General features: G+C 44.0%; 4 non-coding genes across 4 annotated transcripts; all 4 read right to left on the bottom strand.

The window, feature by feature from the left end:
• Nucleotides 1-25,722: 25,722 nt before the first annotated feature.
• Nucleotides 25,723-25,913, bottom strand: LOC140285962 (U2 spliceosomal RNA). The gene has a single exon (XR_011910892.1). It is a non-coding gene; the product is annotated as a U2 spliceosomal RNA (small nuclear RNA).
• Nucleotides 25,914-26,172: 259 nt separating this feature from the next.
• On the bottom strand, nucleotides 26,173-26,286 carry LOC140285965 (U5 spliceosomal RNA). The gene has a single exon (XR_011910895.1). It is a non-coding gene; the product is annotated as a U5 spliceosomal RNA (small nuclear RNA).
• A 391-nt stretch (nucleotides 26,287-26,677) lies between these two features.
• Nucleotides 26,678-26,868, bottom strand: LOC140285967 (U2 spliceosomal RNA). Its single transcript, XR_011910896.1, has one exon. It is a non-coding gene; the product is annotated as a U2 spliceosomal RNA (small nuclear RNA).
• A 308-nt stretch (nucleotides 26,869-27,176) lies between these two features.
• On the bottom strand, nucleotides 27,177-27,290 carry LOC140285970 (U5 spliceosomal RNA). The gene has a single exon (XR_011910899.1). It is a non-coding gene; the product is annotated as a U5 spliceosomal RNA (small nuclear RNA).
• Between the last annotated feature and the right edge of the window lie 44,799 nt (nucleotides 27,291-72,089).

Here is a 72,089-nt window from a genome sequence, read left to right as displayed (position 1 = left end):
CCATTTTGATATATATTGTAACCTATTGGCTAAGGAATAGTGCTGAAAATGAGGTAAATCTAATCCACTACTGTCCTTGGTCTTCTATAGGGTTTTTAAACTAATACGTGGTGGTTTGTTTTTCCACAGAAATTTGGAGATGCATGAATCTAGTGACTTAAACCAAGTAGCAGATGGTTTTATGGGGATCATTGAGAACAAATAGTTAACTTTTGGTAGTATCATCATTTTAATGGTTGTAACTCTCCCCATAAGTGATATAGGTGAGGACTTCCAACGAGAGAGATCGTCCTCTACTCTCTTTAATAATTGCACATAATTTAGCTTTGTTAGCTCTGAGAGCCTGGAGGAAATGTTTATGCCTAAATATCTAATATTTCCTGACTGTAAAGTGATCACAGGTATATTCTGGACCCTGCAGTTAATAGGCAGAACTTTGGTCTTAGACCAGTTGATAGAGTAGTCAGAAAGTGCTGAGAATTTATTTATGAGTGTGATCGTGTGAGTGAGAGACGTCTGTGAGTTCTGAAGGAAAAGGCTCCCGGAGGGCCTCTGCCCTATGCTTATGGGGGCTCTTTCCGGGGGATTCCTCTGCAGTCTTCTGGGTGAATGCATGGTTGCCCCTGCGGTGGGCTTCCTGGGTTCTGTGCTCTGTGGGGGCTGCTGGTGGCCTGGGTCTTGTGGCCCTCTCTGCCTGCTTCTGATTGCTTGGGGGGGCTGTGGATTGTGGCCCTGTACGCTTATACACTCATAACTAAGCACGGTTATCATGTAGGTCCTGTGCCATGGGTGTTGCATGTTCTCGCACACACACACACACATTCATTAGTCCAGTAGCATGGTCGCTAAGCAGTTGATGTATTATCATGTCGTCTCAGGTCATCTATATCCACAGCTGTGTTGTATGCGATTGCCGCTTCTTGTGCTTGTTTTTGTTTGTTTGTGTGTTTGTTTTTTCTCTGCTTGTCTGCTTTCAGGTGCTCCTGGTGGCGCTAAGGCTGGAATCCCCTCAGAGGCCATGGATTGTTGTCTGTTTTGTTTTTTACAGGTGTAGCAGCTGGTTGTCTGGTTTTTGTTTCTATTTTTGTTCTCTTTCCTCTTCTTTCCTCTTCTTCTTTCCTTGTCCCCCGGTCAGGTTCAGTTCTATTACATGTCATATATTGTAAACAGAAATAAATAAATGGGCATCAAGGGGAGCTTTACATTTATAAAACTTCCCTTGGCAAAGCAAATCTGTTTGGCATCAAAGGTATTCAGACTACAATTCTGCTGCCATAATGCTGAACAGGACAAGGGAAAAAAAAAAAAAAGTAAAGAAGACAGTTCTGCCGAAAGCCAGGGACTAGACCTGTTCTAAGTTCTATACTTTTTAAAAGGGGCGTGTTTATCAACTATAGAATTAGAAGATTTACAAAAATGGTCAAGTGCTAGATCTTCATCTGGGATTTTAACAGTGTCATGAACTATTCAACAGATCAGTTAAAAAAAAGCCTGCTCATGGAGATGTTTCAGGATCTGGATACCAACCGTGGACCTAATGTTTTCATTTTTGCAATTCTGATACAAGCTATTGAGCAGTGATAACTAACACCAAGTTCAGATAATGCGGATTTTCTACCTTTGATTTGTTAAGATTGAGCCAATCAGGGACAACCTTGAAGGATCTCTTAAGTTTGGTTTAGTAGGATCAGTAATTACCTGAGAAAGGTTGATATTGGTACACACCTTTTTTAAATGATCAGAGGCAGAGTTCAACTTGTTTAAATTAAAATTGCCACACAGAGATTGGGTTTAGGCCACATGCACACAGAATGACCTCAACAAATATAAGAAATATTAAACATTTACACATGGATTTTTGAATACATGTAGAGGAATGATACTTTGAAATGTGCTTATTGCGGAGTTATGCTCAGTTGAGTAATGAAGGTTGAACTATTCTGGGAAAGAGGTTCTATTCCCAGCATCATAATGGAAACTCCTGATATAGAAGGTTTCGCTAACGCATTGGAATTGTTTTACTATTTTCATATGCATGTGCAATGAAGAATTGCTTGTTGCTGATAAATGCAAAGAAGAACAGCTTACACATAGATGCTCACATATAGGCTGCTGAATGCAATGAAGACCTGCTTATCCAGTAAAGTTCAATGTCAATGTGTAATATTCAATTAGGATTTGTAAAACAGTGAAGTTAAACAATGAATGGGTCCATAGTCGGTATGAGAAGACTACAGGAATATTTACCTGGGTGTACGTTCAAACAGAGATGAAAAAATTGCGATAAATAATTGTTTGTTTGTTAGTATGTATATGAATGTTATGTGTATAAACTGTGTTGGGTTATAGTTACTCAGTGGTGTCTCAGTGAAACAACCGACGGGGGAAGCCTTGCGGTGACAACAAAAGCAGTGTTTTACTGATCAGTCAAGTTGCTCCAGTGTTCTCCATACAAACTGGTTGGCTACTGAAGGGATAGAAAATGGGGAATACTTGTTTTAAAGCAAACAAGGAATTAGATGGGAAAAATACATGTTTTAACGGGACCCAGACAATATTAAATACTCAGACAGATGGGAGAAGAAGTGTAGTTTTGTAGGAAATCACAAAATTATTACATAAAATTAGTGAAATCAATTGAAGAATGCCTTTCTGAAGAGCTGTTTACCACAGATGAGCAGCTTTGCGACCAAGCACATTGTAGATCGCTTTACTGCCAAAATGATCTAATTTAATGGATTTTTTTAGACATGCATAACAGCATTTTAAGAACAAAGAGAGAAACAAAAAGGGACAACGCTTCATGGTGGAAGGTGATGTATAAATAACTGTGTATATGATGAAGGAGAGACCATTTGAGCAGCACAGCCATTTCGCAGCACAGGGACAGCAGTCCAAGTTAAAGGATCTCCCACGTGGTATCACCTGTCACACTGTCTCAAGGCATCAAAAGAAGAAAAAATCACCAAACTCAAGGACAAAGAGACGAAGACTCCGGTGAACGAAGAGAGAGGACTGACAAACCAGAAATACAAAAGGATGCTCGATATCAAGATCCAGAAGAAGAGGCTAACAATGCCACGAACACTTACGATGCTGGGAATGATGCCAGCAATGAACAGAGAAGAAGATTCAGTGTCATCAATCTGCAACACGTGCCTCTAATGAGGGGGTGAATATAGAATCCTCAACAATTACAACGTCTCTGGGAACTGTGACAACAACAAGGTTTAAACCATTTTGATATATATTGTAACCTATTGGCTAAGGAATAGTGCTGAAAATGAGGTAAATCTAATCCACCACTGTCCTTGGTCTTCTATAGGGTTTTTAAACTAATACGTGGTGGTTTGTTTTTCCACAGAAATTTGGAGATGCATGAATCTAGTGACTTAAACCAAGTAGCAGATGGTTTTATGGGGATCATTGAGAACAAATAGTTAACTTTTGGTAGTATCATCATTTTAATGGTTGTAACTCTCCCCATAAGTGATATAGGTGAGGACTTCCAACGAGAGAGATCGTCCTCTACTCTCTTTAATAATTGCACATAATTTAGCTTTGTTAGCTCTGAGAGCCTGGAGGAAATGTTTATGCCTAAATATCTAATATTTCCTGACTGTAAAGTGATCACAGGTATATTCTGGACCCTGCAGTTAATGGGCAGAACTTTGGTCTTAGACCAGTTGATAGAGTAGTCAGAAAGTGCTGAGAATTTATTTATGAGTGTGATCGTGTGAGTGAGAGACGTCTGTGAGTTCTGAAGGAAAAGGCTCCCGGAGGGCCTCTGCCCTATGCTTATGGGGGCTCTTTCCGGGGGATTCCTCTGCAGTCTTCTGGGTGAATGCATGGTTGCCCCTGCGGTGGGCTTCCTGGGTTCTGTGCTCTGTGGGGGCTGCTGGTGGCCTGGGTCTTGTGGCCCTCTCTGCCTGCTTCTGATTGTTTGGGGGGGCTGTGGATTGTGGCCCTGTACGCTTATACACTCATAACTAAGCACGGTTATCATGTAGGTCCTGTGCCATGGGTGTTGCATGTTCTCGCACACACACACACACATTCATTAGTCCAGTAGCATGGTCGCTAAGCAGTTGATGTATTATCATGTCGTCTCAGGTCATCTATATCCACAGCTGTGTTGTATGCGATTACCGCTTCTTGTGCTTGTTTTTGTTTGTTTGTGTGTTTGTTTTTTCTCTGCTTGTCTGCTTTCAGGTGCTCCTGGTGGCGCTAAGGCTGGAATCCCCTCAGAGGCCATGGATTGTTGTCTGTTTTGTTTTTTACAGGTGTAGCAGCTGGTTGTCTGGTTTTTGTTTCTATTTTTGTTCTCTTTCCTCTTCTTTCCTCTTCTTCTTTCCTTGTCCCCCGGTCCGGTTCAGTTCTATTACATGTCATATATTGTAAACAGAAATAAATAAATGGGCATCAAGGGGAGCTTTACATTTATAAAACTTCCCTTGGCAAAGCTAATCTGTTTGGCATCAAAGGTATTCAGACTACAATTCTGCTGCCATAATGCTGAACAGGACAAGGGGAAAAAAAAAAAAGTAAAGAAGACAGTTCTGCCGAAAGCCAGGGACTAGACCTGTTCTAAGTTCTATACTTTTTAAAAGGGGCGTGTTTATCAACTATAGAATTAGAAGATTTACAAAAATGGTCAAGTGCTAGATCTTCATCTGGGATTTTAACAGTGTCATGAACTATTCAACAGATCAGTTAAAAAAAAGCCTGCTCATGGAGATGTTTCAGGATCTGGATACCAACCGTGGACCTAATGTTTTCATTTTTGCAATTCTGATACAAGCTATTGAGCAGTGATAACTAACACCAAGTTCAGATACTGCGGATTTTCTACCTTTGATTTGTTAAGATTGAGCCAATCAGGGACAACCTTGAAGGATCTCTTAAGTTTGGTTTAGTAGGATCAGTAATTACCTGAGAAAGGTTGATATTGGTACACACCTTTTTTAAATGATCAGAGGCAGAGTTCAACTTGTTTAAATTAAAATTGCCACACAGAGATTGGGTTTAGGCCACATGCACACAGAATGACCTCAACAAATATAAGAAATATTAAACATTTACACATGGATTTTTGAATACATGTAGAGGAATGATACTTTGAAATGTGCTCATTGCGGAGTTATGCTCAGTTGAGTTATGAAGGTTGAACTATTCTGGGAAAGAGGTTCTATTCCCAGCATCATGATGGACACTCCTGATATAGAAGGTTTCGCTAACGCATTGGAATTGTTTTACTATTTTCATATGCATGTGCAATGAAGAATTGCTTGTTGCTGATAAATGCAAAGAAGAACAGCTTACACATAGATGCTCACATATAGGCTGCTGAATGCAATGAAGACCTGCTTATCCAGTAAAGTTCAATGTCAATGTGTAATATTCAATTAGGATTTGCAAAACAGTGAAGTTAAACAATGAATGGGTCCATAGTCGGTATGAGAAGACTACAGGAACATTTACCTGGGTGTACGTTCAAACAGAGATGAAAAAATTGCGATAAATAATTGTTTGTTTGTTAGTATGTATATGAATGTTATGTGTATAAACTGTGTTGGGTTATAGTTACTCAGTGGTGTCTCAGTGAAACAACCGACGGGGGAAGCCTTGCGGTGACAACAAAAGCAGTGTTTTACTGATCAGTCAAGTTTTCCAGTGTACTCCATACAAACTGGTTGGCTACTGAAGGGATAGAAAATGGGGAATACTTGTTTTAAAGCAAACAAGGAATTAGATGGGAAAAATACATGTTTTAACCGGACCCAGACAATATTAAATACTCAGACAGATGGGAGAAGAAGTGTAGTTTTGTAGGAAATCACAAAATTATTACATAAAATTAGTGAAATCAATTGAAGAATGCCTTTCTGAAGAGCTGTTTACCACAGATGAGCAGCTTTGCGACCAAGCACATTGTAGATCGCTTTACTGCCAAAATGATCTAATTTAATGGATTTTTTTAGACATGCATAACAGCATTTTAAGAACAAAGAGAGAAACAAAAAGGGACAACGCTTCATGGTGGAAGGTGATGTATAAATAACTGTGTATATGATGAAGGAGAGACCATTTGAGCAGCACAGCCATTTCGCAGCACAGGGACAGCAGTCCAAGTTAAAGGATCTCCCACGTGGTATCACCTGTCACACTGTCTCAAGGCATCAAAAGAAGAAAAAAATCACCAAACTCAAGGACAAAGAGACGAAGACTCCGGTGAACGAAGAGAGAGGACTGACAAACCAGAAATACAAAAGGATGCTTGATATCAAGATCCAGAAGAAGAGGCTAACAATGCCACGAACACTTACGATGCTGGGAATGATGCCAGCAATGAACAGAGAAGAAGATTCAGTGTCATCAATCTGCAACACGTGCCTCTAATGAGGGGGTGAATATAGAATCCTCAACAATTACAACGTCTCTGGGAACTGTGACAACAACAAGGTTTAAACCATTTTGATATATATTGTAACCTATTGGCTAACGAATAGTGCTGAAAATGAGGTAAATCTAATCCACCACTGTCCTTGGTCTTCTATAGAGTTTTTAAACTAATACGTGGTGGTTTGTTTTTCCACAGAAATTTGGAGATGCATGAATCTAGTGACTTAAACCAAGTAGCAGATGGTTTTATGGGGATCATTGAGAACAAATAGTTAACTTTTGGTAGTATCATCATTTTAATGGTTGTAACTCTCCCCATAAGTGATATAGGTGAGGACTTCCAACGAGAGAGATCGTCCTCTACTCTCTTTAATAATTGCACATAATTTAGCTTTGTTAGCTCTGAGAGCCTGGAGGAAATGTTTATGCCTAAATATCTAATATTTCCTGACTGTAAAGTGATCACAGGTATATTCTGGACCCTGCAGTTAATGGGCAGAACTTTGGTCTTAGACCAGTTGATAGAGTAGTCAGAAAGTGCTGAGAATTTATTTATGAGTGTGATCGTGTGAGTGAGAGACGTCTGTGAGTTCTGAAGGAAAAGGCTCCCGGAGGGCCTCTGCCCTATGCTTATGGGGGCTCTTTCCGGGGGATTCCTCTGCAGTCTTCTGGGTGAATGCATGGTTGCCCCTGCGGTGGGCTTCCTGGGTTCTGTGCTCTGTGGGGGCTGCTGGTGGCCTGGGTCTTGTGGCCCTCTCTGCCTGCTTCTGATTGCTTGGGGGGGCAGTGGATTGTGGCCCTGTACGCTTATACACTCATAACTAAGCACGGTTATCATGTAGGTCCTGTGCCATGGGTGTTGCATGTTCTCGCACACACACACACACATTCATTAGTCCAGTAGCATGGTCGCTAAGCAGTTGATGTATTATCATGTCGTCTCAGGTCATCTATATCCACAGCTGTGTTGTATGCGATTGCCGCTTCTTGTGCTTGTTTTTGTTTGTTTGTGTGTTTGTTTTTTCTCTGCTTGTCTGCTTTCAGGTGCTCCTGGTGGCGCTAAGCCTGGAATCCCCTCAGAGGCCATGGATTGTTGTCTGTTTTGTTTTTTACAGGTGTAGCAGCTGGTTGTCTGGTTTTTGTTTCTATTTTTGTTCTCTTTCCTCTTCTTTCCTCTTCTTCTTTCCTTGTCCCCCGGTCCGGTTCAGTTCTATTACATGTCATATATTGTAAACAGAAATAAATAAATGGGCATCAAGGGGAGCTTTACATTTATAAAACTTCCCTTGGCAAAGCAAATCTGTTTGGCATCAAAGGTATTCAGACTACAATTCTGCTGCCATAATGCTGAACAGGACAAGGGGAAAAAAAAAAAAAAAGTAAAGAAGACAGTTCTGCCGAAAGCCAGGGACTAGACCTGTTCTAAGTTCTATACTTTTTAAAAGGGGCGTGTTTATCAACTATAGAATTAGAAGATTTACAAAAATGGTCAAGTGCTAGATCTTCATCTGGGATTTTAACAGTGTCATGAACTATTCAACAGATCAGTTAAAAAAAAGCCTGCTCATGGAGATGTTTCAGGATCTGGATACCAACCGTGGACCTAATGTTTTCATTTTTGCAATTCTGATACAAGCTATTGAGCAGTGATAACTAACACCAAGTTCAGATACTGCGGATTTTCTACCTTTGATTTGTTAAGATTGAGCCAATCAGGGACAACCTTGAAGGATCTCTTAAGTTTGGTTTAGTAGGATCAGTAATTACCTGAGAAAGGTTGATATTGGTACACACCTTTTTTAAATGATCAGAGGCAGAGTTCAACTTGTTTAAATTAAAATTGCCACACAGAGATTGGGTTTAGGCCACATGCACACAGAATGACCTCAACAAATATAAGAAATATTAAACATTTACACATGGATTTTTGAATACATGTAGAGGAATGATACTTTGAAATGTGCTCATTGCGGAGTTATGCTCAGTTGAGTAATGAAGGTTGAACTATTCTGGGAAAGAGGTTCTATTCACAGCATCATGATGGACACTCCTGATATAGAAGGTTTCGCTAACGCATTGGAATTGTTTTACTATTTTCATATGCATGTGCAATGAAGAATGGCTTGTTGCTGATAAATGCAAAGAAGAACAGCTTACACATAGATGCTCACATATAGGCTGCTGAATGCAATGAAGACCTGCTTATCCAGTAAAGTTCAATGTCAATGTGTAATATTCAATTAGGATTTGCAAAACAGTGAAGTTAAACAATGAATGGGTCCATAGTCGGTATGAGAAGACTACAGGAATATTTACCTGGGTGTACGTTCAAACAGAGATGAAAAAATTGCGATAAATAATTGTTTGTTTGTTAGTATGTATATGAATGTTATGTGTATAAACTGTGTTGGGTTATAGTTACTCAGTAGTGTCTCAGTGAAACAACCGACGGGGGAAGCCTTGCGGTGACAACAAAAGCAGTGTTTTACTGATCAGTCAAGTTTTCCAGTGTACTCCATACAAACTGGTTGGCTACTGAAGGGATAAAAAATGGGGAATAGTTGTTTTAAAGCAAACAAGGAATTAGATGGGAAAAATACATGTTTTAACGGGACCCAGACAATATTAAATACTCAGACAGATGGGAGAAGAAGTGTAGTTTTGTAGGAAATCACAAAATTATTACATAAAATTAGTGAAATCAATTGAAGAATGCCTTTCTGAAGAGCTGTTTACCACAGATGAGCAGCTTTGCGACCAAGCACATTGTAGATCGCTTTACTGCCAAAATGATCTAATTTAATGGATTTTTTTAGACATGCATAACAGCATTTTAAGAACAAAGAGAGAAACAAAAAGGGACAACGCTTCATGGTGGAAGGTGATGTATAAATAACTGTGTATATGATGAAGGAGAGACCATTTGAGCAGCACAGCCATTTTGCAGCACAGGGACAGCAGTCCAAGTTAAAGGATCTCCCACGTGGTATCACCTGTCACACTGTCTCAAGGCATCAAAAGAAGAAAAAATCACCAAACTCAAGGACAAAGAGACGAAGACTCCGGTGAACGAAGAGAGAGGACTGACAAACCAGAAATACAAAAGGATGCTCGATATCAAGATCCAGAAGAAGAGGCTAACAATGCCACGAACACTTACGATGCTGGGAATGATGCCAGCAATGAACAGAGAAGAAGATTCAGTGTCATCAATCTGCAACACGTGCCTCTAATGAGGGGGTGAATATAGAATCCTCAACAATTACAACGTCTCTGGGAACTGTGACAACAACAAGGTTTAAACCATTTTGATATATATTGTAACCTATTGGCTAAGGAATAGTGCTGAAAATGAGGTAAATCTAATCCACCACTGTCCTTGGTCTTCTATAGGGTTTTTAAACTAATACGTGGTGGTTTGTTTTTCCACAGAAATTTGGAGATGCATGAATCTAGTGACTTAAACCAAGTAGCAGATGGTTTTATGGGGATCATTGAGAACAAATAGTTAACTTTTGGTAGTATCATCATTTTAATGGTTGTAACTCTCCCCATAAGTGATATAGGTGAGGACTTCCAACGAGAGAGATCTCTATCTTTAATAATTGCACATAATTTAGCTTTGTTAGCTCTGAGAGCCTGGAGGAAATGTTTATGCCTAAATATCTAATATTTCCTGACTGTATAGTGATCACAGGTATATTCTGGACCCTGCAGTTAATGGGCAGAACTTTGGTCTTAGACCAGTTGATAGAGTAGTCAGAAAGTGCTGAGAATTTATTTATGAGTGTGATCGTGTGAGTGAGAGACGTCTGTGAGTTCTGAAGGAAAAGTAATACATCATCAGCATAAAGACTTATTTTATGCTCAATATTTTGGGATTGGATGCCTTTAATATTTCTATCTTGTCTGATAGAAGCTGCTAAAGGTTTGATGAAAATAGCAAAAAGTGAGGGAGAAAGTGGGCAACCTTGTCTTGTACCTCTCTGCAGACTGAAGCTTGGAGAAGTTTGATCATTTGTCCTGACACTTGCATTTGGGGAGCTATATAATATCCTTATCCAGTTGATGAAGTGTGACCCAAACCCGAATTTGTTTAATGCTGCGAATAAAAGTTTCCAGTTCACTCCATCAAATGCTTTTTCTGCATCTATAGAGTCGATTGTGGCTTCCAAGTTGTTGATGGTAGAATAGTCTTTGAGATTAATGATCCGGTTTGTGAATGAACCGTTGTGCCTACTGCTCTTCAGCCTGTCAAATGAAATGTATAATTTGAAACGTGACAAATGAACGAAGACCCAAGGAGTTGAGTCGTAAACAAATCAATACTGTTTCCTGTGCAAGGACCCGTCAGCCGAGGAGTTGAGTCATGAACGAATCAATACTGTTTCCTGTGCGAGGACCCGTCTCCCGAGGAGTTGAGTCGTGAACGAATCAATACTGTTTCCTGTCCTGCTGACTGAGCTTATGAAGCTGCCGCCTGCCATGTGGTGAGGAAGGGTACTGCATGAAAATGAACGAATCACTCACTGAGACAACTCGTTACTCCCGAGTCATATAAAAAATTAGTTTATATCGAACGAATCGCTCACGAACGACACATCACTATCTATTTGACGAGTTATGCATGAATTCGGATTTTGCAATAAAATTAATTCCTTCTCTCAAACCAAGTTCAAACTGCTTTGTCCTTCATATTTATCTACTTCTAATCTAGTTTCAACAATAAACAACACTGTATTTTGTAGTATGAAAAAGAACCAGACCTAATTTTCAGCAATTAGCTTCTCTCGAGGAGATATGAAGGAATACAGATTTTGCTATAAAATGAAATACTTCTATCAAACTGACTTAAAACGGTTTGTTCTTATTTCTTCATTTCTGATGAAGTTTCAACAATAAACAACAAACTTTGTATTATGAGAAAGAACCAGACTTATTCTTCAGGAATCCGAAAATAAGCTCTATTTCACGAGTTATGCACAAATTCGGATTCTCCTATAAAACAAATTCCTTAACTCAAACCAAGTTAAGACTGCTTTGTCCTTCATATTTATTCATGTCTAATCAAGTTTCAACAATAAACAACGTTGTACTTTGTAGAATGAGAAAGAACTTCTTCAGCAATAAGCATCTCTCGACATATGACGAAATACAGATTTTGCTATAAAATTAATTCCTTCTATCAGCCTGACTTAAAACTGTTTGTCCTCCTTATTTATCCACTTCAAATCAAATTTCAAAAATTAAAAAAATTTTGTAGTTTGAGAAAGAACAACTTAATCTTCAGCTATCAGTATAAAAAGAGGGTAAGAAAAGGTGCAAATGCCAACCATACATCACTAAAAGGTGGAGCGGAAGTATTCGGCTGCAAGTAGGTGTGACTGTTCGACCATAATTTGTAAAAAGCGGGTAAGAAAAGGTTCGAATGCCCGACTATATATTAACAAAAGCGGAAGGAGAGATCTTCGGATGAGAGTGGGTGAGAATTTCCAACCATAATCTATAAAATGCGGTGAAAAAAAAGGTGTGAATACCCCATAGAACACTAAAAGGTGGAGCGGAAGTGTTCGGCTGCAAGAAGGTGTGAATGTCCGACTATATTTGGTGAAAAGCAGGTGAAGCAACGTCTGAATGCCCAACCTTACATCATCAAAAGCGAGATCAGAGGTGTTTGGCTGCAAGAAGGCCATAGTTTGCCAAAAGCGGGTAAGGTGCGAATGACCGACTAAATATCAACAAAAGTGGGGGCGGAGGTCTTCGGATGCAAGTGGGTGTGAATATCCCACCATACAAGTATGGTGTAGAGGAAGCTGTGAATGGCCGACCATAGTAGAAAGCGGGTGAGAGAAGGTGCGAATGTCAAACCATACATGATCAAAACAGTGAGCGGAGGTGTTTGGCTGCGACAAGGTGTGAATGTCCACCCATAATTAATGAAAAGCGGGCAACAAGTAGGTTCGAATGCCCAACCATACATCATCAAAAGCAGGAGTGGATGTGTTCGGCTACAAGAAGGTTTGAATATCCGACTAAAGTTTGTAAAAAGCGGGTAAGAAAAGGTTTGAATGCCCGAACATACACCATCAAAAGAGGGAGCGGAGGGGTTCCGCTGTAAGAAGGTGTGAATGTCCGACCATAGTTGGTAAAAAGCGGGTAAGAAAAGGTTAAAATACCCGACTGTACACAATCAATAGCGGGAGCGGAGTTGTTCGGCTACTAAAAGGTGTGAAAGTCCGACCAGGGTTTGTAAAAAGCGGGTAAGAAAAGGTGCGAATGCCCGACAATGTATGATCAAAAGAGGGAGCGGAGGTGTTCAGCTGCAAGAAGGTCTGAATGTCCATCAATAATTGCTAGAAAACATGAAAGAAAATTTTCTAATATCAAACCGCACATGATCATAAGCGGGAGAGGAGGTGTTCAGCTGCAAGAAGGTGTGAATGTCCACCCATAATTACTGAAAAATGGTTTGTAAAAAGCGGGTAAGAAAAGGTATGAATGCCTGACTTTACACCATCAAATGCGGGAACGGAGGTGTTCGGCTCTGAGTAGGTGTGAATGTCCGACCATAATTGCTGAAAAATGTGTTAGAAAAGGTAAGAATGCCGGTCCATACATCATCAAAAGCGAGAAAGGTGGTGTTCGGCTGCAAGTAGGTGTGAATGTCCAGCCATAATTACTCACAAACGGGTAAGAAAAGGTAGTATTGCCAGACCATACATGATCAAAACAGGGAGCGGAGGTGGTTCAGCTGCAAGAAGGTGTGAATGTCCGACTAAAGTTTGTAAAAAGCGGATAAGACAAGGTGCGAATGCCTGACAATGTATGATCAAAAGAGTGAGCGGAGGTTTTCGGCTGCAAGAAGTTCTGAATGTCTACCCATAATTCCTGAAAAATGGGTAAAAAAAGGGTCCGAATGCCCAACCATACATCATCAAAAGCAGGAGTGGATGTTTTCGGCTACAAGAAGGTTTGAATGTCCATCAATAATTGCTTTAAAACAGGAATGAAAATTTTCGAATATCAAACCGCACATGATCATAAGCGGGAGAGGAGGTGTTCAGCTGCAAGAAGGTGTGAATGTCCACCCATAATTCCTGAAAAATGGGTAAAAAAAGGTGCGAATGCCCAACCATACATTATCAAAAGCAGGTGTGAATGTCAGATCATAATTTGCAAAAAGCTGATGAGAAAAGGTGAGAATGCCTGACTATACACCATCAAATGCGGGAGCAGAGGTGTTCGGCTCTGAGTAGGCGTGAATGTCCGACCATAATTGCTGAAAAATGTGTTAGAAAAGGTAAGAATGCCGGAACATACATCATCAAAAGCGGGAGAGGTGGTGTTCAGCTGCAAAAAGGTGTGAATGTTCGACTAAAGTTTGTAAAAAGCGGGTAAGACAAGGTCCGAATGCCCGAACATACACCATCAAAAGAGGGAGCGGAGGTGTTCCGCTGTAAGAAGGTGTGAATGTCCAAACCATAGTTGGTAAAAACCGGGTAAGAAAAGGTTGAAATACCCGACTGTACACAATCAAAAGAGGGAGCGGAGTTGTTCAGCTAAGAGATGGTGTGAAAGTCCGACCATGGTTTGTAAAAAGCGGGTAAGAAAAGGTTCGTATGCCCTAATATACACTATCAAAAGCAGAAGCGGAGGTGTTCGGCTGCAAGAAGGTGTGAACATCCAACCAAAGTTTGTAAAAAGCAGTTAAGAAAAGTTTCGAATATCTAACCAAACATAATCAAAAGCGGGAGCAGAGCTGTTCGACTGCAAGTAGGTGTGAATGTCAGATCATAATTTGCAAAAAGCTGATGAGAAAGGGTGAGAATGCCCGACTATACACCATCAAATGTGGTAGCGGAGTTGTTCGGCTGTGAGTAGGTGTGAATGTCCGACCATAATTGCTGGAAAATGTGTTAGAAAAGATAAGAATGCCGGTCCATATATCATCAAAAGCGGGAGAGGTGGTGTTCGGCTGCAAGTAGGTGTGAATGTCCAGCCATAATTACTCACAAACGGGTAAGAAAAGATAGTATTGCCAGACCATACATGATCAAAACAGGGAGCGGAGGTGGTTCAGCTTCAAGGTCTGAATGTCCACCAATAATTACTGAAAAATGGTTAAGAAAAGGTGCGAATGCCCAACCATATATGATCAAAAGCAGGAGTGGATGTGTTCGGCTACAAGAAGGTTTGAATGTCCGACCATAGTTTGTAAAAGGCGGGTAAGAAAAGGTTCCAATGTCCAAACATACACCATCAAAAGAGGGAGAGGAGGTGTTCCGCTGTAAGGTGTGAATGTCCGACCATAGTTTGTAAAAAGCGGATAAGAAAAGGTTAAAATACCCGACTGTACACAATCAAAAGAGAGAGCGGAGTTGTTCAGCTAAGAGATGGTGTGAAAGCCCGACCATGGTTTGTAAAAAGCGGGTAAGAAAAGGTTTGTATGCCCAAATATACACTATCAAAAGCAGAAGCGGAGGTGCTCGGCTGCAAGAAGGTCTGAATGTCCATCAATAATTGCTAGAAAACATGAAAGAAAATTTTAGGCCACATGCACACAGAATGACCTCAACAAATATAAGAAATATTAAACATTTACACATGGATTTTTGAATACATGTAGAGGAATGATACTTTGAAATGTGCTTATTGCGGAGTTATGCTCAGTTGAGTAATGAAGGTTGAACTATTCTGGGAAAGAGGTTCTATTCCCAGCGTCATAATGGACACTCCTGATATAGAAGGTTTCGCTAACGCATTGGAATTGTTTTACTATTTTCATATGCATGTGCAATGAAGAATTGCTTGTTGCTGATAAATGCAAAGAAGAACAGCTTACACATAGATGCTCACATATAGGCTGCTGAATGCAATGAAGACCTGCTTATCCAGTAAAGTTCAATGTCAATGTGTAATATTCAATTAGGATTTGCAAAACAGTGAAGTTAAACAATGAATGGGTCCATAGTCGGTATGAGAAGACTACAGGAATATTTACCTGGGTGTACGTTCAAACAGAGATGAAAAAATTGCGATAAATAATTGTTTGTTTGTTAGTATGTATATGAATGTTATGTGTATAAACTGTGTTGGGTTATAGTTACTCAGTGGTGTCTCAGTGAAACAACCGACGGGGGAAGCCTTGCGGTGACAACAAAAGCAGTGTTTTACTGATCAGTCAAGTTTTCCAGTGTACTCCATACAAACTGGTTGGCTACTGAAGGGATAGAAAATGGGGAATACTTGTTTTAAAGCAAACAAGGAATTAGATGGGAAAAATACATGTTTTAACGGGACCCAGACAATATTAAATACTCAGACAGATGGGAGAAGAAGTGTAGTTTTGTAGGAAATCACAAAATTATTACATAAAATTAGTGAAATCAATTGAAGAATGCCTTTCTGAAGAGCTGTTTACCACAGATGAGCAGCTTTGCTACCAAGCACATTGTAGATCGCTTTACTGCCAAAATGATCTAATTTAATGGATTGGTTTAGACATGCATAACAGCATTTTAAGAACAAAGAGAGAAACAAAAAGGGACAACGCTTCATGGTGGAAGGTGATGTATAAATAACTGTGTATATGATGAAGGAGAGACCATTTGAGCAGCACAGCCATTTCGCAGCACAGGGACAGCAGTCCAAGTTAAAGGATCTCCCACGTGGTATCACCTGTCACACTGTCTCAAGGCATCAAAAGAAGAAAAAATCACCAAACTCAAGGACAAAGAGACGAAGACTCCGGTGAACGAAGAGAGAGGACTGACAAACCAGAAATACAAAAGGATGCTCGATATCAAGATCCAGAAGAAGAGGCTAACAATGCCACGAACACTTACGATGCTGGGAATGATGCCAGCAATGAACAGAGAAGAAGATTCAGTGTCATCAATCTGCAACACGTGCCTCTAATGAGGGGGTGAATATAGAATCCTCAACAATTACAACGTCTCTGGGAACTGTGACAACAACAAGGTTTAAACCATTTTGATATATATTGTAACCTATTGGCTAAGGAATAGTGCTGAAAATGAGGTAAATCTAATCCACCACTGTCCTTGGTCTTCTATAGGGTTTTTAAACTAATACGTGGTGGTTTGTTTTTCCACAGAAATTTGGAGATGCATGAATCTAGTGACTTAAACCAAGTAGCAGATGGTTTTATGGGGATCATTGAGAACAAATAGTTAACTTTTGGTAGTATCATCATTTTAATGGTTGTAACTCTCCCCATAAGTGATATAGGTGAGGACTTCCAACGAGAGAGATCGTCCTCTACTCTCTTTAATAATTGCACATAATTTAGCTTTGTTAGCTCTGAGAGCCTGGAGGAAATGTTTATGCCTAAATATCTAATATTTCCTGACTGTAAAGTGATCACAGGTATATTCTGGACCCTGCAGTTAATGGGCAGAACTTTGGTCTTAGACCAGTTGATAGAGTAGTCAGAAAGTGCTGAGAATTTATTTATGAGTGTGATCGTGTGAGTGAGAGACGTCTGTGAGTTCTGAAGGAAAAGGCTCCCGGAGGGCCTCTGCCCTATGCTTATGGGGGCTCTTTCCGGGGGATTCCTCTGCAGTCTTCTGGGTGAATGCATGGTTGCCCCTGCGGTGGGCTTCCTGGGTTCTGTGCTCTGTGGGGGCTGCTGGTGGCCTGGGTCTTGTGGCCCTCTCTGCCTGCTTCTGATTGTTTGGGGGGGCTGTGGATTGTGGCCCTGTACGCTTATACACTCATAACTAAGCACGGTTATCATGTAGGTCCTGTGCCATGGGTGTTGCATGTTCTCGCACACACACACACACATTCATTAGTCCAGTAGCATGGTCGCTAAGCAGTTGATGTATTATCATGTCGTCTCAGGTCATCTATATCCACAGCTGTGTTGTATGCGATTGCCGCTTCTTGTGCTTGTTTTTGTTTGTTTGTGTGTTTGTTTTTTCTCTGCTTGTCTGCTTTCAGGTGCTCCTGGTGGCGCTAAGGCTTGAATCCCCTCAGAGGCCATGGATTGTTGTCTGTTTTGTTTTTTACAGGTGTAGCAGCTGGTTGTCTGGTTTTTGTTTCTATTTTTGTTCTCTTTCCTCTTCTTTCCTCTTCTTCTTTCCTTGTCCCCCGGTCCGGTTCAGTTCTATTACATGTCATATATTGTAAACAGAAATAAATAAATGGGCATCAAGGGGAGCTTTACATTTATAAAACTTCCCTTGGCAAAGCAAATCTGTTTGGCATCAAAGGTATTCAGACTACAATTCTGCTGCCATAATGCTGAACAGGACAAGGGGAAAAAAAAAAAAAGTAAAGAAGACAGTTCTGCCGAAAGCCAGGGACTAGACCTGTTCTAAGTTCTATACTTTTTAAAAGGGGCGTGTTTATCAACTATAGAATTAGAAGATTTACAAAAATGGTCAAGTGCTAGATCTTCATCTGGGATTTTAACAGTGTCATGAACTATTCAACAGATCAGTTAAAAAAAAGCCTGCTCATGGAGATGTTTCAGGATCTGGATACCAACCGTGGACCTAATGTTTTCATTTTTGCAATTCTGATACAAGCTATTGAGCAGTGATAACTAACACCAAGTTCAGATACTGCGGATTTTCTACCTTTGATGTGTTAAGATTGAGCCAATCAGGGACAACCTTGAAGGATCTCTTAAGTTTGGTTTAGTAGGATCAGTAATTACCTGAGAAAGGTTGATATTGGTACACACCTTTTTTAAATGATCAGAGGCAGAGTTCAACTTGTTTAAATTAAAATTGCCACACAGAGATTGGGTTTAGGCCACATGCACACAGAATGACCTCAACAAATATAAGAAATATTAAACATTTACACATGGATTTTTGAATACATGTAGAGGAATGATACTTTGAAATGTGCTCATTGCGGAGTTATGCTCAGTTGAGTAATGAAGGTTGAACTATTCTGGGAAAGAGGTTCTATTCCCAGCATCATGATGGACACTCCTGATATAGAAGGTTTCGCTAACGCATTGGAATTGTTTTACTATTTTCATATGCATGTGCAATGAAGAATGGCTTGTTGCTGATAAATGCAAAGAAGAACAGCTTACACATAGATGCTCACATATAGGCTGCTGAATGCAATGAAGACCTGCTTATCCAGTAAAGTTCAATGTCAATGTGTAATATTCAATTAGGATTTGCAAAACAGTGAAGTTAAACAATGAATGGGTCCATAGTCGGTATGAGAAGACTACAGGAATATTTACCTGGGTGTACGTTCAAACAGAGATGAAAAAATTGCGATAAATAATTGTTTGTTTGTTAGTATGTATATGAATGTTATGTGTATAAACTGTGTTGGGTTATAGTTACTCAGTAGTGTCTCAGTGAAACAACCGACGGGGGAAGCCTTGCGGTGACAACAAAAGCAGTGTTTTACTGATCAGTCAAGTTTTCCAGTGTACTCCATACAAACTGGTTGGCTACTGAAGGGATAGCAAATGGGGAATAGTTGTTTTAAAGCAAACAAGGAATTAGATGGGAAAAATACATGTTTTAACGGGACCCAGACAATATTAAATACTCAGACAGATGGGAGAAGAAGTGTAGTTTTGTAGGAAATCACAAAATTATTACATAAAATTAGTGAAATCAATTGAAGAATGCCTTTCTGAAGAGCTGTTTACCACAGATGAGCAGCTTTGCAACCAAGCACATTGTAGATCGCTTTACTGCCAAAATGATCTAATTTAATGGATTGGTTTAGACATGCATAACAGCATTTTAAGAACAAAGAGAGAAACAAAAAGGGACAACGCTTCATGGTTAACTTAAATAGTTAACTTTTGGTAGTATCATCATTTTAATGGTTGTAACTCTCCCCATAAGTGATATAGGTGAGGACTTCCAACGAGAGAGATCTCTATCTTTAATAATTGCACATAATTTAGCTTTGTTAGCTCTGAGAGCCTGGAGGAAATGTTTATGCCTAAATATCTAATATTTCCTGACTGTATAGTGATCACAGGTATATTCTGGACCCTGCAGTTAATGGGTAGAACTTTGGTCTTAGACCAGTTGATAGAGTAGTCAGAAAGTGCTGAGAATTTATTTATGAGTGTGATCGTGTGAGTGAGAGACGTCTGTGAGTTCTGAAGGAAAAGTAATACATCATCAGCATAAAGACTTATTTTATGCTCAATATTTTGGGATTGGATGCCTTTAATATTTCTATCTTGTCTGATAGAAGCTGCTAAAGGTTTGATGAAAATAGCAAAAAGTGAGGGAGAAAGTGGGCAACCTTGTCTTGTACCTCTCTGCAGACTGAAGCTTGGAGAAGTTTGATCATTTGTCCTGACACTTGCATTTGGGGAGCTATATAATATCCTTATCCAGTTGATGAAGTGTGACCCAAACCCGAATTTGTTTAATGCTGCGAATAAAAGTTTCCAGTTCACTCCATCAAATGCTTTTTCTGCATCTATAGAGTCGATTGTGGCTTCCAAGTTGTTGATGGTAGAATAGTCTTTGAGATTAATGATCCGGTTTGTGAATGAACCGTTGTGCCTACTGCTCTTCAGCCTGTCAAATGAAATGTATAATTTGAAACGTGACAAATGAACGAAGACCCAAGGAGTTGAGTCGTAAACAAATCAATACTGTTTCCTGTGCAAGGACCCGTCAGCCGAGGAGTTGAGTCATGAACGAATCAATACTGTTTCCTTTGCGAGGACCCGTCTCCCGAGGAGTTGAGTCGTGAACGAATCAATACTGTTTCCTGTCCTGCTGACTGAGCTTATGAAGCTGCCGCCTGCCATGTGGTGAGGAAGGGTACTGCATGAAAATGAACGAATCACTCACTGAGACAACTCGTTACTCCCGAGTCATATAAAAAATTAGTTTATATCGAACGAATCGCTCACGAACGACACATCACTATCTATTTGACGAGTTATGCATGAATTCGGATTTTGCAATAAAATTAATTCCTTCTCTCAAACCAAGTTCAAACTGCTTTGTCCTTCATATTTATCTACTTCTAATCTAGTTTCAACAATAAACAACACTGTATTTTGTAGTATGAAAAAGAACCAGACCTAATTTTCAGCAATTAGCTTCTCTCGAGGAGATATGAAGGAATACAGATTTTGCTATAAAATGAAATACTTCTATCAAACTGACTTAAAACGGTTTGTTCTTATTTCTTCATTTCTGATGAAGTTTCAACAATAAACAACAAACTTTGTATTATGAGAAAGAACCAGACTTATTCTTCAGGAATCCGAAAATAAGCTCTATTTCACGAGTTATGCACAAATTCGGATTCTCCTATAAAACAAATTCCTTAACTCAAACCAAGTTAAGACTGCTTTGTCCTTCATATTTATTCATGTCTAATCAAGTTTCAACAATAAACAACGTTGTACTTTGTAGAATGAGAAAGAACTTCTTCAGCAATAAGCATCTCTCGACATATGACGAAATACAGATTTTGCTATAAAATTAATTCCTTCTATCAGCCTGACTTAAAACTGTTTGTCCTCCTTATTTATCCACTTCAAATCAAATTTCAAAAATTAAAAAAATTTTGTAGTTTGAGAAAGAACAACTTAATCTTCAGCTATCAGTATAAAAAGAGGGTAAGAAAAGGTGCAAATGCCAACCATACATCACTAAAAGGTGGAGCGGAAGTATTCGGCTGCAAGTAGGTGTGACTGTTCGACCATAATTTGTAAAAAGCGGGTAAGAAAAGGTTCGAATGCCCGACTATATATTAACAAAAGCGGAAGGAGAGATCTTCGGATGAGAGTGGGTGAGAATTTCCAACCATAATCTATAAAATGCGGTGAAAAAAAAGGTGTGAATACCCCATAGAACACTAAAAGGTGGAGCGGAAGTGTTCGGCTGCAAGAAGGTGTGAATGTCCGACTATATTTGGTGAAAAGCAGGTGAAGCAACGTCTGAATGCCCAACCTTACATCATCAAAAGCGAGATCAGAGGTGTTTGGCTGCAAGAAGGCCATAGTTTGCCAAAAGCGGGTAAGGTGCGAATGACCGACTAAATATCAACAAAAGTGGGGGCGGAGGTCTTCGGATGCAAGTGGGTGTGAATATCCCACCATACAAGTATGGTGTAGAGGAAGCTGTGAATGGCCGACCATAGTAGAAAGCGGGTGAGAGAAGGTGCGAATGTCAAACCATACATGATCAAAACAGTGAGCGGAGGTGTTTGGCTGCGACAAGGTGTGAATGTCCACCCATAATTAATGAAAAGCGGGCAACAAGTAGGTTCGAATGCCCAACCATACATCATCAAAAGCAGGAGTGGATGTGTTCGGCTACAAGAAGGTTTGAATATCCGACCATAGTTTGTAAAAAGCGGGTAAGAAAAGGTTTGAATGCCCGAACATACACCATCAAAAGAGGGAGCGGAGGGGTTCCGCTGTAAGAAGGTGTGAATGTCCGACCATAGTTGGTAAAAAGCGGGTAAGAAAAGGTTAAAATACCCGACTGTACACAATCAATAGCGGGAGCGGAGTTGTTCGGCTACTAAAAGGTGTGAAAGTCCGACCAGGGTTTGTAAAAAGCGGGTAAGAAAAGGTGCGAATGCCCGACAATGTATGATCAAAAGAGGGAGCGGAGGTGTTCAGCTGCAAGAAGGTCTGAATGTCCATCAATAATTGCTAGAAAACATGAAAGAAAATTTTCTAATATCAAACCGCACATGATCATAAGCGGGAGAGGAGGTGTTCAGCTGCAAGAAGGTGTGAATGTCCACCCATAATTACTGAAAAATGGTTTGTAAAAAGCGGGTAAGAAAAGGTATGAATGCCTGACTATACACCATCAAATGCGGGAACGGAGGTGTTCGGCTCTGAGTAGGTGTGAATGTCCGACCATAATTGCTGAAAAATGTGTTAGAAAAGGTAAGAATGCCGGTCCATACATCATCAAAAGCGAGAAAGGTGGTGTTCGGCTGCAAGTAGGTGTGAATGTCCAGCCATAATTACTCACAAACGGGTAAGAAAAGGTAGTATTGCCAGACCATACATGATCAAAACAGGGAGCGGAGGTGGTTCAGCTGCAAGAAGGTGTGAATGTCCGACTAAAGTTTGTAAAAAGCGGATAAGACAAGGTGCGAATGCCTGACAATGTATGATCAAAAGAGTGAGCGGAGGTTTTCGGCTGCAAGAAGTTCTGAATGTCTACCCATAATTCCTGAAAAATGGGTAAAAAAAGGGTCCGAATGCCCAACCATACATCATCAAAAGCAGGAGTGGATGTTTTCGGCTACAAGAAGGTTTGAATGTCCATCAATAATTGCTTAAAACAGGAATGAAAATTTTCGAATATCAAACCGCACATGATCATAAGCGGGAGAGGAGGTGTTCAGCTGCAAGAAGGTGTGAATGTCCACCCATAATTCCTGAAAAATGGGTAAAAAAAGGTGCGAATGCCCAACCATACATTATCAAAAGCAGGTGTGAATGTCAGATCATAATTTGCAAAAAGCTGATGAGAAAAGGTGAGAATGCCTGACTATACACCATCAAATGCGGGAGCAGAGGTGTTCGGCTCTGAGTAGGCGTGAATGTCCGACCATAATTGCTGAAAAATGTGTTAGAAAAGGTAAGAATGCCGGAACATACATCATCAAAAGCGGGAGAGGTGGTGTTCAGCTGCAAAAAGGTGTGAATGTTCGACTAAAGTTTGTAAAAAGCGGGTAAGACAAGGTCCGAATGCCCGAACATACACCATCAAAAGAGGGAGCGGAGGTGTTCCGCTGTAAGAAGGTGTGAATGTCCAAACCATAGTTGGTAAAAACCGGGTAAGAAAAGGTTGAAATACCCGACTGTACACAATCAAAAGAGGGAGCGGAGTTGTTCAGCTAAGAGATGGTGTGAAAGTCCGACCATGGTTTGTAAAAAGCGGGTAAGAAAAGGTTCGTATGCCCTAATATACACTATCAAAAGCAGAAGCGGAGGTGTTCGGCTGCAAGAAGGTGTGAACGTCCAACCAAAGTTTGTAAAAAGCAGTTAAGAAAAGTTTCGAATATCTAACCAAACATAATCAAAAGCGGGAGCAGAGCTGTTCGACTGCAAGTAGGTGTGAATGTCAGATCATAATTTGCAAAAAGCTGATGAGAAAGGGTGAGAATGCCTGACTATACACCATCAAATGCGGTAGCGGAGTTGTTCGGCTGTGAGTAGGTGTGAATGTCCGACCATAATTGCTGGAAAATGTGTTAGAAAAGGTAAGAATGCCGGTCCATACATCATCAAAAGCGGGAGAGGTGGTGTTCGGCTGCAAGTAGGTGTGAATGTCCAGCCATAATTACTCCCAAACGGGTAACACCGAGAGTCCGAAAAGGAAATATAGATCACCCTACTCACTTTTCACCTAAAGAAATGAAGGAAGAGCTAGTTTCCCAAGAAATAACCTGAGTGTGTAATTTGTTCTACTTTCCTTTATCCTTTTAATGGTTCTCACCTTCTCAACACTAAATGTGAGAAGTGTGAAATCAAAGACAAGAGCCCAGAGTATTTTATCCTTCTTAGACTCCATAAAATCAGATGTGTTTTTAATACAAGAATGTGGACTACCTTTTTTAAAAAACCATAGACAATGGGAGGAAATGTGGCCCCATTTATCGATATGGAGTGGTTCAAATCAAAATAAAAATGATGGTGTGGCCATTCTAATTAAAAATCCGCATGTTCTGGTGAAAGGTAGCACAGTGGTGAGAGACGGACGGGCACTTTTAGCACACTTGAATTTTATGGGGCAAGACTTTAACCTCTTAAATATTTATGGTTTCAATGGAAAAATGACAGGTATGACCTTTTAGAAGATATACAGCTTTACATGCTAGGGCAAGTACCTTTAGTTGTAGCAGGATTTTAACTGTATCTTGAGCAGGAAAGATAGAAAAAGAGCAGGGGGAGATTTTAAAGTGGATAAGACTTCGATTTTACTTCAGGGCATATGCAGGGATTTTAAGCTTACTGACTGTTTTAAAACCATGCATCCCAGAGAGGAGGGCTTCACCTGGTTTAGTCATGATGGCACCAGAGCCTCTCGCATCGATTATTTCTTTACTAGAGATTGCCCACCCACTGATGTTAGATTAACCCCTGTTTTCTTTTCAAACCACCTTATGCTCTCCTGCACCCTTTCACCCCCTTCTGGTGTGACGGTAGGACGTGGTCTGTGGAAACTCAACTGTTCCCTGTTGGAGGATGAAATCATAGTCAGTCAGTACAGGGAATGTTATAAAGAGTGGCAGACCCTTCAAGACCTCTACGAAACACATGCACAATGGTGGGAAATGGTGAAGGAAACGACCCAGACTTTTTTTAAACAGCAAGGTAAACGTAAAAAAAGGAAAGAGAATAGATGTATGATGGGACAACAGAAACGCTTACAGCGCTACTTTAAACTAAATCAGTGTGGCATAAACTTTAATGAAGAAATCAAAGATGTCAAAAAGGAAATGTCAGTTTTAGCAGAAATAAAGAGTAAAGGAATTTTTGTAAGAAGCAGGGAGCAGGAAATTGAGGAAGGTGAAAAATGCACACGGTACTTTTTTAAGAAAGTTATAAATAAAAAGGAGTGTATTCAAAATCTAAAAAGAGAAGATGGGTTTTGAACAAAATCCACACAAGAGATGATTGAAACTGTACATACCTTTTATAGTAACATGTACAAAGAGAAACCAGTGCACTTGGAAACATCGGCAGAAATTTTAAAATTCGTTGACAAAACCGTAAAAGAGAATGCACACTTGACACAGGATTTTACTGCTTTAGAGTTAAAAAAAATGCCTAACAGGTTTTAAGAGAAGTCGAGCTCCGGGTTTAGACGGGCTTCCTGCAGAATTCTATCTGACCTTTTGGGACCTTTTATCATCAGACATTTTAGATGTTTTTAAAGATTTTGAAAAACTCGACCGACTGCCTGACAGTTTTAGAGTGGGAATAGTGACTCTACTTTATAAAAAAAATGATAAGACTGACCTAAAGAATTGGAGGCCCATCACACTTTTAAACTTTGACTGTAAACTTTTTAGCAAGGTTTTAGCGACACGGATGTCCTCTGTTTTAGAGGAGGTAATTCACCCAGACCAGGCTTGTGCAATCTCAGGGAGACAACTCACTGACAGCCTCGTACTGATTCGAGACATCATTGATTACGATAGAGAAAGAAACACCCGGCTTGTCATCTTAAATTTAGACTTTGAAAAAGCTTTTCATCAGGTCTCGCATCAATATCTCTTTCAGGTGTTGCAGCCATCGAATAGGACCCTGAAACTTCCATCCTGCACCGCTGTTTGCTTTTTCACAAGAGCAGAGAAGATCGCACCGTTCCCAGCGGCACTGCAGTACCGGGTCGATGCTTGGAGTGAACGGAGCCAGCTCCTTTTTCAACTCCTATTGCTAAAAATCCATTTAATATGTAGTCCTCGTATAGAGGACATATCAAATATTAAACTGATAAGAACAGATACCACACTTGATCTTAGCCAAAAGGCCGAGAAGCGATAACTGTCCACTGGTTCACGTCCGAGGGCCCTTCCTGGCACAATGCGCACTTGTAGCGGTGTTCTTTTTAGTGTCACTTTGCACCTCCGCACTGAGCACTCTTCAGCCCTTTTAAATGGTATAACTTTGCACTCCTGCACGCTCCAGCAAGCACCATTCAAGCAACAACGTCAGCACAGTCGCAACAAGTAAGGCGACTCTACTCAGAGAAGTCACTCTGCACAGTAACAAGATTTCTTTTGCACAGACAGAAAGGGCTTCACCCGCAAAGGTAAAGCCTGCCAAAAATAGAAACAACTCACTAGTGCTGCTCTCCACGGAAGTCTTTAGTAAAAGGCAAAAGACTTGTACGTTATGAAGAGAAACCAGAGTACGATTATCCGTCACTGCAGGAGCAGGGCATCAGGCTAGTTGGCATAGCCACCTTCCCCATGGTGAGCTTTGCTTGGTAGAGACGTTTGCTCCCCCCCCCTTGCTCCTCGGCTGACCAAGTAGGGACAATCGGGCCCTATTCGATGGCTGCCTTGTCTTTTACTCTGTGCAAAAGACAAGGCAGCAACAAAAACACCATGGGAACACCGTATTGAGGCTTTTTTCTGACCGCTCATTCGGTGTCGCGTTTCTTTCAAGCAATTCTCCCGGTTAGCCCGCACTCGGCTTGCTCCCAGAGCCGTATTAAAGTCTACTTCGCATTCACACTCTCTTCTCAGCAGACTAAAAGAAACTTCCATCCTGCACCGCTGTTTGCTTTTTCACTAGAGCAGAGAAGAGCGCACCGTTCCCAGCGGCACTGCAGTACTGGGTCGATGTTTGGAGTGAACGGAGCAAGCTCCTTTTTCAACTCCTATTGCTAAAAATCCATTTAATATGTAGTCCTCGTATAGAGGACATATCAGAAATTAAACTGATAAGAACAGATATTACACTTGATCTGAGCTAAAAGACCGAGAAGCGATAACTGTCCACTGGTTCACGTCCGAGGGCCCTTCCTGGCACAATGCGCACTTGTAGCGGTGTTCTTTTTATGGCCATAGGTGGCCAGAGTGTCACTTTGCACCTCCGCCCACCCGCTGCACTGAGCACTCTTCAGCCCTTTCAAATGGTATAAATTTGCACTCCCGCACGCTCCAGCAAGCACCATTCAAGCAACAACTTTGCACTCCAGCTTCGAACATCGGCACAGTCGCAACAAGTAAGGCGACTCTACTCAGAGAAGTCACTCTGCACAGTAACAAGATTTCTTTTGCACAGACAAAAAGGGCTTCACCCGCAAAGGTAAAGCCTGCCAAAAATAGAAACAACTCATTAGTGCTGCTCTCCACGGAAGTCTTTAGTAAAAGGCGAAAGACTTGTACGTTATGAAGAGAAACCAGAGTACGATTATCCGTCACTGCAGGAGCAGGGCATCAGGCTAGTTGGCATAGCCACCTTCCCCATGGTGAGCTTTGCTTGGTGGAGACGCTTGCTCCCCCCCCTTGCTCCTCGGCTGACCAAGTAGGAACAATCGGGCCCTATTCGATGGCTGCCTTGTCTTTTACTCTGTGCAAAAGAAAAGGCAGCAACAAAAACACCATGGGAACACCGTATTGAGGCTTTTTTCTGACCGCTCATTCGGTGTCGCGTTTCTTTCAAGCAATTCTCCCGGTTAGCCCGCACTCGGATTGCGCCCATTTATTTATTTCTGTTTACAATATATGACATGAACTGAACTGAACCGGACCGGGGGACAAGGAAAGAAGAAGAGGAAAGAAGAGGAAACAGAACAAAAATAGAAACAAAAACCAGACAACCAGCTGCTACACCTGTAAAAAACAAAACAGACAACAATCCATGGCCTATGAGGGGAATCCAGCCTTAGCGCCACCAGGAGCACCTGAAAGCAGACAAGCAGAGAAAAAACAAACACACAAACAAACAAAAACAAGCACAAGAAGCGGCAATCGCATACAACACAGCTGTGGATATAGATGACCTGAGACGACATGATAATACATCAACTGCTTAGTGACCATGCTACTGGACTAATGAATGTGTGTGTGTGTGTGTGAGAACATGCAACACCCATGGCACGGGACCTACATGATAACCGTGCTTAGTTATGAGTGTATAAGCGTACAGGGCCACAATCCACAGCCCCCCCCCCCAAGCAATCAGAAGCAGGCAGAGAGGGCCACAAGACCCAGGCCACCAGCAGCCCCCACAGAGCACAGAACCCAGGCAGCCAGGCAGCCCACCGCAGGGGCAACCACGCATCCACCCAGAAGACTGCAGAGGAAGCCCCCGGAAAGAGCCCCCATAAGCATAGGGCAGAGGCACTCCGGGAACCAGGGGTAACAGCCCACCGACCCCGCCAGGCCCCAGCCGCCCAGACATGGGCCGTGCACTGGACCTGGGCCCCAGGAGCCCGAGCGCCCCCAAACCCCCCGGCAGAGGCCCCACCCAATACCCAGGAGGGCCAAGCGCCCCAGACAGCCACAAAGTGGGTCAGCGCCTGCCCCAGCGCCCCTGGCCAAGTGCCCTGGGAGTCAAGACGTGCCCACAGGTGGGTGAAGTCGCGAGCAGTGGGGAGAGGCAACGCTGATGCCCCATCGGGAGAAACACAGGCAGGCCAGGCGACAGCAAGTCCCAGATCCAGGCCCAATCATTACCACACACACTTTCACGTCCCATACATCCACACATCCACACATCCTACCTCCCTCGAATCTGCTGGGGTGTAGTGCAGCGGGCACACCAGGAGGCCAGCAACCCCCCAGCCACCACAGACCCCGAACCAGCAGAACAATTAATTAATCCTCCTGGCCCCTCCTGCCCCGAGCAGACACCAGGAAGCAGGGGTGTGCGAAGAAGACCCCTCCCCTCACCCTTCTGGCTCTTCAATATTTTCTAATAGTGAGCAATTAAAATTGAGGGGCAGCCAAACTTGTAGAACTGGGAGCGCGGCACTCTGGGCAGCCTACATACCCAAAGAGCCCCGCCCACCAGATGCCACTCAGTGTAACCACCCCCCAAGACCTAATGTGTGTGTGTGAGTGTGTTTGATAAGTAGTAATGTCTAAGGTGTAATTAAAACAGGGGCAGGGAACTGCAGAGTGCAACCAAAGGGGACCACCTACGTGGCCCCATCCACTACACCCCACCGAACACACACGCCCCCAAAACCCTTCATGTGTGAGTGTGTGCTGTGTACAGGAGCCAGAAGGGAGGGGGGTATGGGGATATATACCGGGGGAGCTACTCTCCCCCAGAGAGGGCAGCCAGGGACTGGCTGCAATAGGCATCCCCGCTACCTGGGAGCCAACAATGGGCAGGAGGGCCTGATGTCCACCAGGCTCGGGGCCTGCAGCGACCATATTCCGGGAGCTACTGTACCCCCAGAAGGTACGCATCCCGCCCCACCCCACTCAACCCAACCCCACCCAGGAGGACCTCTACAAAAAACAAACAAACAAACCACCCGGTCACACCAGTCGCAGCAGCCCGGGCCTGAGACCCAACATCACCCAGCAACCCACCACCACCACTATGTGATAAAACTAATCAGAGGGGACCAGAGAGAATGAAATTCAGCCAATTGATGTTTTGAGGAGGCAGACATTGTTTCCATGCTAATATAATCTAAAAGAAAATTTCTAAACTGGTTAATACACAGATTGTTCTTCGCTTTCCAGTTCATGAGAATAGTTTTCTTTGCGATACATAACACTGTGACAACCATGTGTGCTGAGTTAATTTCCATGTTGATGTTGTCTAAGTCACCCAGTATGCACAGTGTGGGGCATGCAGGGATGCTACACTTTAGCCATGTTGATAGGTCCTCACAGACTTCAAGCCAGAACTTCTGGACAGGCGCAGAAAACCACAAAGCGTGTGCATAATCATCAGGTGTGTTATCTGTGCAATGTGAGCAGATGTTTGAGTGTGTTAGACCCATCCTGAACATCCTTTGTCCTGTATAGTGTGTTCTATGAAGGATTTTGTATTGTATGAGCTGTAAATTAGGATTTCGAGTCTTTATGAAGGTGTTCAAACATATTTGTGGTTAGAAGCTATGACCAGAACTGATGGATAAATCTGCCTCCCATTTTGAGGATGGAAGAGACATTGTGTCATCTATCTTAGACAATAATTTATATATTTTTGATAGTAGTTTTGGGGTACAGATGCTTAGAAATTCTGCTACCCTAGTCGGGGGTTGTAAGTCTGGTTGGTGGAGGATATATCCATCCATCCATCCATCATCTGCCGCTTATCCGGGGGTCGGGTCGCGGGGGCAGCAGCTTGAGCAGAGAAACCCAGACGTCTCTGTCCCCGGCCACTTCCTCCAGCTCTTCCGGGGGGACCCCGAGGCGTTCCCAGGCCAGCCGAGAGACATAGTCTCTCCAACGTGTCCTGGGTCTCCCCCGGGATCTCCTCCCAGTGGGACGTGCCCGGAACACCTCCCCAGGGAGGCGCCCAGGGGGCATCCTAACCAGATGCCCGAGCCACCTCATCTGACTCCTCTCAATGCGGAGGAGCAGCGGTTCTACTCCGAGCCCCTCCCGGATGACTGAGCTTCTCACCCTATCTCTAAGGGAGAGCCCAGACACCCTGCGGAGGAAACCCATTTCGGCCGCTTGTATTCGCGATCTTGTTCTTTCGGTCACTACCCACAACTCGTGACCATAGGTGAGGATGGGAACGTAGATTGACCAGTAAGTAGAGAGCTTCGCCTTCTGGCTCAGCTCCCTCTTCACAACGATGGGTCGGTGCAGAGCCTGCAACACTGCAGGCGCCGCACCGATCCGCCCGTCAATCTCCCGCTCCATTCGTCCGTCACTCGTGAACAAGACCCCGAGATACTTGAACTCCTCCTCTTGGGGAAGGATCTCATTCCCGACCCGGAGAGAGCATTCCACCCTTTTCCGGCTGAGAACCATAGTCTCGGATTTGGAGGTGCTGATTCTCATCCCAGCCGCTTCACACTCGGCTGCGAATCACTCCAGTGAGAGCTGAAGGTCACGGCCTGACGACGCTAACAGAACCACATCATCAGCAAAAAGCAGAGACCCGATTCTGAGGTCGCCAAATGGGACACCCTCAACGCCCTGGCTCCGCCTAGAAATTCTGTCCATAAAAGTTAGGAACAGAATCGGTGACAAAGGGCAGCCCTGACGGAGTCCAACTCTCACCGGAAACGTATCCGACTTACTGCCGGCAATGCGGACCAAACTCTGGCACCGGTCATACAGAGACCGAACGGCCCCTATCAAGGGGTCCGGCACTCCATATTCCCGGAGCACCCCCCACAGGACTCCACGAGGGACACGGTCGAACGCTTTCTCCAAGTCCACAAAACACATGTAGACTGGTTAGGCGAACTCCCATGCACCCTCCAGGATCCTGCTGAGGGTATAGAGCTGGTCCACTGTTCCACGGCCAGGACGAAAGCCACACTGCATCTCCTGAATCCGAGGCCCGATTATCCGACGGATCCTCCTCTCCAATACCCCCGAATAGACCTTACCAGGGAGGCTGAGGAGTGTGATACCCCTATAGTTGGAACACACCCTCCGGTCCCCCTTTTTAAAGAGGGGGACCACCACCCCAATCTGCCAGTCCAGAGGCACTGTCCCCGATGTCCACGCGATACTGCAGAGGCGTGTCAGCCAAGACAGCCCTACAACATCCAGAGCCTGGAGAAACTCAGGACGGACCTCATCCACCCCCGGGGCCTTGCCACCGAGGAGCTTTTTAACCACCTCGGCAACCTCAGCCCCAGAAATGGGAGGCCCCGTCTCCGAGCTCTCCGACTCTGCCTCTTCCGAGCACGTGTTGGTAGGATTGAGGAGTTCCTCGAAGTACTCCCCCCACCGACTCACAACATCCCTAGTTGAGGTCAGCAAAGCCCCGTCCCCACTGTAAACAGTGTTGACTGTGAGCCGCTTCCCCCCCCCTGAGACGCCGGATGGTAGACCAGAATCTTTTCGAGGCCGTCCGGAAATCGTTCTCCATGGTCTCACCGAACTCCTCCCAGGCCCGAGTTTTTGCCTCAGCAACCGCCGAAGCCGTGGCCCGTCTGGCCCGTCGGTACCTATCAGCTTCTTCCAGGGTCCCACTGGCCAAAAAGGCCCGATAGGACTCCTTCTTCAGCTGTCCACCAGCAGGTTCGAGGGTTGCCGCCACGACAGGCACCGACCACCTTACGGCCACAACTCCGACCAGCTGCCTCGGCAATGGAGTCACGGAACATGGCCCATTCGGACTCAATGTCCCCCACCTCAAATATGGTTGAAGCTCTGCCGGAGGTGGGAGTTAAAGCTCCTTCTGACGGGGGATTCTGACAAACGCTACCAGCAGACCCTCACAATACGTTTGGGCCTGCCAGGTCTGATCGGCATCCTCCCCCACCAGCGGAGCCAACTCACCACCAGGTGGTGATCAGTTGACAGCTCCGCCCCTCTCTTCACCCGAGTGTCCAGGACATACGGCCGCAAGTCCGATGATACAACCACAAAGTTGATCATCGAACTGCGGCCAAGGGTGTCCTGGTGCCAAGTGCACATATGGACACCCTTATGCCTGAACATGGTGTTCGTTATGGACAGTCTATGACTGGCACAGTGGTCCAACAACATAACACCACTCTGATTGAGATCGGGGGGGCCGTTCCTCCCAATCACACCCCTCCAGGTCTCACTGTCATTGCCCACGTGAGCATTGAAGTCCCCCAGCAGAATGAGGGAGTTTCCGGTAGGAGCATTCTCCAGTGCCTCCCCCAGAGACTCCAAAAAGGGTATGTACTCTGAACTGCTGTTTGGCGCATAGGCACAAACAACAGTCAGGACTCGTCCCCCCACCCAAAGGCGGAGGGAGGCTACCCTCTCGTTCACTGGGGTAAACCCCAATGTACTGGCACACAGCCGGGGGGCAATAAGTATGCCCACACCTGCTCTGCGCCTCTCACCACGGGCAACTCCAGAGTGGAAGAGAGTCCAACCCCTCTCAAGAGTACTGGTTCCAGATCCCAAGCCGTGCGTCGAGGTGAGTCCGACTATATCTAACGGTCTGATGAAGTTTCAACAATAAACAACAAACTTTGTATTATGAGAAAGAACCAGACTCATTCTTCAGGAATCCGAAAATAAGCTCTATTTTACGAGTTATGCACGAATTCGGATTCTCCTATAAAACGAATTCCTTAACTCAAACCAAGTTAAGACTGCTTTGTCCTTCATATTTATTCATGTCTAATCAAGTTTCAATGATAAACAACGTTGTACTTTGTAGAATGAGAAAGAACTTCTTCAGCAATAAGCATCTCTCGACAAATGACGAAATACAGATTTTGCTATAAAATTAATTGCTATCAGCCTGACTTAAAACTGTTTGTCTTCCTTATTTATCCACTTCAAATCAAGTTTCAACAATTAAAAAAATTTTGTAGTTTGAGAAAGAACAACTTAATCTTGAGCAATCAGTATAAAAAGAGGGTGGGCAAAGGTGCGAATGTCAAACCATACATGATCAAAACAGGGAGCGGAGGTGTTTGGCTGAGACAAGGTGTGAATGTCCACCCATAATTAATGAAAAGCGGGCAACAAGTAGGTTCGAATGCCCAACCATACATCATCAAAAGCAGGAGTGGATATGTTCGGCTACAAGAAGGTTTGAACGTCTGACCATAGTTTGTAAAAAGCGGGTAAGAAAAGGTTCGAATGCCCAAACATACACCATCAAAGGAGGGAGCGGAGGTGTTCCGCTGTAAGAAGGTGTGAATGTCCGACCATAGTTGGTAAAAAACGGGTAAGAAAAGGTTAAAATACCCGACTGTACACAATCAGTAGCGGGTGCGGAGTTGTTTGGCTACTAAAAGGTGTGAAAGTCCGACCATGGTTTGTAAAAAGCGGGTAAGAAAAGGTGCGAATGCCCGAAAATGTATGATCAAAAGAGGGAGCGGAGGTGTTCGGCTGCAAGAAGGTGTGAATGTACACCCATAATTACTGAAAAATGGGTAAGAAAAGGTGCGAATGCCCAACTATACATAATCAAAAGCAGGAGTGGATGTGTTCGGCTCCAAGAAGGGTTGAATGTCTGACCATAGTTTGTAAAAAGCAGGTAAGAAAAGGTTTGACTGCCCGAACATACACCATCAAAAGAGGGAGCGGAGGTGTTCCGCTGTAAGAAGGTGTGAATGTCCGACCATAGTTGGTAAAAAGCGGGTAAGAAAAGGTTAAAATACCCGACTGTACACAATCAATAGCGGGAGCGGAGTTGTTCGGCTACTAAAAGATGTGAAAGTCCGACTATGGTTTGTAAAAAGCGGGTAAGAAAAGGTGCTAATGCCCGACAATGTATGATCAAAAGAGGGAGCGGAGGTGTTCGGCTGCAAGAAGGTCTGAATGTCCAACCATAATTTGTAAAAACCGGGAAGGAAAGGCTCGAAAGCCCGACTATACACCATCAAAAGCGGGAGCAGAGTGGTTCAGCTGCAAGAAGGTCTGAATGTCCATCAATAATTGCTTTAAAACATGAAAGAAAATTTTCGAATATCATCCGCACATGATCATAAGAAGGAGAGGAGGTGTTCAGCTGCAAGAAGGTGTGAATGTCCACCCATAATTCCTGAAAAATGGGTAAAAAAAGGTGCGAATGCCCAACCATACATTATCAAAAGCAGGTGTGAATGTCAGATCATAATGTGCAAAAAGCTGATGAGAAAGGGTGAGAATGCCCGACTATACACCATCAAATGCGGGAGCGGAGGTGTTCGGCTCTGAGTAGGTGTGAATGTCCGACCATAATTGCTGAAAAATGTGTTAGAAAAGAAAGAATGCCGGACCATACATCATCAAAAGCGAGAGAGGTGGTGTTCGGCTGCAAAAAGGTGTAAATGTTCGACTAAAGTTTGTAAAAAGCGGGTAAGACATGGTGCGAATGCCTGACAAGGTATGATCAAAAGCAGGAGCGGAGGTGTTCAGCTGCAAGAAGGTCTAAATGTCCATCAATAATTGCTAGAAAACATGAAAGAAAATTTTCGAAAATCAAACCGCACATGATCATAAGTGGGAGAGGAGGTGTTCAGCTGCAAGAAGGTGTGAATGTCCACCCATTATTCCGGACAAATGGGTAAAAAAAAGGTGCGAATGCCCAACCATACATCATCAAAAGCAGGAGTGGATGTGTTCGGCTACAAGAAGGTGTGAACGTCCAACCAAAGTTTGTAAAAAGCAGTTAAGAAAAGGTTTGAATATCCAACCAAACATAATCAAAAGCGGGAGCATAGCTTTTCGACTGCAAGTAGGTGTGAATGTCAGATCATAATTTGCAAAAAGCTGATGAGAAAGGGTGAGAATGTCCGGCTGCACACCATCAAATGCGGGAGCGGAGTTGTTCGGCTGTGAGTAGGTGTGAATCTCCGACCGTAATTTCTGAAAAATGTGTTAGAAAAGGTAAGAATGCCGGTCCATACATCATCAAAAGCGAGAGAGGTGGTGTTCGGCTGCAAGTAGGTGTGAATGTCCAGCCATAATTACTCACAAACGGGTAAGAAAAGGTAGTATTGCCAGACCATACATGATCAAAACAGGGAGCGGAGGTGGTTCAGCTGCAAGAAGGTGTGAATGTCCGACTAAAGTTCAAATATATTAACAAAAGCGGGAGGAGAGGTCTTCGGATGAGAGTGGTTGAGAATTTCCAACCATAATCTATAAAATTCGGTGAAAAAAAGGTGTGATAGAACACTAAAAGGTGGAGCGGAAGTGTTCGGCTGCAAGAAGGTGTGAATGTCCGACTATATTTGGTGAAAAGCAGGTGAAGCAAGGTCTGAATGCCCAACCTTACATTATCAAAAGCGAGATCAGAGGTGTTTGGCTGCAAGAAGGCCATAGTTTGCCAAAAGCGGGTAAGCTGCGAATGACCAACTAAATATCAACAAAAGTGGGGGCGGAGGTCTTCGGATGCAACTGGGTGTGAACATCCCACCATACAAGTATGGTGGAGAGGAAGCTGTGAACAGCCGACCATAGTTTGCAAAAAGCGGGTGAGACAAGGTGCGAATGTCCAACCATACATGATCAAAACAGGGAGCGGAGGTGTTTGGCTGTGACAAGGTGTGAATGTCCACCCAAAATTAATGAAAAGCGGGCAAAAAGTAGGTTTGAATGCCCAAGCATACATCATCAAAAGAAGGAGTGGATGTGTTCGGCTACAAGAAGGTTTGAATGTCCGAGCATAGTTTGTAAAAAGCGGGTAAGAAAAGATTCGAATGCCCAAACATACACCATCAAAAGAGGGAGCGGAGGTGTTCCGCTGTAAGAAGGTGTGAATGTCCGACCATAGTTGGTAAAAAGTGGGTAAGAAAAGGTTAAAATACCCGACTGTACACAATCAATAGGGGGAGCGGAGTTGTTCGGCTACAAGAAGGTGTGGAAGTCCAACCATGGTTTGTAAAAAGCTGGTAAGAAAAGGTTCGAATGCCCGAATATATACCATCAAAAGCGGAAGCGGAGGTGTTCGGCTGCAAGAAGGTGTGAACATCCGACCAAAGTTTGTAAAAAGCAGTTAAGAAAAGGTTCGAATATCCAACCAAACATAATCAAAAGCGGGAGCAGAGCTGTTCGACTGCAAGTAGGTGTGAATGTCCAGCCATAATTACTCACAAACGGGTAAGAAAAGGTAGTATTGCCAGACCATACATGATCAAAACAGGGAGCTGAGGTGGTTCAGCACCAAGGTGTGAATGTCTGACTATAGTTTGTAAAAAGCGGGTAAGATAAGGTGCGAATGCCCGGCAATGTATAATCAAAAGAGGGAGCAGAGGTTTTCGGCTACAAGAAGGTTTGAATGTCCGACCATAGTTTGTAAAAAGCGGGTAAGAAAAGGTTAAAATACCCGACTGTACACAATCAATAGCGGGAGCGGAGTTGTTCGGCTACAAGAAGGTGTGAAAGTCCAACCATCGTTTGTAAAAAGCTGGTAAGAAAAGGTTCGAATGCCAGAATATATACCATCAAAAGCGGATGCGGAGGTGTTCGGCTGCAAGAAGGTGTGAACGTCCGACCAAAGTTGGCAAAAAGCAGTAAAGAAAAGGTTCGAATATCCAAACATAATTAAAAGCGAGAGAGATTGTGTTCAGCTGCAAGTAGGTGTGAATATCCAGCCATAATTACTCACAAACGGGTAAGAAAATGTAGTATTGCCAGACCATACATGATCAAAACAGGGAGCTGAGGTGGTTTAGCTGCAAAAAGGGGTGAATGTCCAACTAAAGTTCAAATATATTAACAAAAGCGGGAGGAGAGGTCTTCGGATTAGAGTGGTTGAAATTTCCAACCATAATCTATAAAATGCGGTGAAAAAAAAAGGTTCGGATTTTAGCAAAATCCGAAATCATGCATAACTCCGCAAAAGGAACGTATTGCTCAACCAAAGGGATGCTTCTTTCTCATTCAGGGTAATATGAGGAACTTTATGCTTGATACATTTTAGACATGGATAACTATGAAGGACAAAGCAATTTTAACTTGGTTTGAGCAAAGCAATTCATTTTATAGGAAAATCCGAAATCGTGCAGGACTCATGAAAGTAAGCTTATTCTCGGATTCCTGATCCTCCAGTGTTGCTCTTTCCTATACTGCAAAATACAGCCTTGTTCTTTGTTGAAATCGATATAGACATTGATAAATATGAAGGACAAAGCAGTTTCCACTTTGTTTGAGTGAAGGAATTAATTTTATAGCAAAATCCCAAATCAAGCAGAACGTATGAAAATAAGCTTGTTTTCGGATTCCTGATCCTTCAGTGTTGCTATTTCTTCTACTGCAAAATACAATGTTGTTCTTTGTTGAAGTCAATCTAGACATTGATAAATATGAAGGACAAAGCAGTTTTAACATAGTTTGAGTAAAGGAATTCATTTTATACATAAAATCCCAAATCATGCAGAACGTATGAAAATAAGCTTATTCTCGGATTCCTGTTCCTTCAAGTGTTGCTCTTTCTACTACTGCAAAATACAATGTTGTTCTTTGTTGAAGTAAATCTAGACATTGATAAATATGAAGGACAAAGCAGTTTTCACTTGGTTTGAGTGAAGGATTTGCAGCTGAAAACCTCCCGCTCCCGCTTTTGATTGTGTATAGTCGGGCTTTCGAGCCTTTTCTTACCCGGTTTTTAGAAATTATGGTTGGACATTCAGACCTTGCAGCCGAAGACCTCCACTCCCTCTTTTGATCATACATTGTCGGGCATTCGCACCTTGTCTTACCCGCTTTTTACAAACTATAGTCAGACATTCACACCTTGCAGCTGAACCACCTCAGCTCCCTGTTTTGATCATGTATGGTCTGGCAATACTACCTTTTCTTACCCGTTTGTGAGTAATTATGGCTGGACATTCACACCTACTTGCAGTCGAACAGCTCTGCTCCCGCTTTTGATGGTATATATTCGGGCATTCCAACCATTTCTTAACTGCTTTTTGCAAACTTTGTTCGGACGTTCACACCTTCTTGCAGCCGAACACCTCCGCTTCAGCTTTTGATGGTATATATTCGGGCATTCGAACCTTTTCTTAGCAGCTTTTTACAAACCATGGTTGAACTTTCACACCTTCTTGTAGCCGAACACCTCCGCTTCCGCTTTTGATGGTATATATTCAGGCATTCGAACCTTTTCTTAGCAGCTTTTTACAAACTATGGTCGGACATTCAAACCTTCTTGTAGCCGAAAACCTCCGCTCCCTCTTTTGATCATACATTGTCGGGCATTCGCACCTTTTCTTACCCGTTTTTTACAAACCATGGTCGGACTGTCACACATTCTTGTAGCCAAACACATCCGCTCCCGCTATTGATTGTGTACAGTCGGGTATTTTAACCTTTTCTTACCCACTTTTTACCAACTATGGTCGGACATTCACACCTTGTCACAGCCAAACACCTCCGCTCCCTGTTTTGATCATGTATGGTTGGACATTCGCACCTTTTCTCACCCGCTTTTTGCCAACTATGGTCGGCTGTTCACAGCTTCCTCTCCACCATACTTGTATGGTGGGATATTCACACCCACTTGCATCCGAAGACCTTTTGTTGATATTTAGTCGGTCATTCGCAGCTTACCCGCTTTTGGCAAACTATGGCCTTCATGCAGCCAAACACCTCTGATCTCGCTTTTGATGATGTAAGGTTGGGCATTCAGACCTTGCTTCACCTGCTTTTCACCAAATATAGTCGGACATTCACACCTTCTTGCAGCCGAACACTTCCGCTCCACCTTTTAGTGTTCTATAACACCTTTTTTTTCACCGCATTTTATAGATTATGGTTGGAAATTCTCAACCACTCTCATCCGAAGACCTCTCCTCCCGCTTTTGTTAATATATTTGAACTTTAGTCGGACATTCACACCTTCTTGCAGCTGAACCACCTCCGCTCCCTGTTTTGATCATGTATGGTCTGGCAATACTACCTTTTCTTACCCGTTTGTTAGTAATTCTGGCTGGACATTCACACCTACTTGCAGCCGAACACCACCTCTCCCGCTTTTGATGATGTATGGACCGGCATTCTTACCTTTTCTAACACATTTTTCAGCAATTATGGTCGGAGATTCACACTTACTCACAGCCGAACAACTCCGCTCCCGCATTTGATGGTGTATAGTCGGGCATTCTCACCCTTTCTCATTAGCTTTTTGCAAATTATGATCTGACATTCACACCTGCTTTTGATAATGTATGGTTGGGCATTCGCACCTTTTCTTACCCATTTTTCAGTAATTATGGGTGGACATTCACACCTTCTTGCAGCTGAACACCTCCTCTCCCGCTATTGATTGTGTACAGTCGGGTATTTTAACCTTTTCTTACCCGCTTTTTACCAAATATGGTCGGACATTCACACCGTCTTACAGCGGAACACCTCTGCTCCCGCTTTTGATGGTGTATAGTCAGGCATTTGAACCTTTTCTTACCCGCTTTTTACAATCTATGGTCGGACATTCAAACCTTGTTGTAGCCGAAAACCTCCGCTCCCTCTTTTGATTATACATTGTTGGGCATTCGCACCTTATTTACAAACTATAGTCACACATTCACACCTTGCAGCTGAGCCACCTCAGCTCCCTGTTTTGATAGTGTATGTTCGGGCATTCGAACCTATTCTTACCCCCTTTTTACAAACTATGCTCGGAGATTCACACGTACTCACAGCTGAACAACTCCGCTCCCGCATTTGATGATGTCTTGTCCGGCATTCTAGTCTCTTCTAACACATTTTTCAGCAATTATGGTCGGACATTCACACCTACTCACAGCCGAACACTTCCGCTCCCGCATTTGATGGTGTATAGCCGGGCATTCTCACCCTTTCTCATCAGCTTTTTGCAAATTATGATCTGACATTCACACCTACTTGCAGTTGAACAGCTCTGCTCCCGCTTTTGATTATGTTTGGTTGGATATTCGAACCTTTTCTTAACTGCTTTTTACAAACTTTGGTCGGACGTTCACACCTTCTTGCAGCCGAACACCTCCGCTCCCGCTTTTGATGGTGTATAGTCAGGCATTTGAACCTTTTCTTACCCGCTTTTTACAAACCATAGTCGGACTTTCACATCTTTTAGTAGCCGAACAACTCCGCTCCCGCTATTGATTGTGTACAGTCGGGTATTTTAACCTTTTCTTACCCGCTTTTTACCCACTATGGTCGGACATTCACACCTTCTTACAGCGGAACACCTCCGCTCCCTCCTTTGATGGTGTATGTTCGGGCATTCGAACCTTTTCTTACCCGCTTTTTACAAACTATGGTCAGACGTTCAAACCTTCTTGTAGCCGAACATATCCACTCCTGCTTTTGATGATGTATGGTTGGGCATTCGAACCTACTTGTTGCCCGCTTTTCATTAATTATGGGTGGACATTCACACCTTGTCTCAGCCAAACACCTCCGCTCCCTGTTTTGATCATGTATGGTTTGACATTCGCACCTTTGCCCACCCTCTTTTTATACTGATTGCTCAAGTTTAAGTTGTTCTTTCTCAAACTACAAAATTTTTTTAATTGTTGAAACTTGATTTGAAGTGGATAAATAAGGAAGACAAACAGTTTTAAGTCAGGCTGATAGCAATTAATTTTATAGCAAAATCTGTATTTCGTCATTTGTCGAGAGATGCTTATTGCTGAAGAAGTTCTTTCTCATTCTACAAAGTACAACGTTGTTTATCATTGAAACTTGATTAGACATGAATAAATATGAAGGACAAAGCAGTCTTAACTTGGTTTGAGTTAAGGAATTTGTTTTATAGGAGAATCTGAATTCGTGCATAACTCGTAAAATAGAGCTTATTTTCGGATTCCTGAAGAATGAGTCTGGTTCTTTCTCATAATACAAAGTTTGTTGTTTATTGTTGAAACTTCATCAGACCGTTAGATATAGTCGGACTCACCTCGACGCACGGCTTGGGATCTGGAACCAGTACTCTTGAGAGGGGTTGGACTCTCTTCTACTCTGGAGTTGCCCGTGGTGAGAGGCGCAGAGCAGGTGTGGGCATACTTATTGCCCCCCGGCTGTGTGCCAGTACATTGGGGTTTACCCCAGTGAACGAGAGGGTAGCCTCCCTCCGCCTTGGGTGGGGGGACGAGTCCTGACTGTTGTTTGTGCCTATGCGCCAAACAGCAGTTCAGAGTACCTACCCTTTTTGGAGTCTCTGGGGGAGGCACTGGAGAATGCTCCTACCGGAGACTCCCTCATTCTGCTGGGGGACTTCAATGCTCACGTGGGCAATGACAGTGAGACCTGGAGGGGTGTGATTGGGAGGAACGGCCCCCCCGATCTCAATCAGAGTGGTGTTATGTTGTTGGACTTCTGTGCCAGTCATAGACTGTCCATAACGAACACCATGTTCAGGCATAAGGGTGTCCATATGTGCACTTGGCACCAGGACACCCTTGGCCGCAGTTCGATGATCGACTTTGTGGTTGTATCATCGGACTTGCGGCCGTATGTCCTGGACACTCGGGTGAAGAGAGGGGCGGAGCTGTCAACTGATCACCACCTGGTGGTGAGTTGGCTCCGCTGGTGGGGGAGGATGCCAATCAGACCTGGCAGGCCCAAACGTATTGTGAGGGTCTGCTGGGAGCGTTTGTCAGAATCCCCCGTCAGAAGGAGCTTTAACTCCCACCTCCGGCAGAGCTTCAACCATATTTGAGGTGGGGGATATTGAGTCCGAATGGGCCATGTTCCGTGACTCCATTGCCGAGGCAGCTGGTCGGAGTTGTGGCCGTAAGGTGGTCGGTGCCTGTCGTGGCGGCAACCCTCGAACCTGCTGGTGGACACCAGTGGTGAGGGAAGCCGTCAAGCTGAAGAAGGAGTCCAATCGGGCCTTTTTGGCCAGTGGGACCCTGGAAGAAGCTGATAGGTACCGACGGGCCAGACGGGCCACGGCTTCGGCGGTTGCTGAGGCAAAAACTCGGGCCTGGGAGGAGTTCGGTGAGACCATGGAGAACGATTTCCGGACGGCCTCGAAAAGATTCTGGTCCACCATCCGGCGTCTCGGGGGGGGGGAAGCGGCTCACAGTCAACACTGTTTACAGTGGGGACGGGGCTTTGCTGACCTCAACTAGGGATGTTGTGAGTCGGTGGGGGGAGTACTTCGAGGAACTCCTCAATCCTACCAACACATGCTCGGAAGAGGCAGAGTCGGAGAGCTCGGAGACGGGGCCTCCCATTTCTGGGGCTGAGGTTGCCGAGGTGGTTAAAAAGCTCCTCGGTGGCAAGGCCCCGGGGGTGGAAGAGGTCCGTCCTGAGTTTCTCAAGGCTCTGGATGTTGTAGGGCTGTCTTGGCTGACACGCCTCTGCAGTATCGCGTGGACATCGGGGACAGTGCCTCTGGACTGGCAGATTGGGGTGGTGGTCCCCCTCTTATAAAAGGGGGACCGGAGGGTGTGTTCCAACTATAGGGGTATCACACTCCTCAGCCTCCCTGGTAAGGTCTATTCGGGGGTATTGGAGAGGAGGATCCGTCGGATAATCGAGCCTCGGATTCAGGAGATGCAGTGTGGCTTTCGTCCTGGCCGTGGAACAGTGGACCAGCTCTATACCCTCAGCAGGATCCTGGAGGGTGCATGGGAGTTCGCCCAACCAGTCTACATGTGTTTTGTGGACTTGGAGAAAGCGTTCGACCGTGTCCCTCGTGGAGTCCTGTGGGGGGTGCTCCGGGAATATGGAGTGCCGGACCCCTTGATAGGGGCCGTTCGGTCTCTGTATGACCGGTGCCAGAGTTTGGTCCGCATTGCCGGCAGTAAGTCGGATACGTTTCCGGTGAGAGTTGGACTCCGTCAGGGCTGCCCTTTGTCACCGATTCTGTTCCTAACTTTTATGGACAGAATTTCTAGGCGGAGCCAGGGCGTTGAGGGTGTCCCATTTGGCGACCTCAGAATCGGGTCTCTGCTTTTTTGCAGATGATGTGGTTCTGTTAGCGTCGTCAGGCCGTGACCTTCAGCTCTCACTGGAGTGATTCGCAGCCGAGTGTGAAGCGGCTGGGATGAGAATCAGCACCTCCAAATCCGAGACTATGGTTCTCAGCCGGAAAAGGGTGGAATGCTCTCTCCGGGTCGGGAATGAGATCCTTCCCCAAGAGGAGGAGTTCAAGTATCTCGGGGTCTTGTTCACGAGTGACGGACGAATGGAGCGGGAGATTGACGGGCGGATCGGTGCGGCGCCTGCAGTGTTGCAGGCTCTGCACCGACCCGTCGTTGTGAAGAGGGAGCTGAGCCAGAAGGCGAAGCTCTCTACTTACTGGTCAATCTACGTTCCCATCCTCACCTATGGTCACGAGTTGTGGGTAGTGACCGAAAGAACAAGATCGCGAATACAAGCGGCCGAAATGGGTTTCCTCCGCAGGGTGTCTGGGCTCTCCCTTAGAGATAGGGTGAGAAGCTCAGTCATCCGGGAGGGGCTCGGAGTAGAACCGCTGCTCCTCCGCATTGAGAGGAGTCAGATGAGGTGGCTCGGGCATCTGGTTAGGATGCCCCCTGGGCGCCTCCCTGGGGAGGTGTTCCGGGCACGTCCCACTGGGAGGAGACCCCGGGGGAGACCCAGGACACGTTGGAGAGACTATGTCTCTCGGCTGGCCTGGGAACGCCTCGGGGTCCCCCCGGAAGAGCTGGAGGAAGTGGCCGGGGACAGAGACGTCTGGGTTTCTCTGCTCAAGCTCCTGCCCCCGCGACCCGACCCCCGGATAAGCGGCAGATGATGGATGGATGGATGTATATATCCTCCACCAACCAGACTTACAACCCCCGACTAGGGTAGCAGAATTTCTAAGCATCTGTACCCCAAAACTACTATCAAAAATATATAAATTATTGTCTAAGATAGATGACACAATGTCTCTTCCATCCTCAAAATGGGAGGCAGATTTATCCATCAGTTCTGGTCATAGCTTCTAACCACAAATATGTTTGAACACCTTCATAAAGACTCGAAATCCTAATTTACAGCTCATACAATACAAAATCCTTCATAGAACACACTATACAGGACAAAGGATGTTCAGGATGGGTCTAACACACTCAAACATCTGCTCACATTGCACAGATAACACACCTGATGATTATCCACACGCTTTGTGGTTTTCTGCGCCTGTCCAGAAGTTCTGGCTTGAAGTCTGTGAGGACCTATCAACATGGCTAAAGTGTAGCATCCCTGCATGCCCCACACTGTGCATACTGGGTGACTTAGACAACATCAACATGGAAATTAACTCAGCACACATGGTTGTCACAGTGTTATGTATCGCAAAGAAAACTATTCTCATGAACTGGAAAGCGAAGAACAATTGTGTATTAACCAGTTTAGAAATTTTCTTTTAGATTATATAAGCATGGAAACAATGTCTGCCTCCTCAAAACATCAATTGGCTGGATTTCATTCTCTCTGGTCCCCTCTGATTAGTTTTATCACATAGTGGTGATGGTGGGTTGCTGGGTGATGGTGGGTCTCAGGCCCGGGCTGCTGCGACTGGTGTGACCGGGTGGTTTGTTTGTTTGTTTTTTTATGTTGTTTGTTTGTTTTTTGTTGAGGTCCTCCTGGGTGGGGTTGGGTTGAGTGGGGTGGGGCGGGATGGGTACCTTCTGGGGGTACAGTAGCTCCCGGAATATGGTCGCTGCAGGCCCCGAGCCTGGTGGACATCAGGCCCTCCTGCCCATTGTTGGCTCCCAGGTAGCGGGGATGCCTATTGCAGCCAGTCCCTGGCTGCCCTCTCTGGGGGAGAGTAGCTCCCCCGGTATATATCCCCATACCCCTCTCCCTTCTGGCTCCTGTACACAGCACACACTCACACATGAAGGGTTTTGGGGGCGTGTGTGTTCGGTGGGGTGTAGTGGATGGGGCCACGTAGGTGGTCCCCTTTGGTTGCACTCTGCAGTTCCCTGCCCCTGTTTTAATTTCACCTTAGACATTACTACTTATCAAACACACTCACACACACACATTAGGTCTTGGGGGGTGGTTACACTGAGTGGCATCTGGTGGGCGGGGCTCTTTGGGTATGTAGGCTGCCCAGAGGGCCGCGCTCCCAGTTCTACAAGTTTGGCTGCCCCTCAATTTTAATTGCTCACTATTAGAAAATATTGAAGAGCCAGAAGGGTGAGGGGAGGGGTCTTCTTCGCACACCCCTGCTTCCTGGTGTCTGCTCGGGGCAGGAGGGGCCAGGAGGATTAATTAATTGTTCTGCTGGTTCGGGGTCTGTGGTGGCTGGGGGGTTGCTGGCCTCCTGGTGTGCCCGCTGCACTACACCCCAGCAGAGTTGAGGGAGGTAGGATGTGTGGATGTGTGGATGTATGGGACGTGAAAGTGTGTGTGGTAATGATTGGGCCTGGATCTGGGACTTGCTGTCGCCTGGCCTGCCTGTGTTTCTCCCGATGGGGCATCAGCGTTGCCTCTCCCCACTGCTCGCGACTTCACCCACCTGTGGGCACGTCTTGACTCCCAGGGCACTTGGCCAGGGGCGCTGGGGCAGGCGCTGACCCACTTTGTGGCTGTCTGGGGCGCTTGGCCCTCCTGGGTATTGGGTGGGGCCTCTGCCGGGGGGTTTGGGGGCGCTCGGGCTCCTGGGGCCCAGGTCCAGTGCACGGCCCATGTCTGGGCGGCTGGGGCCTGGCGGGGTCGGTGGGCTGTTACCCCTGGTTTCCGGAGTGCCTCTGCCCTATGCTTATGGGGGCTCTTTCCGGGGGCTTCCTCTGCAGTCTTCTGGGTGGATGCGTGGTTGCCCCTGCGGTGGGCTGCCTGGGTTCTGTGCTCTGTGGGGGCTGCTGGTGGCCTGGGTCTTGTGGCCCTCTCTGCCTGCTTCTGATTGCTTGGGGGGGGGGGCTGTGGATTGTGGCCCTGTACGCTTATACACTCATAACTAAGCACGGTTATCATGTAGGTCCTGTGCCATGGGTGTTGCATGTTCTCACACACACACACACACATTCATTAGTCCAGTAGCATGGTCACTAAGCAGTTGATGTATTATCATGTCGTCTCAGGTCATCTATATCCACAGCTGTGTTGTATGCGATTGCCGCTTCTTGTGCTTGTTTTTGTTTGTTTGTGTGTTTGTTTTTTTCTCTGCTTGTCTGCTTTCAGGTGCTCCTGGTGGCGCTAAGGCTGGATTCCCCTCATAGGCCATGGATTGTTGTCTGTTTTGTTTTTTACAGGTGTAGCAGCTGGTTGTCTGGTTTTTGTTTCTATTTTTGTTCTGTTTCCTCTTCTTTCCTCTTCTTCTTTCCTTGTCCCCCGGTCCGGTTCAGTTCAGTTCATGTCATATATTGTAAACAGAAATAAATAAATGGGCATCAAGGGGAGCTTTACATTTATAAAACTTCCCTTGGCAAAACAAATCTGTTTGGCATCAAAGGTATTCAGACTACAATTCTTCTGACATAATGCTGAACAGGACAAGGGGAAAAAAAAGTAAAGAAGACAGTTCTGCCGAAAGCCAGGGATAGACCTGTTCTAAGTTCTATACGTTTTAAAAGGGGCGTGTTTATCAACTATGGAATTAGAAGATTTACAAAAATGGTCAAGTGCTAGATCTTCATCTGGGATTTTAACAGTGTCATATAACTATTCAACAGATCAGTTAAAAAAAAGCCTGCTCATGGAGATGTTTCAGGATCTGGATACCAAGCGTGGACCTAATGTTTTCATTTTTGCAATTCTGATACAGGCTATTGAGCAGTGATAACTAACACCAAGTTCAGATACTGCGGATTTTCTACCTTTGATTTGTTAAGATTGAGCCAATCAGGGACAACCTTGAAGGATCTCTTTGGTTTTGTAGGATCAGTAATTACCTGAGAAAGGTTGATATTGGTACACACCTTTTTTAAATGATCAGAGGCAGAGTTCAACTTGTTTAAATTAAAATTGCCACACAGAGATTGGGTTCAGGCCACATGCACACAGAATGACATCAACAAATATAAGAAATATTAAACATTTACACATAGATTTTTGAATATATGTAGAGGAATGATACTTTGAAATGTGCTCATTGCGGAGTTATGATCAGTTGAGTAATGAAGGTTGAACTATTCTGGGAAAGAGGTTCTATTCCCAGCATCATGATGGACACTCCTGATATAGAAGGTTTCGCTAACGCATTGGAATTGTTTTACTATTTTCATATGCATGTGCAATGAAGAATTGCTTGCTGCTGATAAATGCAAAGAAGAACAGCTTACACATAGATGCTCACATATAGGCTGCTGAATGCAATGAAGACCTGCTTATCAAGTAAAGTTCAATGTCAATGTGTAATATTCAATTAGGATTTGCAAAACAGTGAAGTTAAACAATGAATGGGTCCATAGTCGGTATGAGAAGACTACAGGAATATTTACCTGGGTGTACGTTCAAACAGAGATGAGAAAATTGCGATAAATAATTGTTTGTTTGTTTGTTAGTATGTATAGGAATGTTATGTGTATAAACTGTGTTGAGTTATAGTTACTCAGTAGTGTCTCAGTGAAACAACCGACGGGGGAAGCCTTGCGGTGACAACAAAAGCAGTGTTTTACTGATCAGTCAAGTTGCTCCAGTGTACTCCATACAAACTGGTTGGCTACTGAAGGGATAGAAAATGGGGAATACTTGTTTTAAAGCAAACAAGGAATTAGATGGGAAAAATACATGTTTTAACGGGACCCAGACAATATTAAATACTCAGACAGATGGGAGAAGAAGTGTAGTTTTGTAGGAAATCACAAAATTATTACATAGAATTAGTGAAATCAATTGAAGAATGCCTTTCTGAAGAGCTGTTTACCACAGATGAGCAGCTTTGCGACCAAGCACATTGTAGATCGCTTTACTGCCAAAATGATCTAATTTAATGGATTGGTTTAGACATGCATAACAGCATTTTAAGAACAAAGAGAGAAACAAAAAGGGACAACGCTTCATGGTGGAAGGTGATGTATAAATAACTGTGTATATGATGAAGGGGGTGGCAACACCCATTCCGAAATCCCGCCATTCCGACATACCACCATTCCGACATGCAAACGTCCCACCATTCCGACATACCACCATTCCGACATGCAAACGTCCCACCATTCCGACATCCCACCATTGCGACATCCCGCTATTCTGACGTTCAAATGTCCCACCATTCCGACAAGGCTTTCCGTATAAGGAAATGTGTGTTACTCAACAGGTGAGTCCCTTCTTTCTGTTCATGCAATTTATATGTTTAACACATGTTTATAGACAAGCGTTATTAAAAACACAAAGTCTCGGCAACTGGAGGAGGAGAAGCAGTCCGCGGTGGTTTTCAATCACACACTCCAATGCCACTTGTTTCAACTTCCGAAAATTTAATCCAGGAAAAAAAGGCTTACAAACATGGACCAAAACGGCTCCATAACACGCACAAGAATCCAAAAGAAACGAAAGTTAACTAAAAGAAAGCAAATAAACAGTATGAAGTGGTCAAAATTGGTTTTACGCATGCCTATGTGCGTCTGGCACATGCGTCTTCGGGCTCTCCCACGTTGGTTTGTGGATGAAAGCTATATGTTCAGCTGTAATGTCATGTAAAAACAATCTCTACATGACATTGTGTGACCAGTTAGGTCCTTAAGATATCAACAGGCTGTATAAAGCTACAACCGTTGCGGCTGTGTGTTTGTGCCAAATGCGCAAAGCCCATCCACGCTTCCAAAAATTGGAGTGAGTACTCATAAATCACGTGAATAACATGAATAAACGTTTTTACTGAATTTTGTTGTGTTTTATACGTTCTATGCTGTCATTTCTCTCTTCTCCTATTGGCAAGGCAAGGCAGAGTGCTCGCAACTGTGTCCTGTGCAGTAGCCGTGATATCTGTAATTGCAATTATTACTTTTGCATATGATGACAGCGTGCAAAAGACGCATGGGCTCTGTGGAGAGCTCCGCTCCAGCTGGCTGCTGTGACAGCTCACTGACACTGTATTTCTGCTTAATCAGTTTCAGTCTCGCCAGAGTTACATTAATATCTGTATTTTTATATTTGAAATTCAGGGGATTTTGATAATAGATTATTAAAGTTTGTTTGCGAGGCTGTGGCCTCTGCATGTGCAAAGCTTGTGCGCCAAACTTTAGGGCGTATTTGCTCCGGCATATCATTAGTGCAAAATGTTTTGGGTAAAAAATAGGCTATTAAAAGGAACTGTCGGAATGGCGGTATGTTAAAAAAAACAAAAAACATACCGCCATTCCGACCATAGGAGGAAAAAAGTGTCGGAATGGTGGGACGTTTGATAAAAAATTAAGTGTCGCCATTCCGACAATTGGAGACCCATGTCGGAATGGCGAGATGTCGGAATGGCAGCATGTAACCATGATGAAGGAGAGACCATTTGAGCAGCACAGCCATTTCGCAGCACAGGGACAGCAGTCCAAGTTACAGGATCTCCCACGTGGTATCACCTGTCACATTGTGTCAAGGCATCAAAAGAAGAAAAAATCACCAAACTCAAGGACAAAAAGACGAAGACTCCGGTGAACGAAGACAGAGGACTGACAAACCAGAAATACAAAAGGATTCTCGATATCAAGATCCAGAAGAAGAGGCTAACAATGCCACGAACACTTACGATGCTGGGAATGATGCCAGCAATGAACAGAGAAGAAGATTCAGTGTCATCAATCTGCATTACGTGCCTCTAATGAGGGGGTGAATATAGAATCCTCAACGATTACAACGTCTCTGGGAACTGTGGAATTTATTTATGAGTGTGATCGTGTGACTGAGAGACGTCTGTGAGTTCTGAAGGAAAAGTAATACATCATCAGCATAAAGACTTATTTTATGCTCAATATTTTGGGATTAATTACTCACAAACGGGTAAGAAAAGGCAGTATTGCCAGACCATACATGATCAAAACAGGGAGCGGAGGTGGTTCAGCTGCAAGGTGTGAATGTCTGACTATAGTTTGTAAAAAGCGGGTAAGATAAGGTGCGAATGCCCGACAATGTATGATCAAAAGAGGGAGCGGAGGTTTTCGGCTGCAAGAAGGTCTGAATGTCCACCCAAAATTCCTGAAAAATGGGTAAAAAAAGGGTGCGAATGCCAAACCATACATCATCAAAAGCAGGAGTGGATGTGTTCGGCTACAAGAAGATTTGAATGTCCATCAATAATTGCTTTAAAACATGAAAGAAAATTTTCGAATATCAAACCGCACATGATCATAAGCGGGAGAGGAGTTGTTCAGCTGCAAGAAGGTGTGAATGTCCACCCATAATTACTGAAAAATGGGTAAGAAAAGGTGAAAATGCCAAACCATACATCATCAAAAGCAGGAGTGGATGTGTTCGGCTACAAGAAGGTTTGAATGTCCGACCATAGTTTGTAAAAAGCGGGTAAGAAAAGGTTCGAATGCCCGAACATAGACCATCAAAAGAGGGAGCGGAGGTGTTCCGCTGTAAGAATGTGTAAATGTCCGACCATAGTTGGTAAAAAGCGGGTAAGAAAAGGTTAAAATACCCGACTGTACACAATCAATAGCGGGAGCGGAGTTGTTTGGCTACAAGAAGGTGTGAAAGTCCGACCACGGTTTGTAAAAAGCGGGTAAGAAAAGGTTCGAATGCCCGAATATATACCATCAAAAGTGGAAGTGGATGTGTTCGGCTGCAAGAAGGTGTGAACGTCCGACCAAAGTTTGTAAAAAGCAGTTAAGAAAAGGTTCGAATATCCAACCAAACATAATCAAAAGCGGGAAAAGAGCTGTTCGACTGCAAGTAGGTGTGAATGTCAGATCATAATTTGCAAAAAGCTGATGAGAAAGGGTGAGAATGCCCGGCTATACACCATCAAATGCGGGAGCGGAAGTTTTTGGCTGTGAGTAGGTGTGAATGTCCGACCATAATTGCTGAAAAATGTGTTAGAAGAGACTAGAATGCCGGACAATACATCATCAAATGCGGGAGCGGAGTTGTTCGGCTGTGAGTAGGTGTGAATCTCCGAGCATAGTTTGTAAAAAGGGGGTAAGAATAGGTTCGAATGCCCGAACATACACTATCAAAACAGGGAGCTGAGGTGGCTCAGCTGCAAGGTGTGAATGTCTGACTATAGTTTGTAAATAAGGTGCGAATGCCCAACAATGTATAATCAAAAGAGGGAGCAGAGGTTTTCGGCTACAAGAAGGTTTGAATGTCCGACCATAGTTTGTAAAAAGCGGGTAAGAAAAGGTTAAAATACCCGACTGTACACAATCAATAGCGGGAGAGGAGGTGTTCAGCTGCAAGAAGGTGTGAATGTCCACCCATAATTACTGAAAAATGGGTAAGAAAAGGTGCGAATGCCCAACCATACATTATCAAAAGCAGGTGTGAATGTCAGATCATAATTTGAAAAAAGCTGATGAGAAAGGGTGAGAATGCCCGACTATACACCATCAAATGCGGGAGCGGAGTTGTTCGGCTGTGAGTAAGTGTGAATCTCCGACCATAATTGCTAAAAAATGTGTTAGAAAAGGTAAGAATGCCGGTCCATACATCATCAAAAGCGGGAGAGGTGGTGTTCGGCTGCAAGTAGATGTGAATGTCCAGCCATAATTACTCACAAACGGGTAAGAAAAGGTAGTATTGCCAGACCATACATGATCAAAACAGGGAGCGGAGGTGGTTCAGCTGCAAGAAGGTGTGAATGTCCGACTAAACTTCAAATATATTAACAAAAGCGGGAGGAGAGGTCTTCGGATGAGAGTGGTTGAGAATTTCCAACCATAATCTATAAAATGCGGTGAAAAAAAAGGTGTGATAGAACACTAAAAGGTGGAGCGGAAGTGTTCGGCTGCAAGAAGGTGTGAATGTCCGACTATATTTGGTGAAAAGCAGGTGAAGCAAGGTCTGAATGCCCAACCTTACATCATCAAAAGCGAGATCAGAGGTGTTTGGCTGCATGAAGGCCATAGTTTGCCAAAAGCGGGTAAGCTGCGAATGACCGACTAAATATCAACAAAAGGTCTTCGGATGCAACTGGGTGTGAATATCCCACCATACAGGTATGGTGGAGAGGAAGCTGTGAACAGCTGACCATAGTTGGCAAAAAGCGGGTGAGAAAAGGTGCGAATGTCCAACCATACATGATCAAAACAGGGAGCGGAGGTGTTTGGCTGTGACAAGGTGTGAATGTCAACCCAAAATTAATGAAAAGCGGGCAACAAGTAGGTTTGAATGCCCAACCATACATCATCAAAAGCAGGAGTGGATGTGTTCGGCTACAAGGTTTGAATGTCCGAGCATAGTTTGTAAAAAGCGGGTAAGAAAAGGTTCGAATGCCCAAACATACACCATCAAAAGAGGGAGCGGAGGTGTTCCGCTGTAAGAAGGTGTGAATGTCCGACCATAGTTGGTAAAAAAACGGGTAAGAAAAGGTTAAAATACCCGACTGTACACAATCAATAGCGGGAGCGGATGTATTTGGCTACAAGAATGTGTGACAGTCCGACCATGGTTTGTAAAAAACGGGTAAGAAAAGGTGCGAATGCCCGACAATGTATGATCAAAAGAGGGAGCGGAGGTTTTCGGCTACAAGAAGGTTTGAATGTCCGACCATAGTTTGTAAAAAGCGGGTAAGAAAAGGTTCAAATGCCTGACTATACACCATCAAAAGCGGGAGCGGAGGTGTTCCGCTGTAAGACGGTGTGAATGTCCGACCATAGTTGGTAAAAAGCGGGTAAGAAAAGGTTAAAATACCTGACTGTACACAATCAATAGCGGGAGCGGAGTTGTTCGGCTACAAGAAGGTGTGAAAGTTCAACCATGGTTTGTAAAAAGCTGCTAAGAAAAGGTTCGAATGCCCGAATATATACCATCAAAAGCGGAAGCGGTGTTCGGCTGCAAGAAGGTGTGAACGTCCGACCAAAGTTTGCAAAAAGCAGTTAAGAAAAGGTTCGAATGCCCGAATATATACCATCAAAAGCGGAAGCAGAGCTGTTCGACTGCAAGTAGGTGTGAATGTCAAGCCATAATTACTCACAAACGGGTAAGAAAATGTAGTATTGCCAGACCATACATGATCAAAACAGGGAGCTGAGGTGGTTCAGCTGCAAGGTGTGAATGTCTGACTATAGTTTGTAAAAAGCGGGTAAGACAAGGTGCGAATGCCCGACAATGTATGATCAAAATAGGGAGTGGAGGTCTTCGGCTGCAAGGTCTGAATGTCCAACCATAATTTCTAAAAACCGGGTAAGAAAAGGCTCGAAAGCCCAACTATACACAATCAAAAGCGGGAGCGGGAGGTTTTCAGCTGCAAATCCTTCACTCAAACCAAGTGAAAACTGCTTTGTCCTTCATATTTATCAATGTCTAGATCGACTTCAACAAAGAACAACATTGTACTTTGCAGTAAAGAAAGAGCAAATCAAAAGTTTTAGGAATCCGAGAATAAGCTTATTTTCATGAGTTCTGCACGATTATTGATTTTACTATAAATGAATGCCTTCACTCAAACTATGTTAAAACTGCTTTGTCCTTCATATTTATCAATGTCTAGATCGACTTCAACAAAGAACAACATTGTATTTTGCAGTAGAAGAAAAAGCAACACTGAAGGATCAGGAATCCGAGAATAAGCTTATTTTCATACGTTCTGCATGATTTGGGATTTTATGTATAAAATGAATTCCTTCACTCAAACCAAGTTAAAACTGCTTTGTCCTTCATATTTATCAATGTCTAGATCGACTTCAACAAAGAACAACATTGTATTTTGCAGTAGAAGAAAAAGCAACACTGAAGGATCAGGAATCCGAGAATAAGCTTCTTTTCATACGTTTTGAATGATTTGGGATTTTATGTATAAAATGAATTCCTTCACTCAAACCAAGTGAAAACTGCTTTGTCCTTCATATTTATCAATGTCTAGATTTACTTCAACAAAGAACAACATTGTATTTTGCAGTAGAAGAAATAGCAACACTGAAGGATCAGGAATCCGAAAACAAGCTTATTTTCATACGTTCTGCTTGATTTGGGATTTTGCTATAAAATTAATTCCTTCACTCAAACAAAGTGGAAACTGCTTTGTCCTTCATATTTATCAATGTCTATATAAATTTCAACAAAGAACAAGGCTGTATTTTTCATTATAGGAAAGAGCAACACTGGAGGATCAGGAATCCGAGAAAAAGCTTACTTTCATGAGTCCTGCACGATTTCGGATTTTCCTATAAAATGAATTGCTTTGCTCAAACCAAGTTAAAATTGCTTTGTCCTTCATAGTTATCCATGTCTAAAATGTATCAAGCATAAAGTTCCTCATATTACCCTGAATGAGAAAGAAGCATCCCTTTGGTTGAGCAATACGTTCCTTTTGCGGAGTTATGCATGATTTCGGACTTTGCTATAAAATTCATTCCTTCACACCTTTTTATTTCACCACATTTTATAGATTATGGTTGGAAATTCTCAACCACTCTAATCCGAAGACCTCTCCTCCCGCTTTTGTTAATATATTTGAACTTTAGTTGGACATTCACCCCTTTTTGCAGCTAAACCACCTCAGCTCCCTGTTTTGATCATGTATGGTCTGGCAATACTACCTTTTCTTACCCGTTTGTGAGTAATTATGGCTGGACATTCACACCTACTTGCAGTCGAACAGCTCTGCTCCCGCTTTTGATTATGTTTGGTAGGATATTCTAACCTTTTCTTAACTGCTTTTTACAAACTTTGGTCGGACGTTCACACCTTCTTGCAGCCGAACACTTCCGCTTCCGCTTTTGATGGTATATATTCGGGCATTCGAACCTTTTCTTACCAGCTTTTTACAAACCATGGTTTAATTTTCACACCTTCTTGTAGCCGAACAACTCCGCTTCCCCTATTGATTGTGTACAGTCGGGTATTTTAACCTTTTCTTACCCGCTTTTTATCAACTATGGTCGGACATTCACACCGTCTTACAGCGGAACATCTCCGCTCCCGCTTTTGATGGTGTATAGTCAGGCATTTGAACCTTTTCTTACCCGCTTTTTACAAACTATGGTCGGACATTCAAACCTTCTTGTAGCCGAAAACCTCTGCTCCCTCTTTTGATTATACATTGTCGGGCATTCGCACCTTATCTTACCCGCTTTGTACAAACTATAGTCAGACATTCACACCTTGGTGCTGAACCACCTCAGCTCCCTGTTTTGATCATGTATGGTCTGGCAATACTACCTTTTCTTACCCGTTTGTGAGTAATTATGGCTGGACATTCACACCTACTTGCAGTCGAACAGCTCTGCTCCCGCTTTTGATTATGTTTGGTAGGATATTCTAACCTTTTCTTAACTGCTTTTTACAAACTTTGGTCGGACGTTCACACCTTCTTGCAGCCGAACACTTCCGCTTCCGCTTTTGATGGTATATATTCGGGCATTCGAACCTTTTCTTACCAGCTTTTTACAAACCATGGTTGAATTTTCACACCTTCTTGTAGCCGAACAACTCCGCTCCCCCTATTGATTGTGTACAGTCGGGTATTTTAACCTTTTCTTACCCGCTTTTTACCAACTATGGTCGGACATTCACACCGTCTTACAGCGGAACAACTCCGCTCCCGCTTTTGATGGTGTATAGTCAGGCATTTGAACCTTTTCTTACCCGCTTTTTACAAACTATGGTCGGACATTTAAACCTTCTTGTAGCCGAAAACCTCCGCTCCCTCTTTTGATCATACATTGTCGGGCATTCGCACCTTTTCTTACCCGTTTTTTACAAACCATGGTCGGACTGTCACACATTCTTGTAGCCAAACACATCCGCTCCCACTATTGATTGTGTACAGTCGGGTATTTTAACCTTTTCTTACCCGTTTTTTTACCAACTATGGTCTTACATTCACACCTTCTTACAGCGGAACACCTCCGCTCCCTCTTTTGATAGTGTATGTTCGGGCATTCGAATCTATTCTTACCCCCTTTTTACAAAATATGCTCGGAGATTCACACCTACTCACAGCCGAACAACTCAGCTCCCGCATTTGATGGTGTATAGTCGGGCATTCTCACCCTTTCTCATCAGCTTTTTGCTAATTATTATCTGACATTCACACCTACTTGCAGTCGAAATGCTCTGCTCCCGCTTTTGATTATGTTTGGTTGGATATTCGAAACTTTTCTTAACTGCTTTTTACAAACTTTGGTAGGACGTTCAAACTTTCAAGCAGCCGAACACCTCCGCTTCCGCTTTTGATGTTGTATATTCGGGCATACAAACCTTTTCTTACCCACTTTTTACAAACCATGGTCAGACTTTCACTCTTTGTTGCTGAACAACTCCGCTCCCTCTTTTGATTGTGTGCAGTCGGGTATTTTCACCTTTTCTTACCTGCTTTTTACAAACTTTGGTCGGACATTCAAACCTTCTTGTAGCCGAACACATCCACTCCTGCTTTTGATGATGTATGGTTGGGCATTCGCACCTTTTCTTACCCATTTTTCAGTAATTATTGGTGGACATTCAGACCTTCTTGCAGCTGAACACCTCTGCTCCCTCTTTTGATCATGTATGGTCTGGCAATACTACCTTTTCTTACCCATTTGTGAGTAATTATGGCTGGACATTCACACCTACTTGCAGCCGAACACCACCTCTCCCGCTTTTGATGATGTATTGTCCGGCATTCTAGTCTCTTCTAACACATTTTTCAGCAATTATGGTCGGACATTCACACCTACTCACAGCCGAACACTTCCGCTCCCGCATTTGATGGTGTATAACCGGGCATTCTCACCCTTTCTCATCAGCTTTTTGCAAATTATGATCTGACATTCACACCTACTTGCAGTCGAAATGCTCTGCTCCCGCTTTTGATTATGTTTGGTTGGATATTCGAAACTTTTCTTAACTGCTTTTTACAAACTTTGGTAGGACGTTCAAACTTTCAAGCAGCCGAACACCTCCGCTTCCGCTTTTGATGTTGTATATTCGGGCATACAAACCTTTTCTTACCCACTTTTTACAAACCATGGTCAGACTTTCACTCTTTGTTGCTGAACAACTCCGCTCCCTCTTTTGATTGTGTGCAGTCGGGTATTTTCACCTTTTCTTACCTGCTTTTTACAAACTTTGGTCGGACATTCAAACCTTCTTGTAGCCGAACACATCCACTCCTGCTTTTGATGATGTATGGTTGGGCATTCGCACCTTTTCTTACCCATTTTTCAGTAATTATTGGTGGACATTCAGACCTTCTTGCAGCTGAACACCTCTGCTCCCTCTTTTGATCATGTATGGTCTGGCAATACTACCTTTTCTTACCCATTTGTGAGTAATTATGGCTGGACATTCACACCTACTTGCAGCCGAACACCACCTCTCCCGCTTTTGATGATGTATTGTCCGGCATTCTAGTCTCTTCTAACACATTTTTCAGCAATTATGGTCGGACATTCACACCTACTCACAGCCGAACACTTCCGCTCCCGCATTTGATGGTGTATAACCGGGCATTCTCACCCTTTCTCATCAGCTTTTTGCAAATTATGATCTGACATTCACACCTACTTGCAGTCGAACAGCTCTGCTCCCGCTTTTGATTATGTTTGGTTGGATATTCAAACCTTTTCTTAACTGCTTTTTACAAATTTTGGTCGGACGTTCACACCTTCTTGCAGCCGAACACCTCCACTTCCACTTTTGATGGTATATATTCGGGCATTCGAACCTTTTCTTACCCGCTTTTTACAAACCGTGGTCGGACTTTCACACCTTCTTGTAGCCGAACAACTCCGCTCCCGCTATTGATTGTGTACAGTCGGGTAGTTTAACCTTTTCTTACCCGCTTTTTACCAACTATGGTCGGACATTTACACCTTCTTACAGCGGAACACCTCCGCTCCCTCTTTTGATGGTCTATGTTTGGGCATTCGAACCTTTTCTTACCCGCTTTTTACAAACTATGGTCGGACATTCAAACCTTCTTCTAGCCGAACACATCCACTCCTGCTTTTGATGATGTATGGTTTGGCATTCGCACCCTTTTTTTACCCATTTTTCAGGAATTATGGGTGGACATTCAGACCTTCTTGCAGCCGAAAACCTCCGCTCCCTCTTTTGATCATGCATTGTCGGGCATTCGCACCTTGTCTTACCCGCTTTTTATAAACTTTAGTTGGACATTCACACCTTCTTGCAGCTGAACCACCTCCGCTCCCTGTTTTGATCATGTATGGTCTGGCAATACTACCTTTTCTTACCCGTTTGTGAGTAATTAATCCCAAAATATTGAGCATAAAATAAGTCTTTATGCTGATGATGTATTACTTTTCCTTCAGAACTCACAGACGTCTCTCACTCACACGATCACACTCATAAATAAATTCTCAACACTTTCTGACTACTCTATCAACTGGTCTAAGACCACAGTTCTGCCCATTAACTGTAGGGTCCATAATATACCTGCGATCACTTTACAGTCAGGAAATATTAGATATTTAGGCATAAACATTTCCTCCAGGCTCTCAGAGCTAACAAAGCTAAATTATGTGCAATTATTAAAGACAGTAGAGGACGATCTCTCGTTGGAAGTCCTTACCTATATCACTTATGGGGAGAGTTACATCCATTAAAATGATGATACTACCAAAAGTTAACTATTTGTTCTCAATGATCCCCATAAAACCATCTGCTACTTGGTTTAAGTCACTAGATTCATGCATCTCCAAATTTCTGTGGAAAAACAAACCACCACGTATTAGTTTAAAAACCCTACAGAAGACCAAGGACAATGGTGGATTAGATTTACCTCATTTTCAGCACTATTCCTTAGCCAATAGGTTACAATATATATCAAAATGGTTTAAACCTTGTTTTTGTCACAGTTCCCAGAGACGTTGTAATCGTTGAGGATTCTATATTCACCCCCTCATTAGAGGCACGTGTTGCAGATTGATGACACTGAATCTTCTTCTCTGTTCATTGCTGGCATCATTCCCAGCATCGTAAGTGTTCGTGGCATTGTTAGCCTCTTCTTCTGGATCTTGATATCGAGAATCCTTTTGTATTTCTGGTTTGTCAGTGCTCTCTCTTCGTTCACCGGCGTCTTCGTCTTTTTGTCCTTGAGTTTGGTGATTTTTTCTTCTTTTGATGCCTTGACACAATGTGACAGGTGATACCACGTGGGAGATCCTGTAACTTGGACTGCTGTCCCTGTGCTGCGAAATGGCTGTGCTGCTCAAATGGTCTCTCCTTCATCATGGTTACATGCTGCCATTCCGACATCTCGCCATTCCGACATGGGTCTCCAATTGTCGGAATGGCGACACTTAATTTTTTATCAAACGTCCCACCATTCCGACACTTTTTTCCTCCTATGGTCGGAATGGCGGTATGTTTTTTTTTTTTAACATATCGCCATTCCGACAGTTCCTTTTAATAGCCTATTTTTTACCCAAAACATTTTGCACTAATGATATGCCGGCGCAAATACGCCCTAAAGTTTGGCGCACAAGCTCTGCACATGCAGAGGCCACAGCCTCGCAAACAAACTTTAATAATCTATTATCAAAATCCCCTGAATTTCAAATATAAAAATACAGATATTAATGTAACTCTGGCGAGACTGAAACTGATTAAGCAGAAATACATTGTCAGTGAGCTGTCACAGCAGCCAGCTGGAGCGGAGCTCTCCACAGAGCCCATGCGTCTTTTGCACGCTGTCATCATATGCAAAAGTAATAATTGCACAGATATCACGGCTACGGCACAGGACACAGTTGCGAGCACTCTGCCTTGCCTTGCCAATAGGAGAAGAGAGAAATGACAGCATAGAACGTATAAAACACAACAAAATGCAGTAAAAACGTTTATTCATGTTATTCACGTGATTTATGAGTACTCGCTCCAATTTTGGGAAGCGCGGATGGGCTTTGCGCATTTGGCACAAACACACAGCCGTTGCGCAAGGCTTTATACAGCCTGTTGATATCTTAAGGACGTAACTGGTCACACCTGGTAGTAAATGTCATGTAGAGATTGTTTTTACATGACATTACAGCTGAACATATAGCTTTCATCCACAAACCAATGTGGGAGAGCCCGAAGACGCATGTGCCAGACGCACATAGGCATGCGTAAAACCAATTTTGACCACTTCATACTGTTTATTTGCTTTCTTTTAGTTAATTTTCGTTTCTTTTGGATTCTTGTGCGTGTTATGGAGCCGTTTTGGTCCATGTTTGTAAGCCTTTTTTTCCTGGATTAAATTTTCGGAAGTTGAAACAAGTGGCATTGGAGTGTGTGATTGAAAACCACCGCGGACTGCTTCTCCTCCTCCAGTTGCCGAGACTTTGTGTTTTTAATAACGCTTGTCTATAAACATGTGTTAAACATATAAATTGCATGAACAGAAAGAAGGGACTCACCTTTTGAGTAACACACATTTCCTTATACAGAAAGCCTTGTCGGAATGGTGGGACATTTGAACGTCGGAATGGTGGGACGTTTGCATGTCGGAATGGTGGTATGTCGGAATGGTGGGACATTTGAACGTCGGAATGGTGGGACGTTTGCATGTCGGAATGGTGGGATGTCGGAATAGCGGGATGTCGGAATGGCGGGATTTCGGAATGGGTGTTGCCACCCCCTTCATCATATACACAGTTATTTATACATCACCTTCCACCATGAAGCGTTGTCCCTTTTTGTTTCTCTCTTTGTTCTTAAAATGCTGTTATGCATGTCTAAACCAATCCATTAAATTAGATCATTTTGTCAGTAAAGCGATCTACATTGTGCTTGGTCGCAAAGCTGCTCATCTGTGGTAAACAGCTCTTCAGAAAGGAATTTTTCAATTGATTTCACTAATTCTATGTAATAATTTTGTGATTTCCTACAAAACTACACTTCTTCTCCCATCTGTCTGAGTATTTAATATTGTCTAGGTCCCGTTAAAACATGTATTTTTCCCATCTAATTCCTTGTTTGCTTTAAAACAAGAATTCCCCATTTTCTATCCCTTCAGTAGCCAACCAGTTTGTATGGAGTACACTGGAGCAACTTGACTGATCAGTAAAACACTGCTTTTGTTGTCACCGCAAGGCATCCCCCGTCGGTTGTTTCACTGAGACACTACTGAGTAACTATAACTCAACACAGTTTATACACGTAACATTCATATACATACTAACAAACAAACAAACAATTATTTATCGCGATTTTCTCATCTCTGTTTGAACGTACACCCAGGTAAATATTCCTGTAGTCTTCTCATACCGACTATGGACCCATTCATTGTTTAACTTCGCTGTTTTGCAAATCCTAATTGAATATTACACATTGACATTGAACTTTACTGGATAAGCAGGTCTTCATTGCATTCAGCAACCTATATGTGAGCATCTATGTGTAAGCTGTTCTTCTTTGCATTTATCAGCAGCAAGCAATTCTTCATTGCACATGCATATGAAAATAGTAAAACAATTCCAATGCGTTAGCGAAACCTTCTATATCAGGAGTGTCCATCATGATGGTGGGAATAGAACCTCTTTCCCAGAATAGTTCAACCTTCATTACTCAACTGATCATAACTCCGCAATGAGCACATTTCAAAGTATCATTCCTCTACATGTATTCAAAAATCTATGTGTAAATGTTTAATATTTCTTATATTTGTTGATGTCATTCTGTGTGCATGTGGCCTAAACCCAATCTCTGTGTGGCAATTTTAATTTAAACAAGTTGAACTCTGCCTCTGATCATTTAAAAAAGGTGTGTACCAATATCAACCTTTCTCAGGTAATTACTGATCCTACAAAACCAAAGAGATCCTTCAAGGTTGTCCCTGATTGGCTCAATCTTAACAAATCAAAGGTAGAATATCCGCAGTATCTGAACTTGGTGTTAGTTATCACTGCTCAATAGCCTGTATCAGAATTGCAAAAATGAAAACATTAGGTCCACGCTTGGTATCCAGATCCTGAAACATCTCCATGAGCAGGCTTTTTTTTAACCGATCTGTTGAATAGTTATATGACACTGTTAAAATCTCAGATGAAGATCTAGCACTTGACCATTTTTGTAAATCTTCTAATTCCATAGTTGATAAACATGCCCCTTTCAAAAAGTATAGAACTTAGAACAGGTCTAGTCCCTGACTTTCGGCAGAACTGTCTTCTTTACTTTTTTTTTTTTTCCCCTTGTCCTGTTCAGCATTATGTCAGAAGAATTGTAGTCTGAATACCTTTGATGCCAAACAGATTTGCTTTGCCAAGGGAAGTTTTATAAATGTAAAGCTCCCCTTGATGCCCATTTATTTATTTCTGTTTACAATATATGACATGAACTGAACTGAACCGGACCGGGGGACAAGGAAAGAAGAAGAGGAAAGAAGAGGAAACAGAAAAAAAAATAGAAACAAAAACCAGACAACCAGCTGCTACACCTGTAAAAAACAAAACAGACAACAATCCATGGCCTCTGAGGGGAATCCAGCCTTAGCGCCACCAGGAGCACCTGAAAGCAGACAAGCAGAGAAAAAACAAACACACAAAAAAACAAAAACAAGCACAAGAAGCGGCAATCGCATACAACACAGCTGTGGATATAGATGACCTGAGACGACATGATAATACATCAACTGCTTAGTGACCATGCTACTGGACTAATGAATGTGTGTGTGTGTGTGTGAGAACATGCAACACCCATGGCACAGGACCTACATGATAACCGTGCTTAGTTATGAGTGTATAAGCGTACAGGGCCACAATCCACAGCCCCCCCCCCCCCCCCCCCCCCCCCCCCCCCCCCCCAAGCAATCAGAAGCAGGCAGAGAGGGCCACAAGACCCAGGCCACCAGCAGCCCCCACAGAGCACAGAACCCAGGCAGCCCACCGCAGGGGCAACCACGCATCCACCCAGAAGACTGCAGAGGAAGCCCCCGGAAGCCACCACAGACCCCGAACCAGCAGAACAATTAATTAATCCTCCTGGCCCCTCCGGCCCCGAGCAGACACCAGGAAGCAGGGGTGTGCGAAGAAGACCCCTCCCCTCACCCTTCTGGCTCTTCAATATTTTCTAATAGTGAGCAATTAAAATTGAGGGGCAGCCAAACTTGTAGAACTGGGAGCGCGGCACTCTGGGCAGCCTACATACCCAAAGAGCCCCGCCCACCAGATGCCACTCAGTGTAACCACCCCCCAAGACCTAATGTGTGTGTGTGTGAGTGTGTTTGATAAGTAGTAATGTCTAAGGTGTAATTAAAACAGGGGCAGGGAACTGCAGAGTGCAACCAAAGGGGACCACCTACGTGGCCCCATCCACTACACCCCACCGAACACACACGCCCCCAAAACCCTTCATGTGTGAGTGTGTGCTGTGTACAGGAGCCAGAAGGGAGAGGGGTATGGGGATATATACCGGGGGAGCTACTCTCCCCCAGAGAGGGCAGCCAGGGACTGGCTGCAATAGGCATCCCCGCTACCTGGGAGCCAACAATGGGCAGGAGGGCCTGATGTCCACCAGGCTCGAGGCTGCAGCGACCATATTCTGGGAGCTACTGTACCCCCAGAAGGTACCCATCCCGCCCCACCCCACTCAACCCAACCCCACCCAGGAGGACCTCTACAAAAAACAAACAAACAACATCAAAAAACAAACAAACAAACCACCCGGTCACACCAGTCGCAGCAGCCCGGGCCTGAGACCCACCATCACTCAGCAACCCACCACTATGTGATAAAACTAATCAGAGGGGACCAGAGAGAATGAAATTCAGCCAATTGATGTTTTGAGGAGGCAGACATTGTTTCCATGCTAATATAATCTAAAAGAAAATTTCTAAACTGGTTAATACACAGATTGTTCTTCGCTTTCCAGTTCATGAGAATAGTTTTCTTTGCGATACATAACACTGTGACAACCATGTGTGCTGAGTTAATTTCCATGTTGATGTTGTCTAAGTCACCCAGTATGCACAGTGTGGGGCATGCAGGGATGCTACACTTTAGCCATGTTGATAGGTCCTCACAGACTTCAAGCCAGAACTTCTGGACAGGCGCAGAAAAACCACAAAGCGTGTGCATAATCATCAGGTGTGTTATCTGTGCAATGTGAGCAGATGTTTGAGTGTGTTAGACCCATCCTGAACATCCTTTGTCCTGTATAGTGTGTTCTATGAAGGATTTTGTATTGTATGAGCTGTAAATTAGGATTTCGAGTTTGTGGTTAGAAGCTATGACCAGAACTGATGGATAAATCTGCCTCCCATTTTGAGGATGGAAGAGACATTGTGTCATCTATCTTAGACAATAATTTATATATTTTTGATAGTAGTTTTGGGGTACAGATGCTTAGAAATTCTGCTACCCTAGTCGGGGGTTGTAAGTCTGGTTGGTGGAGGATATATCCATCCATCCATCCATCATCTGCCGCTTATCCGGGGGTCGGGTCGCGGGGGCAGCAGCTTGAGCAGAGAAACCCAGACGTCTCTGTCCCCGGCCACTTCCTCCAGCTCTTCCGGGGGGACCCCGAGGCGTTCCCAGGCCAGCCGAGAGACATAGTCTCTCCAACGTGTCCTGGGTCTCCCCCGGGGTCTCCTCCCAGTGGGACGTGCCCGGAACACCTCCCCAGGGAGGCGCCCAGGGGGCATCCTAACCAGATGCCCGAGCCACCTCATCTGACTCCTCTCAATGCGGAGGAGCAGCGGTTCTACTCCGAGCCCCTCCCGGATGACTGAGCTTCTCACCCTATCTCTAAGGGAGAGCCCAGACACCCTGCGGAGGAAACCCATTTCGGCCGCTTGTATTCGCGATCTTGTTCTTTCGGTCACTACCCACAACTCGTGACCATAGGTGAGGATGGGAACGTAGATTGACCAGTAAGTAGAGAGCTTCGCCTTCTGGCTCAGCTCCCTCTTCACAACGACGGGTCGGTGCAGAGCCTGCAACACTGCAGGCGCCGCATCGATCCGCCCGTCAATCTCCCGCTCCATTCGTCCGTCACTCGTGAACAAGACCCCGAGATACTTGAACTCCTCCTCTTGGGGAAGGATCTCATTCCCGACCCGGAGAGAGCATTCCACCCTTTTCCGGCTGAGAACCATAGTCTCGGATTTGGAGGTGCTGATTCTCATCCCAGCCGCTTCACACTCGGCTGCGAATCACTCCAGTGAGAGCTGAAGGTCACGGCCTGACGACGCTAACAGAACCACATCATCTGCAAAAAGCAGAGACCCGATTCTGAGGTCGCCAAATGGGACACCCTCAACGCCCTGGCTCCGCCTAGAAATTCTGTCCATAAAAGTTAGGAACAGAATCGGTGACAAAGGGCAGCCCTGACGGAGTCCAACTCTCACCGGAAACGTATCCGACTTACTGCCGGCAATGCGGACCAAACTCTGGCACCGGTCATACAGAGACCGAACGGCCCCTATCAAGGGGTCCGGCACTCCATATTCCCGGAGCACCCCCCACAGGACTCCACAAGGGACACGGTCGAACGCTTTCTCCAAGTCCACAAAACACATGTAGACTGGTTGGGCGAACTCCCATGCACCCTCCAGGATCCTGCCGAGGGTATAGAGGGGGACCACCACCCCAATCTGCCAGTCCAGAGGCACTGTCCCCGATGTCAACGCGATACTGCAGAGGCGTGTCAGCCAAGACAGCCCTACAACATCCAGAGCCTTGAGAAACTCAGGTCGGACCTCATCCACCCCCGGGGCCTTGCCACCGAGGAGCTTTTTAACCACCTCGGCAACCTCAGCCCCAGAAATGGGAGGCCCCGTCTCCGAGCTCTCCGACTCTGCCTCTTCCGAGCACGTGTTGGTAGGATTGAGGAGTTCCTCGAAGTACTCCCCCCACCGACTCACAACATCCCTATTGAGGTCAGCAAAGCCCCGTCCCCACTGTAAACAGTGTTGACTGTGAGCCGCTCCCCCCCCCCCCTGAGACGCCGGATGGTGGACCAGAATCTTTTCGAGGCCGTCCGGAAATCGTTCTCCATGGTCTCACCGAACTCCTCCCAGGCCCGAGTTTTTGCCTCAGCAACCGCCGAAGCCGCGGCCCGTCTGGCCCGTCGGTACCTATCAGCTTCTTCCAGGGTCCCACTGGCCAAAAAGGCCCGATAGGACTCCTTCTTCAGCTTGACGGCTTCCCTCACCACTGGTGTCCACCAGCAGGTTCGAGGGTTGCCGCCACGACAGGCACCGACCACCTTACGGCCACAACTCCGACCAGCTGCCTCGGCTGGGGCCACAATACGTTTGGGCCTGCCAGGTCTGATCGGCATCCTCAGATCAGTTGACAGCTCCGCCCCTCTCTTCACCCGAGTGTCCAGGACATATGGCCGCAAGTCCGATGATACAACCACAAAGTCGATCATCGAACTGCGGCCAAGGGTGTGCGGGTGCCAAGTGCACATATGGACACCCTTATGCCTGAACATGGTGTTCGTTATGGACAGTCTATGACTGGCACAGAAGTCCAACAACATAACACCACTCTGATTCAGATCGGGGGGGCCGTTCCTCCCAATCACACCCCTCCAGGTCTCACTGTCATTGCCCTCGTGAGCATTGAAGTCCCCCAGCAGAATGAGGGAGTCTCCGGTAGGAGCATTCTCCAGTGCCTCCCCCAGAGACTCCAAAAAGGGTAGGTACTCTGAACTGCTGTTTGGCGCATAGGCACAAACAACAGTCAGGACTCGTCCCCCCACCCAAAGGCGGAGGGAGGCTACCCTCTCGTTCACTGGGGTAAACCCCAATGTACTGGCACACAGCCGGGGGGCAATAAGTATGCCCACACCTGCTCTGCGCCTCTCACCACGGGCAACTCCAGAGTGGAAGAGAGTCCAACCCCTCTCAAGAGTACTGGTTCCAGATCCCAAGCCGTGCGTCGAGGTGAGTCCGACTATATCTAACGGTCTGATGAAGTTTCAACAATAAACAACAAACTTTGTATTATGAGAAAGAACCAGACTCATTCTTCAGGAATCCGAAAATAAGCTCTATTTTACGAGTTATGCACGAATTCGGATTCTCCTATAAAACGAATTCCTTAACTCAAACCATGTTAAGACTGCTTTGTCCTTCATATTTATTCATGTCTAATCAAGTTTCAATGATAAACAACGTTGTACTTTGTAGAATGAGAAAGAACTTCTTCAGCAATAAGCATCTCTCGACAAATGACGAAATACAGATTTTGCTATAAAATTAATTGCTATCAGCCTGACTTAAAACTGTTTGTCTTCCTTATTTATCCACTTCAAATCAAGTTTCAACAATTAAAAAAATTTTGTAGTTTGAGAAAGAACAACTTAATCTTGAGCAATCAGTATAAAAAGAGGGTAAGCAAAGGTGCGAATGTCAAACCATACATGATCAAAACAGGGAGCGGAGGTGTTTGGCTGAGACAAGGTGTGAATGTCCACCCATAATTAATGAAAAGCGGGCAACAAGTAGGTTCGAATGCCCAACCATACATCATCAAAAGTAGGAGTGGATATGTTCGGCTACAAGAAGGTTTGAACGTCTGACCATAGTTTGTAAAAAGCGGGTAAGAAAAGGTTCGAATGCCCGAACATACACCATCAAAGGAGGGAGCGGAGGTGTTCCGCTGTAAGAAGGTGTGAATGTCCGACCATAGTTGGTAAAAAACGGGTAAGAAAAGGTTAAAATACCCGACTGTACACAATCAGTAGCGGGTGCGGAGTTGTTCGGCTACTAAAAGGTGTGAAAGTCCGACCATGGTTTGTATAAAGCGGGTAAGAAAAGGTGCGAATGCCCGAAAATGTATGATCAAAAGAGGGAGCGGAGGTGTTTGGCTGCAAGAAGGTGTGAATGTACACCCATAATTACTGAAAAATGGGTAAGAAAAGGTGCGAATGCCCAACTATACATAATCAAAAGCAGGAGTGGATGTGTTCGGCTCCAAGAAGGGTTGAATGTCTGACCATACTTTGTAAAAAGCAGGTAAGAAAAGGTTTGACTGCCCGAACATACACCATCAAAAGAGGGAGCGGAGGTGTTCCGCTGTAAGAAGGTGTGAATGTCCGACCATAGTTGGTAAAAAGCGGGTAAGAAAAGGTTAAAATACCCGACTGTACACAATCAATAGCGGGAGCGGAGTTGTTCGGCTACTAAAAGATGTGAAAGTCCGACTATGGTTTGTAAAAAGCGGGTAAGAAAAGGTGCTAATGCCCGACAATGTATGATCAAAAGAGGGAGCGGAGGTGTTCGGCTGCAAGAAGGTCTGAATGTCCAACCATAATTTGTAAAAACCGGGAAGGAAAGGCTCGAAAGCCCGACTATACACCATCAAAAGCGGGAGCAGAGTGGTTCAGCTGCAAGAAGGTCTGAATGTCCATCAATAATTGCTTTAAAACATGAAAGAAAATTTTCGAATATCATCCGCACATGATCATAAGAAGGAGAGGAGGTGTTCAGCTGCAAGAAGGTGTGAATGTCCACCCATAATTCCTGAAAAATGGGTAAAAAAAGGTGCGAATGCCCAACCATACATTATCAAAAGCAGGTGTGAATGTCAGATCATAACTTGCAAAAAGCTGATGAGAAAGGGTGAGAATGCCCGACTATACACCATCAAATGCGGGAGCGGAGGTGTTCGGCTCTGAGTAGGTGTGATTGTCCGACCATAATTGCTGAAAAATGTGTTAGAAAAGGAAAGAATGCCGGACCATACATCATCAAAAGCGAGAGAGGTGGTGTTCGGCTGCAAAAAGGTGTAAATGTTCGACTAAAGTTTGTAAAAAGCGGGTAAGACATGGTGCGAATGCTTGACAAGGTATGATCAAAAGCAGGAGCGGAGGTGTTCAGCTGCAAGAAGGTCTAAATGTCCATCAATAATTGCTAGAAAACATGAAAGAAAATTTTCGAAAATCAAACCGCACATGATCATAAGTGGGAGAGGAGGTGTTCAGCTGCAAGAAGGTGTGAATGTCCACCCATTATTCCTGACAAATGGGTAAAAAAAAAGGTGCGAATGCCCTACCATACATCATCAAAAGTAGGAGTGGATGTGTTCGGCTACAAGAAGGTGTGAACGTCCAACCAAAGTTTGTAAAAAGCAGTTAAGAAAAGGTTTGAATATCCAACCAAACATAATCAAAAGCGGGAGCATAGCTTTTCGACTGCAAGTAGGTGTGAATGTCAGATCATAATTTGCAAAAAGCTGATGAGAAAGGGTGAGAATGTCCGACTGCACACCATCAAATGCGGGAGCGGAGTTGTTCGGCTGTGAGTAGGTGTGAATCTCCGACCGTAATTTCTGAAAAATGTGTTAGAAAAGGTAAGAATGCCGGTCCATACATCATCAAAAGCGAGAGAGGTGGTGTTCGGCTGCAAGTAGGTGTGAATGTCCAGCCATAATTACTCACAAACGGGTAAGAAAAGGTAGTATTGCCAGACCATACATGATCAAAACAGGGAGCGGAGGTGGTTCAGCTGCAAGAAGGTGTGAATGTCTCACTAAAGTTCAAATATATTAACAAAAGCGGGAGGAGAGGTCTTCGGATGAGAGTGGTTGAGAATTTCCAACCATAATCTATAAAATTCGGTGAAAAAAAGGTTTGATAGAACACTAAAAGGTGGAGCGGAAGTGTTCGGCTGCAAGAAGGTGTGAATGTCCGACTATATTTGGTGAAAAGCAGGTGAAGCAAGGTCTGAATGCCCAACCTTACATTATCAAAAGCGAGATCAGAGGTGTTTGGCTGCAAGAAGGCCATAGTTTGCCAAAAGCGGGTAAGCTGCGAATGACCAACTAAATATCAACAAAAGTGGGGGCGGAGGTCTTCGGATGCAACTGGGTGTGAACATCCCACCATACAAGTATGGTGGAGAGGAAGCTGTGAACAGCCGACCATAGTTTGCAAAAAGCGGGTGAGACAAGGTGCGAATGTCCAACCATACATGATCAAAACAGGGAGCGGAGGTGTTTGGCTGTGACAAGGTGTGAATGTCCGACCATAGTTGGTAAAAAGTGGGTAAGAAAAGGTTAAAATACCCGACTGTACACAATCAATAGGGGGAGCGGAGTTGTTCGGCTACAAGAAGGTGTGAAAGTCCGAGCATATTTTGTAAAAAGCAGTTAAGAAAAGGTTCGAATATCCAACCAAACATAATCAAAAGCGGGAGCAGAGCTGTTCGACTGCAAGTAGGTGTGAATGTCCAGCCATAATTACTCACAAAGGGGTAAGAAAAGGTAGTATTGCCAGACCATACATGATCAAAACAGGGAGCTGAGGTGGTTCAGCTGCAAGGTGTGAATGTCTGACTATAGTTTGTAAAAAGCGGGTAAGATAAGGTGCGAATGCCCGACAATGTATAATCAAAAGAGGGAGCAGAGGTTTTCGGCTACACGAAGGTTTGAATGTCCGACCATAGTTTGTAAAAAGCGGGTAAGAAAAGGTTCAAATGCCTGACTATACACCATTAAAAGCGGGAGCGGAGATGTTCCGCTGTAAGACGGTGTGAATGTCCGACCATAGTTGGTAAAAAGCGGGTAAGAAAAGGTTACATCATCAAAAGCAGGAGTGGATGTGTTCGGCTACAAGAAGGTGTGAACGTCCAACCAAAGTTTGTAAAAAGCAGTTAAGAAAAGGTTTGAATATCCAACCAAACATAATCAAAAGCGGGAGCATAGCTTTTCGACTGCAAGTAGGTGTGAATGTCAGATCATAATTTGCAAAAAGCTGATGAGAAAGGGTGAGAATGTCCGACTGCACACCATCAAATGCGGGAGCGGAGTTGTTCGGCTGTGAGTAGGTGTGAATCTCCGACCGTAATTTCTGAAAAATGTGTTAGAAAAGGTAAGAATGCCGGTCCATACATCATCAAAAGCGAGAGAGGTGGTGTTCGGCTGCAAGTAGGTGTGAATGTCCAGCCATAATTACTCACAAACGGGTAAGAAAAGGTAGTATTGCCAGACCATACATGATCAAAACAGGGAGCGGAGGTGGTTCAGCTGCAAGAAGGTGTGAATGTCCAACTAAAGTTCAAATATATTAACAAAAGCGGGAGGAGAGGTCTTCGGATTAGAGTGGTTGAAATTTCCAACCATAATCTATAAAATGCGGTGAAAAAAAAAAGGTGTGAAGGAATGAATTTTATAGCAAAATCCGAAATCATGCATAACTCCGCATAAGGAACGTATTGCTCAACCAAAGGGATACTTCTTTCTCATTCAGGGTAATATGAGGAACTTTATGCTTGATACATTTTAGACATGGATAACTATGAAGGACAAAGCAATTTTAAGTTGGTTTGAGCAAAGCAATTCATTTTATAGCAAAATCCCAAATCGTGCAGGACACATGAAAGTAAGCTTATTCTCGGATTCCTGATCCTCCAGTGTTGCTCTTTCCTATACTGCAAAATACAGCCTTGTTCTTTGTTGAAATCGATATAGACATTGATAAATATGAAGGACAAAGCAGTTTCCACTTTGTTTGAGTGAAGGAATTAATTTTATAGCAAAATCCCAAATCAAGCAGAACGTATGAAAATAAGCGTGTTTTCGGATTCCTGATCCTTCAGTGTTGCTATTTCTTCTACTGCAAAATACAATGTTGTTCTTTGTTGAAGTCAATCTAGACATTGATAAATATGAAGGACAAAGCAGTTTTAACATTGTTTGAGTAAAGGAATTCATTTTATACATAAAATCCCAAATCATGCAGAACGTATGAAAATAAGCTTATTCTCGGAT

Source organism: Leuresthes tenuis, unplaced genomic scaffold (assembly GCF_036924035.1).
Source record: "Leuresthes tenuis unplaced genomic scaffold, fLeuTen1.0.hap1 SCAF_66, whole genome shotgun sequence".
NCBI classification, from domain to species: Eukaryota; Metazoa; Chordata; class Actinopteri; order Atheriniformes; family Atherinopsidae; genus Leuresthes; species Leuresthes tenuis.
Note: the sequence above shows the minus strand (reverse complement) of the source record. Positions and strands in the feature narration are given on the sequence as shown.